General features: G+C 40.6%; 5 protein-coding genes across 6 annotated transcripts; 3 read left to right on the forward strand and 2 right to left on the reverse strand.

Moving 5' to 3' along the window:
* The first annotated feature begins 1822 nt into the window (after nt 1-1822).
* Nucleotides 1823-6881, forward strand: LOC122033836 (BTB/POZ domain-containing protein At1g63850-like). The gene is made up of 2 exons (XM_042593001.1): nt 1823-2975; nt 6404-6881. The coding sequence occupies exons 1-2, from the start codon at nt 1869-1871 to the stop codon at nt 6719-6721; spliced, it is 1425 nt and encodes a 474-aa protein (XP_042448935.1). The 5' UTR covers nt 1823-1868; the 3' UTR covers nt 6722-6881.
* A 10525-nt stretch (nt 6882-17406) lies between these two features.
* On the reverse strand, nt 17407-18461 carry LOC122010013. The gene is made up of 3 exons (XM_042566360.1): nt 18295-18461; nt 17730-17938; nt 17407-17652 (listed from the first exon to the last, which is right to left on the reverse strand). The coding sequence occupies exons 2-3, from the start codon at nt 17907-17909 to the stop codon at nt 17554-17556; spliced, it is 279 nt and encodes a 92-aa protein (XP_042422294.1). The 5' UTR covers nt 17910-17938; nt 18295-18461; the 3' UTR covers nt 17407-17553.
* A 4311-nt stretch (nt 18462-22772) lies between these two features.
* On the forward strand, nt 22773-25314 carry LOC122033845 (uncharacterized protein DDB_G0286299-like). The gene is made up of 2 exons (XM_042593008.1): nt 22773-22959; nt 23549-25314. Exon 2 carries the CDS (start codon nt 23611-23613, stop codon nt 25168-25170), a length of 1560 nt encoding a protein of 519 aa, XP_042448942.1. The 5' UTR covers nt 22773-22959; nt 23549-23610; the 3' UTR covers nt 25171-25314.
* Nucleotides 25315-25728: 414 nt separating this feature from the next.
* Nucleotides 25729-29292, reverse strand: LOC122033856 (cytochrome c oxidase subunit 6a, mitochondrial-like). The gene is made up of 4 exons (XM_042593017.1): nt 29084-29292; nt 28827-28933; nt 28702-28744; nt 25729-26055 (listed from the first exon to the last, which is right to left on the reverse strand). The coding sequence occupies exons 1-4, from the start codon at nt 29205-29207 to the stop codon at nt 26015-26017; spliced, it is 315 nt and encodes a 104-aa protein (XP_042448951.1). The 5' UTR covers nt 29208-29292; the 3' UTR covers nt 25729-26014.
* Nucleotides 29293-29599: 307 nt separating this feature from the next.
* LOC122010019 lies at nt 29600-31116 on the forward strand. 2 transcript variants are annotated; one of them, XM_042566373.1, is made up of 2 exons: nt 29600-30212; nt 30876-31116. In XM_042566373.1, the coding sequence occupies exon 1, from the start codon at nt 29681-29683 to the stop codon at nt 30209-30211; it is 531 nt and encodes a 176-aa protein (XP_042422307.1). In that variant the 5' UTR covers nt 29600-29680; the 3' UTR covers nt 30212; nt 30876-31116. The 2 variants fall into 2 exon arrangements, with proteins under 2 accessions (XP_042422307.1, XP_042422315.1); XM_042566381.1 differs by lacking the exon at nt 30876-31116 and adding an exon at nt 30303-30319.
* Nucleotides 31117-71673: the final 40557 nt, after the last annotated feature.

Here is a 71673-nt window from a genome sequence, read left to right on the forward strand (position 1 = left end):
TTGTTTTAAGATTGTTGGATAATTTGTTGCTAGAGATATTGGGAAAAATTACTGAATTAAAATGGGTTAATTCTCAATTTAGTCCCTCGTTATTTAACGTGGTGCTGATTTCGTCCCTAATTTTTCAATTGACCAAATTTAATCCTCCAATTTTCGAACGTTTTCCCAAATTGATCCTTCCGTCTAAATCTCCGTTAAAATAAACGAGAAGACTTATTTAACCGGTGGAAGTGACCTGGATAATTCCTAATTTAGTCCCTCATTATTTGACGTAGTCCCGATTTCGTCCCTAATTTTTCAATTAATCAAATTTAATCCTCTAATTTTTGAACGTTTTCCCAAATCAATCATTCCGTCCAAATCCCTGTTAAAATAGACGGGAAGACTTATTTAACCGGTGGAAATGATCAGTTGCTTTTATTCTTGCGCTATTTCCCTAATCCTGACATTGATTGAGTTCGAGATTTAGAAACTTGTTTCCTTTGTTGGTTTATAAGTTGCGAAGAAGAAGCACTGACCGTATCGAAGCCTTTGTTGATTGTTCTGAGAAAATGATCAGAAGGATTACGCGGAGAAGGGCAGGCGAAACCGTTGGAAGCAAAGAACTGGAGAAAAGTTTGAGCAAGACTGAATTTCCATAGGTCGAAAGAGAGAATTCAAGTCTTAATTGAGCTTTGAGATTGAGTTGGTACCGCCGGTTAAACAAGTCTTCCCGTTTATTTTAACGGGGATTTAGACGAAAGGATCAATTTAGCGAAACCGCCGAGTAGCAGACGACCTCCATTTTAAAATTATCCTTGGACGAAATCGGGACTACGTCAAATAATGAGGGACTAAATTAGGAATTATCCAGGTCACTTCCACCGGTTAAACAAGTCTTCCCGTTTATTTTAACGGGGATTTAGACGGAAGGATCAATTTGAGAAAACGTTCGAAAATTGGAGGATTAAATTTGGTCAATTGAAAAATTAGGGACGAAATCAGCACCACGTTAAATAACGAAGGACTAAATTGAGAATTAACCCGAATTAAAATTATACACAATCAATTTTAACTTATTTGTTGAGATGATCTGAGTGGATAATTTCAAGCTGCTAACGAGAGTGGTTTTGCTAAGCTTCCGATGATTTAAGTTGCGAAGTTGATGCGGTGTGAAAAAATTTCTACAAATTCATTATAGTTAAGATTCGAATCGTGAATATCTGAATGATAACCTAAATATCTTATCGTTACATCGTATCTCCGGAGACTAAAGACAAAATATATATATATATATATATATATATATATATATATATATATATATATATATATATATATATATAGATGATTTTCATTAAAAGAAGAAGCAAGAGGTGGTTATCATAAAATTAAATTCTAAATTAATGATGTCATTATTATTAATTACTGTCACCTTGCACTTGGTTGAGCACACTGTCTATTCTTCTCCCTCGGCTAAAATGAGATCCGGATAAAAATGTCCGATTAAATAATGTCCGGATCCGCCGATCACAATAGAATTTGGTGGACGGTGGACCCAACCTTATCCGCCAAGTCACCGTCAGTCCACACTTGTCCCTTTCCGGCGGCTGCAAATCTTCCATCCCGGCGAAGCAACGAGTGGTCGATAGAAACACCTTTACGATTCGTGCTTTGAAACTTGGCATAAATCTGATAGATGTGAAACGGCTACAAGTCCTTGCACGAATCTTCGAGCTTGAGACGGATTAATCGCGATGTTTTTTTTGAGGGAATACTATAAGCTACATCGTGTCCAGAGTACAACATAATTGATCGTCTCTACTTTTTCTGTGTTTTTTCCGTTCTCGCTTCCGTCGCCTTTGCCGTTATGCGTGTCAAACATAGCGATGTCACTGCGGAAACGCCAACGCCTCGGGCTTCCCGGCCGCTTTCTCCCCGCCGACGGAACCCTAACGGAGATCGGTTTTGACGACCCCGCGACTGCCGATGTCATTCTTCGCCTCGAGCTCGATGACTCCCACCTTAACGACCTCGATCTCAACCCCGTCCCGCTAGACCTTCACCTCCGCTCCGCCGCTCTACGCCGCTCCCGTTACTTCGACGCGCTCCTCTCCGAGCGATGGAATCACTCCTCCGTCAGTGGGAAGGGGATTCGCCATCGCCTCAACCTTAAGGTCCTCCCCTCCGCGGGAGGCCACCGCTCCCGCAATCCCTTCGACGCTCACGTCGCAGTCATTCGGCTTCTCCACAGCCTCGACTTCTCCGGTGAGATCGGATCCGTCTCCGATGCTCTGGATATGCTTCCTGTGGCAATGGAGCTTCTCTTCGATGATTGCGTTCGAGCTTGCGTACGATTCCTTGAGGCAGTGCCGTGGACCGAGGAGGAAGAGGAGGGAGTACTCAATTTGATGCCTTTGCTTCGACGGGAGGAGTGTGAAAACCTCCTAGCAAGAATTTTGCCCATTGTCTCAGAGGAGGCGGATGGGAATTGCACATCGGAAGAAATGCTCCGTAGATTGATAGATTCTGCTATTCGCAGCCATCCAAATGTGGCTACTGTCAATGTGAAAGCCTTTGTCGCAAAGCTACTTCGTGATTACTCCTCCCGGGATTGTGTAAGGAGAGCTCTTGATCAAGCCTTCTTGACGAGCATGGAGATGACGAAGGACCACTTGGGGAAGTATGCAAGCCCGGATTTTAGACTTTCATGGGGGAATGACGAAAGAGAGGCAATGCAGAGGTTGGATCTTCACTCATCCATGATGAACGCAAAGCACCTGCACTGGCTGGTTGAGAGGATGGTTGAGTTGAGGGTGGCCGACACAGCAGTGTCCAGATGGAGTGAGCAGGCTTCCTTGACGGCAGACTTGCAGAAGACTTTTAGGGACGATGCATGGAAGAATATAGCTCCTGGGCTGCCATCGCTGATCATAAGGTCCACATTCAGGCTGGCTAATGCGGTTGCTTCTGGCAATACATTGGCTCCTCGACAGGTTTGAAGTTGGATCTTAATGCATTTAACTTCTTTGTTGTTTGAGGGATATTTCAACGAACTGGGTATGACTATAGCTTCTTACCTAATGTGGTCCAGATAGGGATGGCCAAGTTATAATAGCGTTGATAATAGTTCAATTGCAAATAATTGAAATAGGAAAACCTCAATAATATGATGCAAAGTTTAACCTTAATATATAGATAAACATATGATAGGAAATGAATCAGATGGGATAAAGTTAATATACATTAGTTCTGTGTGTATCATGTAATCTTTGAGAATATTCAATTTAGATCTTATAGAATGAGCTTTGAATTTAGTAGACATATTAAAAAAAAAGATATTTAATTCCTGCAAACAAGCTACAATATTATATCATAATACGACTCATATGGAATGTAAGTATCTAACATGTGTTGCATAAAATATGAGTTTCTTGTACAAGTGTTACTAATAGTAGATGAATATTGATGAGTATTAACTTTAGTTTTTAAGCATTTTTCTATTTTATTTCTTTCCTGAGAGAGATTGTGCTAAAAGGGAATATAACTAATAACATAATGTGTTCAGGACAAGGATAACAATTTTTGAGTTGTATTGGCTGTTTTAGTTGCAAATAATTGAAATAGAAAAGGTTAACTAGTTGTGGAATAGCCATCACCAGTAGTGAACCACATTGGAATATAGGCAACTGGTTGTTCATATAGATATTTATATTATTAATGAAATATGGGATACATATTGAATCTAGTAGAGGGCTCCAGTCAACATTGCTTCATAAGTGTCCACTTTATGTGGAGGTAGTTCTCTTGGAAATTGATGCCTCACATATCATGTAACTGTAATAGATTTCCTCATGCTCATGTATGGTGAATGGCTCTCCTAGAAGCAGAATATTTTAGTCAAATTACTAGTTTTATGCGACACGTTTAGGGAGGTGAGGAAACTTGGAATTGGATAGTTTTGAGTTCTTAATGTTTTCCTGTTTTTGGCATTTAATAAATAGAAGGGCCTCAAGGCATGCAAAAAGTTGGCACTAAATGACAATATGTGAAATTCACAGAACTAATGAAACTGTTAAAGATTTTGCTTTCACACTTTGGATACATATCATTCTTTTCTCTGAGATATCCAAGCTATTCATCTTTGGATCATCCTTTTCACTTGCTAATCATTTTTGGACATATTCAACCTATTTTAACATGCTTTCTTCAGTTTTAGCATTTCTTTGAGCTAAAAATAATTGTTTCTTTATAGTTTTTTTTTTATCTTGTTTTTTTCTATTTGACCCTATACACTCAGCTTAGCATTCTAATCTCTGATACAGTTTGTTTATTTAAATTTCCTAACAGTCCAACATTTTGATTCATACCACAATTTTATACTTTTATAGTCTAAAAGGGAACACAATGATCAAACTGAACTCCAGGAGCTCTCTTTTTTAACCATCCATGCTTAACTGAAATCTAATTTTACTTGAGGGTTGAGAATCTAACTCCAAAAATTGATTGCTACTTCACAATGAGTTATTTGCTAGAGTTCTATCTGACAATATAGATTTTTTTTTTAATATCTAGACATTGGAGCTTCTCTGTTGGCTCCACTGTACTGTTCTTTGTTTCAACTATAATAGCTCAAAGGAAGGAGAACATAACAAGAATATGAATTGTTAGACTATTATTTACACTTTTTGTTTTGATTAAATATTTTGCACATTTTTCGAGCTGATTGTGTAAAAAAGATGATCATGAACAGGATCTAGAATAGTTGGCTAGTTGTACTTAGATTGGTACCTATGGTTATCGTACCAGATATGGTTGTGGGCAATGATGTTATTCGTTCTGTTCATGTTCTTTTAGGGTGTAATTTCTTTTCATTTAGGCTACGTTTTGGTAGGAGGTAATCCGTCTTGTAATGTAATCAAGATTACATTACAATATTGATTACTTTATTTGGTACAGTTTTAAAGCTGTAATGTAATGTAATATGGATTACCAGGCCAACACCATGTAATCCGATTACATTACAAGGTTGCTATTTAACTAAAATTTAAATGTCAAATATACCCCTAGTCCATTTTCGGCATCAACCGGTCACTGACGTCACTTCTGCCACTGTCGGGCCTTCGTCGGCCACCGCCATAGGCCACCAGCCACCACCGTAGGCCGCTGGCCGCCACAGGCCACCGATGTTGTTGGATATTTTTGTCATTTTATAGTAATACAAATTACTTTCGTTATAAAAAATATTGGACACCAAACAAAAGAATGTAATCATCCTTGTAATAAAAAATTACATACATCACATTACCAAACGTAATGTAATCAAGATTACATTACGTTATATTACAAAGTTTATTACGCTTGATTACATTACTCCTAACCAAACGTAGCCTTAGTGCCTTGGTATTTGCTTGTAACAATATTTGTTATTTTATTCTCTTTTGAAGTGGGCCTTTTATATTAATTATATCTTTTGTTTTTTTGGTATATTTCAATCTCAGAGCAAGAGAGAGAGAGAGAGAGAGAGAGAGAGCAGTGTAACCATCTTATAGTAAAATTAAGGAATTTGTTGATTGTATTTTATCCTAGTAACATGCTAGAATTCACGATTATCCATTTCTTGTGCAAAATAATGACACGTTGCTCCTGACATGGTGTAATATAGCTTGCCAAATAATGGAAAAGATGGACTCGGAGCTTTACATAATTTGATGGTTCTAAGGCCTATCCATACAATCAAATAGATTGGTCCTTTGTTAAGGTCAACTGAGCATATACCTAGGTTCTTCAAACTCTAATTGTGAAGTATGGATTTGTCAGAGATAGCAAGGAGAACTGGTTAGAGAAGCAGAATCTTAGATCAGGGCATCACATCCTGAATCAGTCATTCTGGTCAAAACAGACGCAACAAAAAATGAACCCTAGGACAAGGTGCAGTCCACCATTCAGAGTTTGGTAGGGTTGCCTAGTTCTGATTGTGGATTCTTTATTTTTCTGACATCTGGTTGAAGTGTGCTTGTTTCTCGTACTGAAGCGCAATGCTCAAGTGGTAATTTAGTAAGTCAGAAACCACTTGGTAAAGTTTAAATTTGCTGTTCTGTTGAGGAACCAGCATAAGAAAAGAGTTGTGTGTGAATTGCACATTTGAGGTAACTTACAACAGTTTAGATCTACCCGATTGAATTTCTACAGCAAATATTCCTATTTCATTTTAATTTTTTTGTCACGTTGAATTTGGCATCTTACTTGTATTATGTTGATTATTCCAACAATTTTATTGATTTAGCACATGCATATGAGTGCAATGTTGATGCAAGAAAATATAAATCATTCCAAATAAAATCAGCGAGATGCATATTTTGTCAGTTTGACCCTAAGAATCTGTTGATTCAAAGCTCTTAAGGTTAGTATCTATTTTTCTCAGGTGAGGATGAATCTTGTCAGATGTTGGCTCCCGGTACTGAATGTCTGCCGGAATATTGTTTTCACGATGCCGACATGTCAAAAATCAATCATCCAGGACCTTGAAGAAGCATTTCTAAGTATAATATCTACTCTTCCGTTGTCAGATTCTCAAGATTTGCTGCAGCAGTGCTTAAGTTTTTCCACCCGGAACATCGAAGATTGCCCACACTTGATTTCAGCATTCAAGACTTGGTTTCGAAGAGCTAACAGGCCGGCTACCAAGGATGATGTGTTTGTTCAGAACCAAGATTCCTGGTTGGCAGAAAATGAACTCTAAATGATAATGCGCTACAAGGTTTGGTTATTATGTATCATTCGACTACCTCTTTGTCCCAAGTTTCTGTGCTTGTATATGACCCTTCCTTAGGAGACAAAAGACTTGTAAATACTTCTCTTCTGTATATGACCAAGTTTATGCGTAAATTTTCTGTCTTTAATTTAATTAGTAAAATTTAAAAAGATAGTTTCATACTTTACAAATTTATGCAATTGAAAGCATTGACCATCTAGGTCATAACTTTATATTGTATTAAATCTCACTGAAATTTATACTTTATAGTGTATCAAATCTCATTAAAATTTTAAAAAATAAAAATTATTTTATGTTAAACTTTTGAATATAATTTTATTAAAAAATAATATGATAATCAAATAAATATTTTTAATTAAATAAATAAAGTTAATTTTCATCAATACATTATTAAAAATACTAACTAATTTGACAATAAATAATAAATTATTATAATATTATCAATTTTAACTTTGATATATTATCGATTTAAATTTATTTAGCTAAAAATATTTAGATACTAAATATATAAACTATTAAAAAAAAAGTGCATAATAACATGTGGAGGAGACACAGTAAGAAGAGTATAAAAATGAAAACGAAAATGAAGGAGAAGGAGAAGAAAGTGAGAGAAAAAGAATAAAATTTAGAGAGAAAGCAGTATAATATTAAATATTCTTTTAAATTTTAAAAGTATTTTTATAAAAAAAAATATTAATTAAGTATTATCAATAAATATTTTTAATTTATTAATTAAATTTAATTTCAATTAGTAAATTAAAGTTTTATCAATTAAAAACTATGAATCAAATTTTAATAAAAAAAATAAAAATAAATTATCAACCAAATCTAATATTAATAGTAAAAAAAATTAAAATTATTAATCAAATCTAACTTTGATAAGAAAAAAATAAAAATTATTAAATTTAAGTTTAATTTATAAAATATTAAAAATTATTAGTTAAATTAAAAAATTATCTTTTATAATATTTAATTTGGCTGATGAGTTAATATAATAGGCCTCCTGGATAGGCGTGTGCCTTGAGCTAACCTTAGTTTTATCAATTTTTAATTTCTAATGTTGGTCGAAGAAATTCAATGATTCAGTTGATGTATTGTTGTCGTGCAATTGTACGACTCGGGTGCTCGGACCTCGATTCAATCCGAATGTTTTTTATTATTTTTTATTTAATTTTTTAGATATATTATATTATTTAGAATTTAAAATTTTAATATTTAGCAGTTGAGTTATAATAAATTTGGGTTAATAAGATTTTTTTTTTTTGGAGGTTTAAAATTGTTTCTTGTATTATAGTATTTAAGATAAAAAATTTTAAATTCTTCTAGAATATAGTGTTCCTTTATTTAACAAAATATTGATTTTAAAAAAAATATTGAATCAAGACGGCTGTCATCAATTCAAGTGTATATACTCAATTTTGCATACAAACATGCACAGGGAGATGCACCAGATAAAAGACTTTTATTTATATATAATTTGATCCGGTAGTAAGAGTGAGCCCCCCCCTTTTCTTGCAAAGTCAACGCCAAGGGGAAGTCACCGGAACAGCCGCCCACCCAGAGGAGAGTGTGGTCCGACCGGACGGACGGCCGTAGACGGTCGGTCCGATTGGACTGCCGGCCGGTCGATGGAATCGAGTACCCGGAGGGGTCCGGCCGGCTAGCACTTATAGTTGGGAGGCACCCTGTCAAATCGGGGTTCCGACGCTCAGTTAAAAAGGTCATGGACCGAGCTGACCTTTTGACCGACCGCAATCATAAAGCACCCCTGTTTGTTAGTCTCCACAAAGCACAAGTAAACCACTGCGGATGTCCGGTCGGATGTTTAGGTATCTGTCCGCTCGGACTACAAGTTTGGAGCAAAGGAAAAGGCCAGAGGATTTCTTTCTTTGACAACCTGTAGGTTTCACGTGTGTGCCATGCTCCAAATCTTGTGACAGGGGATTCTGCTGTCCCATCGATATGGGTCAGGTAAACTTTCTGACAGCCGCGTACCTAGGAAAGGACAGGTAAGCTTTCTGACAGCCGCATACCTAGGATAGGACAGAGGACACTTATGCACCTTGGTACGCGTGCCCAAACCTTTCACAGCTCTATATAAAGAACCTCAGGTTTCATCGACGGGGATTCTGGTACGTACTCTGAGACTTCGGGAGCCACCTTGTTCATCGTGATTTACCTGACTTGAGCGTCGGAGGGTCGTCGCTGGGAATCCCCTTCCCGGCTCGACTTCTGTGCAGGATAGCCGGAGCATCTCGACACTAGTTGGAGATCTACATCAGCGAGCCTTGGAGCGCCACGTGCCCAGCGTCTGTTGACTTCTGGTTCGGACAGGATCAAATTGGCGCCGTCTGTGGGAACGCTCCTGCATCCGATTGGAGACAATGGACGAGGCTGGACGACAACACACGGTGACGCTTTCAACAGAGGAACTCGACGCCCTGGTCGAGATAAGAGCCGCCAAACTCATGGAGCAAAAACAAAAAGCATCCGCCGAGCGGGCGGAGCAGCAAGCAACATCTGCGTCTCATGGCCGAGCGGAAGCACCTCAAGCCACCGTCGCATTCCCCCGAGCCTTGTTTCGCACTCCTGAAGCCGCACCAGCTCGAAGAGATAGAGGCTCCTTTTCAGATGAAATGCCAAGGCGGGATGACAGAAAAGGGAAAGCCCCCCGGGTAGACTCATCTCCCGAGCGGACCAATCGCCAATTCTCGGAAAATATTTTACGAGACCCTCTGTCCAAGCACTACGTGCCTCCGACGATCGGCGAATACAATGGAACAACGGACCCGGATGATCATCTGGGTAAGTTTGATAATACAGCCACGCTCCATCAATACACTGATGGAGTGAAGTGCCGCGTCTTTCTTACCACTCTCTCGGGATCGGCTCAACGGTGGTTCCGTAGGCTGCCGGACGGATCCATCACAAGCTTCAAAGACTTCCGAACGGCCTTCCTCCACCACTTCGCTAGCAGTCGGCGTTATCAGAAAACAAGTGTTAGCTTGTTCGCCATCAAGCAAGAACCAAAAGAATCGCTTCGAGCTTACATCCAGCGATTCAACCAAGTGGCGATGGACATCCCAACGGCCACATCGGAGACGATGATGAATGCCTTCACGCAAGGCCTTGTGGATGGGGATTTCTTCCGGTCGCTCATCCGAAAGCCGCCCCGAGATTATGATCACATGCTACATCGGGCCAACGAATATATAAATGTGGAAGAAGCGCAAGCCGCTCGGAAAAAGGAAACTCCAGCCGAGCGCGCACCTGTTCATGCCGAGCGGAAACAGCACACCGCTCAGCAGCCACCCAGAGGACCGAGGGCCGAAGCAATTCGATCCCCTCACGTCAGATCGCACGTACAAGAAGTGGCTGCCGCTCGGCCCAAGCCAAAGAAGAGGTGGACCCCTATGTTCTGCAAATTCCACCAAACGGATACGCACAACACGAGGGATTGCCGAAGCCTTCCCTTTGTGTCCAATCCTGTTCCCCGGAGAGCCGAACGACGGTCTCCTCCCCTCGACAGGAGGCAAAGGACCCAGGAAGCCGACCGGACCCGCATAGAGAGGCGACATCACCAGACGTCCGATCGGCATAGATCCCCAAGACAGGAGAGTCGCCGGACGTCCAGAGAACGGTCCCGACCGTCCGCTCGGGAGGAGGAAAATAGGAGCAATACTTCCCGGGGCGAGATCAACGTTATTGCTGGCGGACCGACCGGAGGAGATTCCAACCGAGCCCGAAAGGCGGCCGTCCGGCAGCTGCAGATCCACACGGTCGGCTGTAGCCAAGAGCGGGCAAGTGGACCGGAAATCACTTTCGGGCCTGGAGACTTGGAAGGAGTAGAAGTGCCCCATGACGACGCGTTGCTCATTAAAGCGGTAATAGCAAATTACACTATTCATCGCATATTCGTTGACACAGGGAGCTCGGTCAACATCATATTCAAGAAGGCGTTCGATCAGCTGCAAATTGATCGAGCCGAGCTGCTGCCCATGACTACCCCGCTCTACGGGTTTACGGGCAACGAAGTTCAGCCGGTCGGACAGATCCGGCTGGCCACCTCACTGGGGGAAGAGCCGCTCAGGAGGACCAGGACAATAAACTTCGTGGTGGTCGACTCTCCATCATCCTACAATGTCATTCTGGGACGACCGGCGCTCGGCGAATTCCGAGCGGTTGTTTCAACCTTCCACCAGAAGATAAAGTTCCCCGTGGAAGACAAAGTAGGAGAAGTGCGTGGAGATCAACTAGCAGCTCGGCGATGCTATATAGAGATGATCCGAGCAGAAGCTTCTTCCGCTCGGAAGGCCCCCCGAATCGAGGTACACGCCATAACCGAGAAACCTCCTGCTTTAATTTATGATGAAAAGGAGGAAGTTCAGATCCATCCGACCCGATCGGAGGCCACCACTTTCATGGCCTCGGATCTAGAGGAAAAACAGAAGAAGAAGCTGATCCAATGCCTCCAGCAAAATCATGATGTCTTTGTTTGGTCGACACACGAGTTGCCCGAGATTTCGCCGAGCCTAGCGCAGCATGAGTTGCATGTCCGACCTGACGCTCGGCCAGTGAAGCAGAAAAAAAGAGATTTTAGCGCCGAGCAGAATGCCATAATCCGGGCGGAAGTAGAGAAACTTCTGGAGGCCGGCCACATACGCGAGGTGCAGTTCCCGAGCTGGCTAGCCAACGTGGTATTGGTCTCCAAACCGGGCGGGGTGAAAGGTGTATCACTGTAAATCACCCTGTGTATTTCATTTTTCGACTAAATACTTGAAATGCAGAGATGAAAAGTCAAAGGAGCGAATATAAGGCATTATCATCGTAGCGCGAAGGCCCCCGAGCCGATCGGCCGGGAGGTTTATGTGGTTAAGACTTGTAAGCAAATAACCCGTGCCGTTCGGCCGGAAGTAAATTGGTCGAGCCAAGCGCTCGAGGAACGAAGGCCCCGCGCCGTTCGGCCGGAGGTAAATGGGTCGAGCCAAACGCTCGAAGATCGAAGGCCCCGTGCCATTCGGACGGAGGTATATTATCCGAGCCAAAATACTCGATGAAGTAGATCCTGAGCCGTGCGGCCAGGAAGGCATTATCCAAGCTGGGGGAAAGGCAAAGAGCTACGCCGAACGGAAGTGTCAAAATTAGCCTTGACGGCCGTCTAGCCCAGACGTTAAACCGTAGAGCCGCGCCGACCGGCTATAAATATCCGCGCCGACGAGCACCGTCGTTAAAGATCAAGAGACGAGCCGGCGTCTATAAACCCTCCGAGCGGAAGACCGACGAGCACCGTCGTTAAAGATCAAGAGACGAGCCGGCGTCTATAAACCCTCCGAGCGGAAGACCGACGAGCACCGTCGTTAAAGATCAAGAGACGAGCCGGCGTCTATAAACCCTCCGAGCGGAAGACCGACGAGCACCGTCGTTAAAGATCAAGAGACGAGCCGGCGTCTATAAACCCTCCGAGCGGAAGACCGACGCCGTCTTTAAAGAGCAAGAGACGAGCCGGCGGCTAACAGCCCTCCGAGCGGAAGACCGACGAGCACCGTCGTTAAAGATCAAGAGACGAGCCGGCGTCTATAAACCCTCCGAGCGGAAGACCGACGAGCACCGTCGTTAAAGATCAAGAGACGAGCCGGCGTCTATAAACCCTCCGAGCGGAAGACCGACGAGCACCGTCGTTAAAGATCAAGAGACAAGCCGGCGTCTATAAACCCTCCGAGCGGAAGACCGACGAGCATCGTCGTTAAAGATCGAGAGCCGCGCCGTCCGGCTATAAATAACCGCGCCGACGAGCTCCGTCGTTAAAAATCGAGAGACGAGTCGGCGTCTATAAATAATCCAAGCAGGCCAACCGTCGAGCTCCGAGGTTGAACATCGAGAGGTTCGGATCGTCTCATAACCAGCGATTCTTGGTAGCAACACAGAATTTTGTGCGGCCGAACGGAAGAGCTGGAGAAAATACTCCAGCGATTCTCCAAAGGTGTGATGTGACAGGAGATGAGCGGATAGCACAAGTGTTAGCAAGGGGACAGTGCAAGAAGATAAAATACCCGAAAGGAAAGCATTTCATTGAAATTAAAATCTTAGGCCGAGTGGCCTAAATACAAAAAGGTTCATGATCAGCCGAGCGGCTAAATTACAAGAATTACTCGATGTAGTCGTAGAGGTCCCTCGGAATATTGCTCAGAAGCTCCACCTGATCGCCGGCCGGAATATTGGTGGACTCCGGAAGAAGGCCCTTCGACTTCAGATAGGTCATAGTAGCCGTAATGGCCAAGTCGAAAGCCGAGTACATCCGCTCGCAAATTTTCTCCGAGAACTCGGGCGATCGGATGTGGCTTTGTCGGAGAGCGGCGACTCGGCTCGGCTCGGCATCCTGGTATTCTTTGAAGGTTGCCTGGGAGCTTGTGAGGGCCTCATTCAGACGTTCGATCTTCTCCGCATCAGCCGAGCGGCCTGCCTTCTCCCGATCGAGCTGCTCCATCAGCTCTTTTATCTTCGACTCCAGGCCCCGGGCCTCCACGTTTTTCTTCTCCAGATCGGAGATGGCTGTGTTCTTCCGAGTGGTGGCAAGAGTTATCTTTGTGTCAAGCGACTTGACCTGTCGCTCGGACTCGGCTAGGGCGTGGGCCTGGTCAGCTGTTTTCTTCTGCTCAGCAGCCAACAGAGTTTGAGCTTTCTTCAGCTCATTTTGCAGCTCAGAGTAGGAAGGTCCTTGGGAGCCGCTCGGACCACCTGTCGCCCGCAGTTGCCTTATCTCCTCGTCCGCCATAGCCAGACGGCTGGAAACGGCTATCTCTTCCACCCACCTCTGAAACGAGAAGGCGCAGTTGTTAGAAGCCGAGCGGAAATATTTTAGGCAAAACAAAAAACAACGAAGAACTTACCCCCGTAGCCGCTTGCATGTGGCTGTTGGCTAAGTTCTGGAGAGGGATCAGTGCTACGCGCGCCCGAGCGTCGGCCCACATCTCGGCGAGGGGCCCTTTCAAAGTGATAGTGTGCTCGGGCACGGTTGTCCGGTCAGCTTCTGGCAGCAACTCTTCAGTAGGGAGATGAAGAGTAGCCCGTACTGTGCGGCCATGACCAGGGATCGCCCGACCGGGATCAGAAGCTGGCGCAGAAGATCGCGAATGGATGGTCGAACGTTGGACTGAACGGCGAGCAGGGGGGAGAGTGTCGACCGGAGTGGCCTCGACCGGAGCAGTCAGCTCGTCCCAGTCAGAAGGCGTCCGGTCGGACGAAATGGTCTCGGGCACAGGCGCCTTCCCTTTCGCAGTCGAGGCGGCCCGGTCAGAGGGTTGGACCGCGGAGGTAGCCGAGCGTAGCGGTGTCTCCACTCGGCGTCTCTTTTGCAGTGGCTGATCCTCCTCCCGAACGGACCCTTCCTCGGGGGCCGTTGGTTCCCTGGAGGGGGTAGCTCCGCTGTCCACCTGCTGTTGAGAGGCCTGAGCGGCCGATTCAGCCTGGGTGCCGCTTTCTCCTTCGTGAGAACCGACCGGCTGAATACCCAGCACCTTCATTTCCTTGGCTGCCACGGCCTCCAGCGCCGCTGCCTTTCTCTTTAGAACGCCGGCCATCACCGAGTCCATGACGATGTCAGCTGCAGGAAGAGAAAAAGAAATCAGTTAGCAATTAAAGCAAGTGCCAAAGCAAAGTTCTTACCGAAGCCGGTCGGAAGTGGGGTCCGTATAGGACTCAACCCAAAAATGTACATCACTCCCTCGTGAAGAAGCTTGTTGATGTCAAGCCGTAGACCGGCTAGTACATTTGCGGCGTGAAGATAATCCGGTCGGGTCTTGAATTTCTTCAGTTCGGGAGGGGGAGGTAGACTGACTTGCCACTGGGTCAGAAAGTTTGGCTGACTGGGCATGCGGATATAGAAATAATAGTCCTTCCAATGTTTATTGGAAGTGGGTAGTTTATTGAAGAAGACCAAATCGGGCCGAGCTTGGAACATAAAAGTGCCCGACTCGGCTTGCTTAGGATAATAGAAATAAAAGAAGACCTCCGGTCGGAGGGGGATGTTGTGAATCTTAAACAAAACGACAACGCCGCAGAGCAGACGAAAGGTATTTGGTACTAAACTGCCGAGCGGCACGCTAAAATAGTTACAGACGTCTACTATAAAAGGATGTACGGGGAACCGCAGACCGGCGATGAATTGGTCGCGAAAGACACAGAAACCGCCGCGCGGTGGTCTGTGAGGCCGAGCGGCAGGACCAGCTAGGCGAACTTCGATATCCTCGGGGATTTCGAAATTGTCAGCCAAAATATCAAAATCCCGTTGTTCGAAACGAGATCGCATGGTAGTATACCATGGGCCTAGGGATTGTTCTTCGGGATGAGAAGAACTGGCCATGATCGGGACAGAAGAAATCAAAAAGGAAGTTTCAAAGACGAGGAAATGGAGTTTCAAAAACTAGAGCAGAAGTGCGAATTAGATATCGGAAAGGAAAAAGGAAAGATCTAAAACCTTACTGGGGGAAGAGGGATCGAAGAAAGGCGCCGGATAGCGTCAAAGGGCAAAAGCGAGATCGCCGGAGCTCCAGAGCGCAGAAAGCAACAGTAGAGGTGACGGAGGCGTGTAAAGGTGAGGAGGAAATGAAGAATTTATAGGGTGAGGGCCGGGCGGCCTCCACCGTCGGATCCAGGTCACGGGAATCAAAGCATACATCTAGCCGTATATTTCGAATTGCTTCGGTCACATCAAAATATCACGCTGCCGCCTCCGTATTCCGAGAGCATCGCTCCACGTGGCAGTCAATCGTTCGGAGCATTTAATGAAGGTATGATCAACCTTGATGGCGAAGATTGGCGCAGAACGCGAGGAGATCCGGTGAAGGCCATCACTGACTCATTCAAGGGCATCTCTACGGCTGTCCGGGCGGAGAATACCATCATAAATGAGCCGTTCGGCTAGACTCACAGTCCAGTCAGTCGGACTATGCGCCTCCTTCGACTAGACTTGAAGGGAAGGCAAGTGATCCGGTAGTAAGAGTGGGCCCCCCCCTTTTCTTGCAAAGTCAACGCCAAGGGGAAGTCACCGGAACAGCCGCCCACCCAGAGGAGAGTGTGGTCCGACCGGACGGACGGCCGTAGACGGCCGGTCCGATTGGACTGCCGGCCGGTCGATGGAATCGAGTACCCGGAGGGGTCCGGCCGGCTCGCACTTATAGTTGGGAGGCACCCTGTCAAATCGGGGTTCCGACGCTCAGTTAAAAAGGTCATGGACCGAGCTGACCTTTTGACCGACCGCAGTCATAAAGCACCCCTGTTTGTTAGTCTCCACAAAGCACAAGTAAACCACTGCGGATGTCCGGTCGGATGTTTAGGTATCTGTCCGCTCGGACTACAAGTTTGGAGCAAAGGAAAAGGCCAGAGGATTTCTTTCTTTGACAACCTGTAGGTTTCACGTGTGTGCCATGCTCCAAATCTTGTGACAGGGGATTCTGCTGTCCCATCGAGGGCATGCTTTGACTGTAGCGATATGGGTCAGGTAAACTTTCTGACAGCCGCGTACCTAGGAAAGGACAGGTAAGCTTTCTGACAGCCGCATACCTAGGATAGGACAGAGGACACTTATGCACCTTGGTACGCGTGCCCAAACCTTTCACAGCTCTATATAAAGAACCTCAGGTTTCATCGACGGGGGATTCTGGTACGTACTCTGAGACTTCGGGAGCCACCTTGTTCATCGTGATTTACCTGACTTGAGCGTCGGAGGGTCGTCGCTGGGAATCCCCTTCCCGACTCGACTTCTGTGCAGGATAGCCGGAGCATCTCGACACTAGTTGGAGATCTACATCAGCGAGCCTTGGAGCGCCACGTGCCCAGCATCTGTTGACTTCTGGTTCGGACAGGATCATAATTCTACTGTCTCACTTTATGGACATCAGTTGTTAAAATAAATTCTGATAAAATCTCATCTCTAAAGGCTAAAACTTTAAACCCACATCAACATGTGCTCATGAATTATTTATGTGTGCTCATGAATCACCCATAAATAGATGAGTAGGGAAGGATTTTTTAATATTATCTAAATAACTGATTAGATAAACCTACAGTGCCAAATGGATTTCGAAATTAGTCAGTAACTATTTTCACTCGTGTGTAAAATTGTTTCTATTTGAAGAATGTATTTTTGTTCAGATTCACACTCCAATGGCACCTAAACAATTTTTTTATTTTTTTTTTGCAAAATTGCATGCACTTACACACCTCAATATTTTGACACAAACATTTTGCAAGATTACATAAAATAATTAACAAATTGATTTTGAAAATTTGTATGCAAGTTCTTCTCCACTTAGAATGTGTTATAAAATTACTCTCACTAGGTGTGCCCATACAAATAGTTTTTGGCATACAAATGAGTTTCCAAATTAATTTGTGACGGTGAATTTATTTATGCGAATTGAAGATGAAAAAGAACCGGGACCCATTTTATTAAAAAAAAAAAAACAACACCACAAAAAACAAAGAGGGGTTTTTGATAATTTTCTCTTTTTCTGGCAAAATGTTATCAGAAATTGCTCTAATTTTAGTATAGTTGTTGAATTCCTTTAGAGAATAATTATAATTCCAAAGTTCAACACTTTCGTATCTAGAATTGTTCGACTCCACAAACAAAACCATATCAACAACAGTGCACACAAAAGAAATAAGAAAACATTAAACGATAAGTGTTTGGACTCAGCATTCTAATATCATGGCCTGTAGCACGAAAGAAACAACAGTGTTTAAATTAAAGTCTTGCTATTTATTTGTTCAACATCAGTTGCAGTAGTAGTTAGCTGCAACTAGGACTCCTGGCTGACGGTTGTCTGAAGAGGCAAAAGGCTGTCGACTTCTTTAATTTCTTCGTTTCTCCGTGCGACTGCCCTCGACATTCCGAACATCTGAAACATGCAACAGAAGAAGCTCAGAGTACTACCAATCCAAAATACAAGTTGTGTGATGTGTTTTCTCCACTGACCTTTTTAATCGTCTTCTGAAAGCAATTCTTGTGCTCATCCATCGATGCGTGAATGAATTCATCAATATGATCTCTCAGATCCTCTAAAAAGCCAGCATCATCTGATTTCTTCTTTCTGCATGAAGTCATGGCTGGATCAACTGAACGTGGCTTTTCGGATGGTGGTTTTTGTGTTTCCATTGCGAGATTTTAGCACGAATATAAAGTCACTACAAAATGATAATTTAGCCATTAGTGCAGATCATATAAATTAGACATAAAATTGGTAAATTACCATTTTGCAAAACTTCACAATTTTGAAAATTATGTTGCCAGCATTTAGAAAATAGGCACGATCAAAATCCAAATGGCAAGTTTTACTAACACTTATTTTTTACATGCCATTTTATGAATGGAACTTTAATTTTTACTTGTTAATCAGATTATGGTGTATGATATGCGTAAATTTTCTGTCTTTTCTTTTGCAAGTAGACTGTAATTTATTGGTTCCAGAAATGCGATAAGGATAGACATTCAGGAAAATTTGTTTAAAGGAGAGAAGCATGCAGACAACGAAAACAATTACCAGAACAAAATGGAACAATACGTTTCAGTTGCTGAGTGTTGACTAATGCAGGAGATGTATGAAGCTCCTTGAATGTGTCATTGAATAATCTGACAAAGCTTGTTCAAGCTCATTTAGTACTGCAGTGGCTAAATTAGAGCTTCTTATCTTACTATTCTAAACGAGCAGAACTTGAAAATTAATCATTTAAGTTGGTGGGCAAATCTCTTATATTACTATCCACAAAGAAAATGGTAAGTCAGCTTCTTTATAAGACAGTGAATACATTCATTCGAACAAACTCATATGTAAGCTCGTATATAACTCAAATAATCTCAGATGTATGGTTATAAATAGCCCTTTGCACTCACTATCAATATTATAAGCCTACAAGCTCGATGGACATATGCAAGCCTCTGTACTAACATGTACGATTTCAATAGAGTATCAAAGTTGGGATTGTAAGGTCGGGTGCAAGCTTGATCGAGTTAAATTTCAAAATAAATCAAGAATAACCTCAGCCTAAAGTGAAGCTCATTTCCTGAGTAAAAGACCCTCAACAAAGCTCAAGCCCAATGAATATAAATGACCCAAATTTGGGCTTGAATTGTATTAAATTTTAGCTCATGCTCAATTATCATTAGTCAAGCTAAACCTTAGAAGTTTGAGTAAGGTCAATCGGTGTGCAAATAGCATCCCCAATGTCGAAGTCAATGAAATTTATGAAAAAACTTATTGTAACTTGCAAACAATTGATGCAAAAATATTTAGTGGTTGCTAACTAACCTATCCACTCCACTTGATTATGCGGATAAAGGAGTAGTGTCTATTTTTTAGCAGTAAATGTAGTGTTACTTGGTCAAGATGTACTCACCACAATTAAAGTGAGTAGCCTCTTTTGGAGAAAGTGGGTCCATGTAGTCCCCGCTTTCATCCTTTTACCTATATATATATACTTGAGCAGACAACTGAACTGGTTTTACCTCTTCTTTGCTACTTCATCTTATTTCAAATTGTATTATTCTTTCCCATATATTTTTCATACCAACATTGTGGTATGAGAGCTAAGATGAGGTTGCTACTGACAAAAGTGGATCTTGTGAAGCTGAAGTTGTACACATAGCCAAAAATGGGAATAAGAGTATGCTGAATTTGTCTCAATATTTATATATATATATATATATATATATATATATCAATCAAGATGAAGACCTTTATCTCTCAAGAGCTCTGGATCTGGTAGCGATGGGATATGTTGAAAGATGGAAGAAAAACAGAAATGAAGACCTATTGTGGTATGCGGTAGAAGGTTCAATTTTCCTTAGGAATGCAGATGCCACAAAAAAATAAAATTATAGAATAAGGTAACAACATGAAACTTCAAACTCTACATAAGAAATCATAGAATTTATGCATGGAGGTAAGGTAGGGTCTTGATTATTTTAACAGTCTGTCATTATGAATAAAAGATGAAAACCTAGAGTGAAACTCTTCACTGGTCAAAAAACTATTGAGAAAGTTTTGATAAATTTCCTTCCAAGTTGGATAATTTGGTAAATGCTGTTGAGTTAAAGACACAGTCTATTCTCTAAATAGTTGGGTTCACTGATTGCATATGATGAGAAAATAAACAGGTCTACATAGAAGATTATGGAGAAAGCCTCTTAGACAAACATTGGCAATCCTTGCTAAAGAAAAGAGAGAGAATGAGGATCTATTTCTTAAGTCAAAGTAACATGCACACCTTGCAGAAGGAAAAAAAAATGAGGATCTATTTCTCACTTGTATGGTCTCAGATATGACTAAAATTGACTTGTGGTTTCTTGAAAGTGAAAGCAACAACCATATGATAGGTAGTAGAAGTATTTCTCACTACATTGATGAGAATGAAGATGTAAGTTGGTTGGGTGATGATGCAAGTACAAATTGAAGGCAAGGGAATAAGTGTCACAACCCAGATACTCCCATCCCTATGTGAGAGATAATCTCCCTGTTTAGACAATATTCATTCCTGCATCAAAAATCATAAATAATACTCAAGAATGGTACACTATACGAATATGAGCATGCAACACTTTATTAAATGATGAAAAGAATGTTAACATAACATTTGCCTCAAAATAATGACTATTGTAATCATGACATGACTAACAAACTGACCCCTTATGTAGACAAATGAAATGTAAACCACTAAAATATCAAAATGCATACATAGCCAACTATGCAATAAAGAAGTGAACTTAATGAACTCCATAGAAACCGTCTCCATAACTATTGCTGAGCATCTCTGAACAACCATCCGTAATATTACTCATCTAGCATAAATAATCTCATATCTCTAGAACCGAAATTCCACAAAATAAAGATTATACTTGTTCTTTATTAATTTACTTAAGAAGTTGCATGCTTTTTGCGAGCATTGGGCCAAGCCCTCTCGAATGTTTCAGTTATAGGAATTATATTGATGAAATTATTTATGATATTGGCCCACGTAATTTTTTTCTCATAATAATTCAAGTTATCCCTTGTAAGTTTCATTAATAAATTTTGATAGGGTATAATATTACTGTTTTACAACAATCAAAAGGAAACCATTGATCAAATAGTTTTATCAACTTGATAAGATTTCATCTTCTCTACTGCTTAGAACAAAAGAGAAAAAGAATGGAAATGTATAAATCTAAAAAAAGATGGATGCAATCAACATAACTCAGCCCTGGTTGTAGTTCTACGAAGCATACGTAATGAAATAAAAAATCATATGAATAATAAAATTGAATACCGGAACATTATGTTATACTGATAAGGGAAGCAAATAAGAAAACTTAAATAGGTATTTAAGTAGAAATTAATCTCGAATAAAAGGGATCAAGCAAACTAATTGAGTAATCTAAATCATTTTCTGTTTAATCATGCACGAAGGTAAATCAACAGGATAAAGCAAGAAAACTCCACCTAAATCGAAGGTTCTAAGCGCGTGCACTACCGTGTAGCCTCGGTGGCACGACGGCGACGGCGCTGGAAATCACGATATGAAGAGGTGGAAGCGGCGGCTACAGCGTGGGCGACGGCAGTGGTAACTACAACAGTGGGCGGCGACAAGGAAGGATTTGAAGGTGAGAAAAGGCAAGATTTTGGAAGATTATAGGGTTTGGGTTGGTTTAAAAAGAGAAAGACGAAGAAAACAGCCGAATAGGTCGCGGAAGAGGGTTGTTGCCTTTTAGATGCACTTTTGCGAAAAAGTCCAGCAACTTTCAAATATTACAACTAAACACTTTTTAAAAATAAAATTCCTCCGCAGATATAACAACAAGCCTATGGGAAAACCAAGTCAGGTGTCGAAAAATCAATAGTTGGCTTAGTACTAAAAAAACAGGATTTATGTGGCACTTGATAAAATATCAAGGTGATTCGTTTGCTTTTAATATTTTTGTTAATATATTTTTAGATTAATATAAAAAAAATAAATTATGAATAATTATTAGTCATTAATATAAGTGAAAGATATGGAGAGAGGTATGTTTGAACCAGTCGAATTTTGATCTCAGATATGTTTGAATACGTTGAATTTTGATTTCAAAAATTCATATAATAACATTTTATATCTTAATTATCGTACCGTTTCCGAGAGGACAAGTTAAAAAGAATTTATGGTTGCATTTGATGATGGTGTGTGTGAAATGAAGTGCAGAAAATCTTATAAAGTGTGGTGTCAATCCATGGAGCTCAAAGAAATTAAAAACACAGACAGCACACACAACATGGTTTTGTCATCTTATAAAGTAGAGTATTATTGCTTAAAATTAAGGAACGACGACTTTCAAATCTCGAAAGTAGATAGGAGAGCAGAAATGCACCTAAAAGATGGTCCAACGCAGATGATGATGATTAGCCTGCGAAGAGAACAAGGAACAAACAAAAAGCAAGATTTCCCGGATCGGCCTAAATTTATAGCAGCGGCAACGACGAACGCTTTTCTTGAGGAACAAGGCAAAGGGCAAAAGTCAGGGTTTTGGATGGAAAACAGTATCGTGTTATCCGCAGGGACCACTTTGAGATTTTTTTTTATATTTTTGTTACCGTGTTAAGTTTTTTATTTAATAGATTCATTGCTAAATCTAATATTGGATAAATCGACACTAAATTTTTAACGTTAATAATATAATGACAATACAAAATTCTTTACTTTATATATATATATATATATATATAAGGTTCGTTTTTAATCTTATATATATATATATTTATATATATATAAGGTTCGAATTTAATCCAAAGTTGTTATGTGTGTGTGTTTTTTAATTACTAATTAAAGGATTGAGGATTTATTGGGCATTGTATTCCTACCCACGTACCACTGCTCGAATGGGATTTTTCCTGGGTTTTTTTTGCCCTATAAAAAGAAAAAAGAAAGAAGAAAGAAGAAAGAAGAAAGAAGAAAGAGATTAAAACTGGGTTCGAAATTTCAAACCCAGCTCTTTAATTTCCATTGACACGTCAGTAAAGAGAAACTGAAGGAGCTAAACTCTCAAAAGCTCTATTGGAGATGCCGTTTGACCGCAGTGGCCATCACATCGCGATCTGAGTCCTCCTCCTTTGTATTGTTGCTCCCCTCGTCTCTTCCTTCGTCTACGGTAACGGCAGCAGGGAACGGTGGAACAAGGAGGCTTCAGATCTTCGCTCCAGGTACGTTTTTCCTCTCCTCGTGCTGTTATGTGAGGTTCGCTTTTCTGATATGGTTGGATTTTGTGGCGCAAAGCTCTGGGTTGTCTGATTTAAGGGGCTTTGGACCTTCATTAGGGTTTCTTGCTCCTCCTTTTTTTTCAACTTCCTTGATTGTTAATTTGTTTTCCTTCTCGTGTTATTTTTCCTGTTTCGCTTATAGAGATGTAATAATAATATACCATGTCTCAAGGTGCTTCATGCTATTCTCTGCCTGCAATTTTGAGAAGATTTGGTGTTTTCGTTCATTCGAAGGGAATTTCAACTTGTTCTTTGCAGGATTATGATAAGATTTCTTGATTGTTTTAGCAGTTTTTTTCTCATTTGAAAAAAAAAAAGATTTTTAGTATATGTTATTCCCCTTTATTTGAAAAAAAAAATAATCGGATGGACCTTGTTGTCTACTAGATATAATTTGTTTGGATTGTGGCGTTTTTATCTGCACTGAAGTCTTAATTGTTTTTCAAGAAGGAAAAAAGGATCTGGAAGTTGATCGACAACACTACCATCTTGTTCTAATTGATGCGATCGAATGTTTTGATTTGGTCTTAAGGTTCCTATTTGTACCCGTGGATAGGCATTGCAAGGTCGAGGGATCCCCCGACGACGGTCGCCATGTTGAGGCAGGTATCCAGTAGGAACCAGAGGGGAAAAGGGAGTCATAAGATGAAGACTGTTCTTCACATGTGTCTTTTGATTGCCATCTGCATCTGGTTGCTCTGTCGAATGAATCACTCCCATGACAAGAAGGAAACATTTGAAGAGAGGAGGGAGAAGGGTGACGAGAGGTGGTTCAACATTAGAAGATTTGGGAGGGAGGATCTGCCTCACATAGCTGAAGTAGCGGACAGGGGTGAGGACAAGGGTGTCGATGAGGTGAAAAAAGATTCTATTGCAGTAGGACATGGAATTAGGCAGGAAGAAGTCATGGATGAAGGTGGATCTGATGTGGAACTTGAGGATGAAGAAGAAGCTGGCCTTGAAGAAGAAAAGGAGGATCAATCAAAGGAATGGGATGGGATTGATGACCATGAACACAATGAGGCAGTTCATAAGGCTCGTGAAATAAGTTTCAAAGGAGACGATGTGTCCAGTGAAGTAGTCCATACCATTCAAGAAGTGGACCATAAAGAAGCATCTCAGGCAGCACAAGAAAGAAGTTTTAAGGCCGATGATGCTTCTAGTGCTGTAGCTCATGTGGTCCAAGCGAATGAATTTGAAAATGAAGCAATGAAGAACCTTGACAGAAATAAGTCAGATGATAAGAAGAGGAAAGGAGAGACTGGAGACGTGCCTGAAGGAAACCAAAGATATGAATCTAAAAATGGAGCAGTGGAGAAACTTTGTGAGAATGATCCCCATGGTAAGGAGAACAAAGAGGAGGCTCAGCATGTGCTAAAAGAAAAGCTAGATTTTGAATCTGAACGCCGAGCAAAAAAGAACATTGACAAAAATGAATCAGATGTTAGAAAGGAAGAAAATTCATTTGCCTCCATGCTACTAGATAATACCAGAGGGAACAATTCAAGTATTAATCATCAAGGAAGTTTGACTGCAAATAATGCTACATTTGCCAGTAGATCTGAAACTCCAATCCTAGACAAGATGTCTCTCCAAGATATGACTGTAGTTGAATCCAAAAATGAAGGTCAACAACCTGATATGAGAATTTCAAGCGTCGTCAACAATCAAACCAGCAAAGAGACACAATTGTCAACAGATGCAGGCGAATTGCTAGCAAATTCCTCATATTTTTTGAATCATAAGCTCTATTTTCAGAAGAACTCTACTACTGTATCTATAGAGTTGGTTGAATCTCCAGTTAACCTGATAATGAAGCCGGATCCAGCTAATTCCACAGTTTCTCAAAATCAAACAACTATTGTTCATGAAGAAATGAATAAAACAAAGATGCTATCTCAAGGCAAGGAAAAGCCTAAGTTGAAGAATGAACTGACGGAGCAGAAGATTGAGGCAGTATCCATACCATTGGAATCAAAGGAGCCCCACAACAATTCATCATCTGAAAATGGTAACGGAGAAGTTGTTCAATTGGAAACTAGTAGTTCACTAACATCCCAAGAGAAAAATAGAGATGTGAATGGCGAACGATCAAAATTTTCAGACATTCGAAACAGAGTAGATAGCAGTAAGCAGGAAGCTGTAGAAAAATAGTTGTAGGCGGTGATTGCAGTTCATCGCATCAATCATTTTGTTTTCTCAAGCTATTGCAAAAGGAAAGCTTTGCTGCTTTCAAATGTTCTGATGGTATTCGTTAATGTTTTTTTTATATTAACTAATTTAAGTTTTCCTCATTTACAACTTATAGTTTTCCCTTTTTACAAATCAAAGGATGCCATTTTGAGGACTCAATTCTAATCCAATGAATGCCGTAAGAGAGCTTATCCACTGTAAAAGTACTAATCCTTTATAAAATAAGGTTCATTTTATAAATTTCAAATCAAGAGTATAGATTTCTTGATTGTTTTCTTTATCTATTATTTTCTTCCACTTTAGTACGTCTCATCCTATAACATACAAAATACTCTTCAGAAACTTGCTGCTAATTTGGATGCCTAAAATGCTGAACCAAAGAAAATAATTGACACAACAAACACACAGGGAAGCCTCAGCGTCAACACTACAAAACAAAGATTGAATCTCAGGGCTTCGGTAGAACCTGAATTGTACTAGTTTTCCAAGAAGTTTCAGAGTAAACAGAGAAGTCTACTGTTGACTTAATCGATGGTAATTGCATAAATCCGCCAATCTGCGCGGTGTCATCAAATATGTTGTACAATCCATAAATAACCAGAACCAATTGGTCCTGAAATTTGTCATAACCTTATAACTCAATGATAGCAAAAGAAAGCATCAAAGCAACATCAAAGTGTTATTCAATTCACGAGTTTCTGTGTTATTAATGAACATGAAGTAAAAGCAGGATAGCTTTCCAAAGTGAATCCTGTTTCCAAGCTACAGGCTACCCGAGCAGGAACATTGATATTAAAATTGTTGTTTAGTGATCATGATGCTTCGCCTCAAAGAGACCATCTGGACCTGGAAACCAAATCCAATAAAGATTGTCAAAAAAGTGAAAGTGCAAAATCAATATCAAATATGTAACACAGTAAGTGTTCAATATTTATATGCAATCCTAGTTGGTGAGACAATCATTCAAACAACACATATACATGCTTTGTCGGCTGCATAGGCAAAAATACTGCAAAAAATACACAGATATTCAAAATGAGTAAGAATTCTTGACAGATAACAACAATATTACAATTTTTTAAAACTAGTTCTTGTAGATTAGACCAGAATAAAAGTCAATAGCACACAATTTTATGCAATTTATTTTATATCTTGAAAACTTAAGATTTCACTTTTCATGGCTCATACAATTAGTTCCCCATATGGCAATTAGAGTTTTGAATGAAATCAAACTAGATGCAACTTTTGAGTCAAGATTTTTTTGACAAGTCACTCAATCTGACTTCTGAAAAAAGAACCCGTCAAAATCAGAACAGATTCTGGTAAAATTCATGCCCGCAATCCATAAAATTCAATCCATCTATGCTTGTCACGGTATCTTATCAACGTAGTATGGGGAAAATGTGCATCCAATTACAGCCATCTCATTTAACATGAGTTGAGCAAATAAAACATCCAATGACAGCCATCTCATTCAACATGGGTTGAGCAAATAAAGTATCCAATTACAGCCATCTCATTTAACATGAGTTGAGCAAATAAAACATATACATAAAATAAGGTGAAGGACAAAAAAGACTCGCATTCATGTCTGTGTCCACTGGATGATGGCTGTCTAGTTTAAGTTAAAAACTTAAAACAGCATGGTTAGTCTACAAAAATGTCTGTTGAGAAAGCCCACAAGAAATTCAGTAAGTCAGTCTAGTCCACTGAACTTCAGTTCATCTTAATGTTCCTTAGTTGCTAGATTTTTCATATAATTATGCATTGATAAAAAGTCATCATTGTTATCATCATCAATAAACCATGTTTGTCAATGATGAATCTTATAACTCCATAGAGCTCTATGAATGGTTATATGTATTACTAGTAATATTCAAGTCAATTAAATCATTTTTCATTTTAGTATTTATTAATTTAATTGATCCTCCTATGCCCTCCACGCCATCTGCCCTAATAGATTCAATTCTTCTATGTATAAAATCTATTGATCATCTTTAAACATGCCAATACCATCACAACCTATTTTCTCTTATTTTATCATGAGCTAAGTATAATTATTCCGAATTAATATTTTTTATTATATCATTTTTAGTACCTCTACACATCAATCTTAGTGTTCTCATTTGTGTTGCATCAATTTCTCATACATTTAGCTTCCTAATTGCCCAACACTTTGATCCATAAAATACAATAAGTCATACAACACTAATGTAAGTCTTTCCTTTTAGCTTAAAGAGCAAACACACAAGATTCATTTTAACAATATGAATATAAAACCTTTTTCCATATTAACAATATCTTCATTGATAACAAATCCAAGGTGTCTAAATCTTTTATAGAGATTTATGTTCTACTTATCTTAAAACCACTAGTTTCTAAAGATTTTCTATAATTCATGCTTAGAATTTAATCTACTTACACTCATCAATTAACACTATATCAGCTGCTGTATATAGCATGCACCAAAAACCTTTATCTCGAATATGATTGATTAGTTCATATAGAAGTAACCTAAAATACATAGGGACTAAAGGCAATCTTAACCGCTTGTCACCACCAAATAAAATGAATGAATATCCAAAAGAAGAGACAAGAAAAGAGAAAATCAAACGTGAAGAAATAACTCTCAATTGCCAATTAGTTGCTCCCAGTGTCTTTTTCCATGAATCCACTTTCGTCTATAATAAAATGATATGTGCCTTGATTTGTAATTGTACAGACAAAAAAAAAATTCTAAAAGAAACTTTTAGCCTTATTTTACTAAGTTTGCTGGTTTGCCATCTCTATGTCTTTCTTCTTGCTCTCTAAGATGTGATTGTGTTCATGTATTGTATTCAAATGAATAAGAACACTCTACCAGGAGACAAGTACACTCCACTGGAATTTTGTTCCTTCGCATTCAGCAATGTTTACAATAATACCCTTCAAGTCTTTTTTGCATTGTCACCCTCCACTACCATGTTTTGGATTATAAACAAAACATAAAAAGAATTGGCTTCTCAAGAAAGAGGAAATGGAATGAATAGGAATACAAACGAAATATTTTCTAAAATCACGTCCAATAGCCCTGCTAATTAACAGATGACACCAAACAGCGTAGGGCAGTTTGAGGTTAGAAGTTAGATGATCAAAGATTGAGTATAATTATACACAACATACAAAGGTAAATTGAACATTACAGAAGCGCCTGATACCAATTTCATGAGGGTTTCATAATTATTTTAATTTCAGATTTCTTTATCATGCATGTGCATCCTTCGAATATGTCAAGAACAACTGCTAAAAGGCAATCATGCAAAATAATTTAACTAGGTAAGAAGATTTTCAAAAAAGATATCACTAACGAAACAAGTAAAATTTTTCATGAGATAAAGGAAGTATTCGTTACCAAAATGATCAATTGATATTGCAAAAAAAAAATTTAAAAATGGACACAAATCAAATTCAACCGAGGATAGGGGGACAAAATATCAGGGTAAAAAGACAAACCCCATGGGAATTCCTTGTTACGGATGTGCAAATAAGTGTAAGCCTGCAAAGGATGACAGAAAAATCTCGTAAATTGAGCACTATGAAATCATCAACGACAAAGACGTAAAAAAATGAGGAGATACCGGAGTTTCTTCGTAATGGGGATGCCCTTTGGAGAGGTTGTAGATGGAAAGGATCGTGCAGGTAAAAATACCACCATATGCTATCTTCTCCCACTTCGCAGCTTCACCTGCAAAGATCGCAACAAAACGCACCTTATTTCACAGGCATCAAGAATTCGAGAACCAGAGGTGACAAGAACCACCGATCTAAATCACCCCCTCCCCCAAATCCAAAAAAAAAAACCCTAATCGAAAGACGAAGAACGGAGGGGCAATACTGGCGTCATCGTGGGCGGAAGCGGAGAAGCTCCGCTTGGGTGCCTCCGCAGCTTTGCTCTTCGCTCCCTGCCGGAGAAGCAAAGACGCAGATCGAAGGCCGGATCTCGCCATTAACGCCGACATGATCCTCCTCTTTCTCTCAATCTGACCCAATATTTTACGGGTTAGCTTTTCACTAGGTTTCTTGGGCTACTTATTCTCGAATGCCAATACGATGTCTGCCCATCAAACGGCTTAAAATAGATTTCCAAAACATTAATAACTTTACTAAAACAAAAAAGAAGCAAAAAACGGGGGTAAATATACATATGACCCCACCTAAATTTTAATGTAGAGAAATTTTCAAAAACGTACATCTAATATTTGATTCCTTTCCATGTGCGTAAAGACCTAAAATATTTTTTATCGTTATTTCTTTCTGATATTTTAGGCCTTAAAGTTAATTTTTAGGAATTTTAAATATTCAAAAATATATATGAATAAAATGTTGTGAAATTTTAGGCCTTAAAGAAACCTCATCCACAAAGCAACAAACCCCATCGAGCGTTATCCCGTCCCTGTTCTTCCTCCTTCACGCTGCCGCACTGCAACAAGCCATGAATTGTGTTCTCCATCTCAAACCTCACCGCCCTCTCCCAAGAGATGCCTTCCGACCGCCGCTACCGCCTCCTCCAAAGCCCCCATCCACGCTCTCATCGCTACTGAGCTCCACGCGCCCATCAGCCGCCATCCCTGGACCCAAATCCAAGTCCCCAGCTCCCATCTCGATCAAGACCGCAAAGGCAGAAGCAGCAGAGCCAGGAGGCCTCTCGAGTTGGTCTGTCCTCGCTGGAGCGTCTCTCAGCCTCGCCATTCTTGTCATGGGGGTCGAGCAGGCCATGGCCCTGGGGCCCGAGGGACCTCTGATGGAGGAGTTCTGGGACAACGTGAGGAGGTATGCTCTGTACGTGCTGACAGTGAGCACGGGGGCCATCTACACCATCTCTCAGCCCATCGTCGATCTGTTGAAGAACCCCATCACTGCGGTTCTCGTGGTCATTGTTTTTGTGGGTACTTTCTACCTCTTGTCTCAGATTCTGAGTGCCATGATTGGCATCTCAGAGTTTTCTTATGACTACGCTTATTGAGGTAGCGACTTGTTTTCTTTCCCGTTCTCTGTGAGTCATTACATATTATTTCCTAAGCTCTGAGTCTATGCTTATGATTGCTCAATTACAGGCAGAGACGGAAGAAATCTATAGAATGCAGATTTTCTTAATAATTCTAATAGAAAGGGTTAACTACCATTATATATAATATCTACAATATAATCATGGGCTCTATAATCTGTTTCTGAGCGGTTAACCGATTACGTAAAGCAAGATACTATCATTCCTTCAGTCTCTGGAATTAATCCCTTAAGTTTTCTAAACAAGTCACGATATAAATTTGATGAAACAACGTTGAAGGAAAAAATTACCCCCATAGTTTAGTTTTTTTTTTTTCAAAACATCCTTTCCTCCTTCACTCACACAGCTTAATATATTTTGAGTATATATTATTGTTTTTATTTATTTAAATATTAGTTTATTCTGCAACTATGTAAAAGGAGAAATTTATCACATTGACCGTCTACATTAGTAGGAGTGAGTAAATCAGGAAATTAAAATTAGTCATCATATGAGAGGATAATTTTTAGATTTTTGTCGAGATTCGATTCTTACTCAATTCTATAAATCTATCATATGATAACTGATCATGTTTGAGAACAGAGATGTTTGACTCATCGGTAATATGTTATGATTATTACAGATTGGGAGGATGACCTAGCTCTTATACTGTGGAGAAGACTCATAGAAAATGAGTTAGAATGACGGTCAAAGAGTCTCGATGAAACCATTCCGACACTCAAGTTAGCTTTTGGTCAAAGAGAAAGTAGTTGCTAGAGTACCTCTCTCCTTGGAGTTGATCTACCTTTTTATAGGGTTGGAGTGATGTATCATGTTCTCCTTGTTTCTCGTCGACGTTATCATATTCTTGGGAATAAACGGGCATTTATTGCCCATTTATTCTGAAGTAAATATCCACGTTTTCCACCGCTTTCGCATTCATGGCAACATGGTTCACGCCTCCCCTTGAATAACTGTTCATTTGGGAAGTGGAAGTCATGAGTCAGTGGCTGGGTGGCTTGGAGTTGAGCGTCAGAGTAGGGAACCTGATAGCTTGGAGTCGAGAGTCGGAGTCAGGAGCCCTGATTGCTTGGAGTCAAGAGTCGGAATCAAGAGCAATCGGGAATCGAGCGCTAAGCATAGTCGAAAGTTGTCCTTTGTTGACCTTGCATGTTATCCTGGCTTGATTATTGACCCTCTTGGCTACTTGACATCTAGGAAATATCCCTATATCACTAACCCCCTAAATCTAATCAAAAGATGCAAGTTCGACTGATTGCAACATTGTGACCAATTCTCGACTTGGTCTGTAATACACATGAACTAGGAAATCTTTGGCTCGTTTTTAATGAGATCCTCGCTTTAATTATCAACATGCCTCTTTAAATGCTAGGGCATGACTTGTCAACCTTGACTTTCAATCCTAGAGAATACATTTATCTTTGAGGTTATATCAAATTAATGTGATGAGACCTTTGATGAATAAGAATGACCGCCTATCTCCAGCATAATGATTATTTCACTTTCATAATTCAAGCTCGAACAAACGACTAATAGTGTTTCCTTACGCCCTTCTTGATCCTGATCCAAAGGTTCCAACTAAACGCTAACCAATATAAATGTGATAAAAAAACCCTTATCATTTTATGCAACCCGTCTTTTGCGTCCGCCAACCTCCTCCTTTGCTTCCACTTCAAGTTCCTTGTGTTTTCACACCAGATTAAGTTTCTAACTTTTCACGATGTTTGAATGTTCGCTAGTCTGCTTTTAGTTCATCCTTTTAGCGTCAATCTTTGTGATGGCGGCAAGGCCTCCTTCCTCCTCCATTCCCTGATACTGATCCATAGAGTCTAGTTTTAGCAGCACAGCCTTAGATCGCCTAAGAATCACCTACAAGATCTCGGATAATCGCACCTTGATACTTCCTAATGATAATGATCGTCCTGACCATCCACCCTCAGGATGTGTCACCTTCTTTTGTAGTCATCTGATAAGTGGATTAGGCTTCCCCGTTCATCCATTTTTCTTTGAAATATCGTAATATTTTAGCATTCTCTTGTCCCAGTTAGGGCCTAACTCCTTTCGTATCTTGACGAGAATAATCATTTTATTCCCTTTGTACCGCATGCCTTTGAGTGTTATTCTTTTCCAATATTTCTTCTATCCCAAGAAGATAGAAGATGTGGTATTTTTCTTATCCTCCCAAGTGGGTCACGGTCTACTCAAGAACCTTCCCACTTCTCATAAAGGATGGAAACCCCGATTTTTCTTTATTTGGTCTCCTATCCCCATGCCTTGGCCAAGGCGTTGGTAACGTGATTTACCTATCCCCTCTTGTAAGAGACAATCACCTGGTACGAAGCTACTTCCATGTTTTTGAGCAGCTTCAAGATATGAAGTTCAACGTCACTTCTCTGCTCGAGGAGGGGTTGCTTCACATGTTTGGGTTGAGCTCTATTCCAACTCCTCTTCGACTATCTTTTGGTATCATCCTGTCGCTTTCCTTGACTCTTATTTTTTAACAAAAATACTTCTTTTATTGTAGCTACCACTATGCTAAAAACTACCTTCGAGAATAATCTCAGAATGACTAATGCTGAATTGGAGGCTTGGGGTGCAAAAATTATTAATCTAACTAGGCCGGCGACCACTACAGATGTTGCGCCTACCCCAGCACCCATCGCACATCCCCCCCTCTCCGTTAGCTCTAAGGGATGTTGTTCCAGTGTCCCTTAACGAGGATACTTCTATTGATGCAGTTAGCACCAATAGTCAAATTTAGGTTTTGATCAATAACAAATAGATTTAAGTTAGATGTTATGTTTGTCTAACCCCTTTACTGAGTGTGCAGGAATTAACAAGTTTAGAGAACCTGATACCAAATTGAAGTCCAAATGTGTGATTTTGGTAGGAAGTCTAGCTGCGTCTGTGGAACCTAACAGTTGGCTGAAGTCCAGTTGGGATGTTCGATTCCAGATGATTGGCTGAAGTTCGGATGTGTAATTCTAGTAGGAAGATCTAGTGGGTCAAGGGGCAATTCAAGAGACTGCAAATGGTAAGTGAGGTAAGTCACTGGAAAAGAGTGTTCCAGTGAGAATGAGTCCCAGTGGGATTATAGGCACTAATCCAGCTTATATCCATTTTGGAAGTCTAAGCTAAGACCATGATTAGATTCTAGTCTTGGGAACAGACTCTAATTAATAATCATTATATTCTATACTGTACTAACTCTAGTTTGTAGGTTACATTTTATTATGATAACTTTGTGATGTAGGAAATCATAAGGCTAAAAAAGGGGCTTCAGGCACCCAGACACAGTCCAAGGGCTCAAAGGTCTGGGCACCTAGAGTTAGTCCAGGTGTCTGGAAAGGGATAGAATGGGCGACTAGCCGAGCTGAGGTGGCGCACACTAATTGACCAAAATATGTCACAGTCTAAGCGCCCGGACCGGTTTAAGCACCCGAAGTTGTATAGATTTTTCATGGATAGAGTTTCATCGAGGTAGGGCCATGTCAACAGTCTAGGCACCGGGGGTGGTCCAAGCGTTGGGAGTTGGCTATAAAAGCAGCTTCGAATAGTAGCCTTAGAATATCTTTTGCTCTAACTTTCGCACTCGCACGTTACTCCAAGAAAACTCCTACAACACCAAAAGATTGCTTCCAACACCAACACACATGCACTTTAAATTTTACATCTTTGTATTGGTAAAAATTTAAGTTACAATTCTTTGTTATATTATTAAGGAAAGTGTAGAGTGTTACACTTTCCTCATATTATTTTGTGTGCTCGATTACTCTATTGGGAGTTTACTGGTAGAAGATTTTAGTGAATTGTCCATCGATAGGTCCAAATGACCTGGGTCTTAAAGTAGGAGTCGTCGAAAACTTCAAACCAAGTAAAAATACTTATGCTCGCTTTCTCGTAGCTGTAGGACCATTGCGGCCGGCTAGAAGGGGGCGTTGAATATCCCGGATTTGACTTGGTTACAACCAAGAAGGTTATTAATCCAAGGAATGTCGCACTAGTATCTCCTTCGGGTGGAGAAGCCTCTTACAGCAGTGAAAGCGTAAAACAGAGAAACTAATCTAAAACTGAAACGTACAAGCGTTGGAAATGAATTGCTCTGAGTTGTTGAAAGCTTCTGGACTAAGGCTATGTTTATAGCCTTGGTCGGGGCGCTTGGAGGGTTCCGGGCGCCCTGGGGGGGGGATAAATTTTATCCCCCAACGTTCAGATCGAGTTTTGACTCGATCTGGTCAAATATCACCTCTCGGGCGCCCCGGTACGTTCCGGGCGCCTCGATCAGTTCCAGGCGCCCCGGACCCAAAAGTCAACTCCCGTTGACTTATTCGGTCCAGGTCCTCTGCTCCGGCTCTGGTCACCTCGGTCCGGGTCTTTAACTCCGGATCTGTAACGCCTCATCCCTCGGACGCACTACGTGTCGTCCTTCTCGTTAGCTACGTCTTCCACTCGACTACCTGCGCTCTTAAGCTCCTGCACACTTAGACACAAGGTTAGAAACACACAGGACCTAACTTAACTTGTTGATCACACCAAAACAACCTTGGGGTTCTAACAATCTCTCCCTTTTTGGTGTGAACAACCCAAGTTAAGTTAGGGTAAAAATAGACATAAAATAAACTTAATTAAATTTGTAATTAAGTGCAAAAATAAAACAAGTTAAATTTTGGTCTACCTCCTCCTAGACTTATACTTTTCCTTCTCCTCCTTTGATCACATAAAAAATGGGGTTCTAAGAAAAAATCTAAGGGTAAAAACTTAGTCTGAATTATTTTATTTTATTTTTTTTAAGTATAAAGGAGAAGAGAAAAATTTTCTATGTAAAAAAAATATTTTTGAAAAGAATTTTAAGTTAAAAAAATATTTTTGAAAAAAAAAATTAAGTCTTTGCAAAAATTATTTTTGAAAAAAAATCCTAACTTAAGATTTTTCTAAGTAAAATTTTCAAAGTAAAAATTTCACGTAAAAGATTTTTCTAAGTATAAACATATTTTGAAAAAAATGTTTGAAAAACTTTAAAAGCATTAATTCTAATTTTAATATTTTGATCGAAAGTTAATTAAACATTTATTTTAATATTTTGGCTTCCAGGTCATGACGAGGCACTAGGCCTTCTTGGTTATTGGAGCAACAACCACTTCTTTAGATAAAGCATCATAGAGAAATTCACTGTTTAATTTTCTCACTGAAAGCATTAATTTTGTTTAAAATTTAGACTAAGCAAGATTTAGGAACCCAATATAGGTTCCAGCCTACTGGATTAACTAAATATTTCTTAGGTACATATTTTCTTGAAATATTCCTAATTTGTCCCTGGTGATATCTATAATACCAATTTAAATTTTTAAATTTTCTAAAATTAGATGAGCATGCATGGTTTTTCAAATTATCTACTTGAATTTTCAGATCTTTATTTTCTGATTTCAATTTCTCATTTTTCTAATTTTGATTTGTCTAATTCTTCTAAGGGACAAGATTTAGCCAAAATTATTTTTAAGATTTTAATCTCCTTTTCCAATTTGCAACAGTCTTTTGTTAATAGTTTAACAAACTTAAAGAGTTTATCAGGAGAAAGTGATTGTACCTCACTTACTTTGTCAATCTCGTTGTCTGTTTCTCCCCCTGAATTGCTGCTTTCTTCCGACGTGGCTCCTCCTTCATCGATGCTCTCGATGCTCATTTCTGAAGAGCTTGACTCGTAGTCGTCATCTTGATGACTTGCCATTAGAGCAAGTCCGGAGAATGCCTCGACTTCCGACTCCGACGACGTATCGTCCCACGTTGCCTTTAGGGCCTTTCGCTTTTGGATAGGCTTCTTACCCTTCTCCTTGTCCTTGTTCTTCAGCTTGGGGCAGTTGTCCTTGACGTGCCCTTCTTCGTCATAGTGGTAGCAGCGGATCGTCCTTTTCTTTCTACCCTATGGATGGTTAGTTTTCTAGAATTGCATAACTTCTTAAATCGCCTTACCATCATTATCATTTCCTCGTCGTCGAGAGAAGGCTCCGACTCAGGTTCGTCTCTCGATGCTTTGAGGGTGACGTTGTTCTTGGGCTCCTTCATTCCTGCACATCTTGACTCATGCACTTCAAATGTTGAAAAGAATTCTTCTAACGAAATCTTTTCTAAATCTTTAGAAATGTAAAATGCATCTACTAATGATGCCCATTTGGTATTTCTAGGAAAGGAATTTAAAGCGTACCTTAGCGAATCTCGGTTACTTACCTTTTCTCCGAAATTCGAGAGTCCAGTGATGATCTCCTTGATTCTCGAGTGCAGGTGCGCAACCGTCTCATCTTCCCCAAGTCGCAGGCTGGTGAGCTGATTGCGAAGTAGATCTCTTCTGGCAAGCTTGGCTTCGGACGTCCCTTCGTGCAGCTCGAGGAACTTCTCCCAAAGTTCCTTTTCCGAGGCGTAGTTCCTGATCCTGTTGACTTCTTGAGGCGGAAGAACACTTAGCAGATGGTATTCTGCTTTGTCGTTCGCCACGAAGTCTCCCTACTCCTTTTTCGTCCAATTGTTTTTCTCCTTACCTTCCAGTGTTGTAAAACCAAATTCCATTGTAAGCATTAATTCAAAATTGGTGGTAAAGAATACCTGCATCAGCTTTTTCCAAGAGCCGAAATCCCCTTCGAATTTCGGTGAGTGGATGCTTGGTCCGGCCATTTCATTGCTTCGTTCGGCGGTTAGTTCTCCTGAAGCGCCTCGACTCTGATACCACTTGTAGGACCGTTGCGACCGGCTAGAAGGGGGGGTTGAATAGCTCGGATTTGACTTGGTTACAACCAAGAAGGTTGTTAATCCAAGGAATGTCGCACTAGTATCTCCTTCGGGTGGAGAAGCCTCTTACAGCAGTGAAAGCGTAAAACAGAGAAGCTAATCTAAAACTAAAGCGTACAAGTGCTGGAAATGAATTGCTCTGAGTTGTAGAAAGCTTTTGGACCAAGGCTATATTTATAGCCTTGGTCGGGGTGCTTGGAGGGTTCCGAGCGCCCTGGGGGGATAAATTTTATCTCCCAACGTTCAGATCGAATTTTGACTCGATCTTGTCAAATATCACCTTCCGGGCGCCCTGGTACGTTTTGGGCGCCCCGGTTAGTTCCGAGCGCCCTGGACCCGAAAGTCAACTTCGGTTGACTTATTCGGTCAGGGTCCTCTGCTCCGGCTCTGGTCGTCTCGGTCCAGGTCTTTAACTCCGGATCCGCTTGCTTGGGTGATCTCGGACATCCGGAAAAGGGCTCACCCGAATCCAACTTCCGGTCTTCTCGAGTGGGCTTCCGCTCCGGCTTCTCATCCCTCGGAATTGCCGCATGTTTCCTTCTCGTCCGCCGGCGTACTCATCCGTAGTCTTCGTCCGTTGGACGCACCGCGTGTCATCCTTCTCGCTAACTGCGTCTCTTGCTCCTCGAGCAGTCTTCCGCTCCAGCTTTCGTCACTCGAAACCACCGCACGCTTCCTTCTAGGTCGTCGGTGTACTCTTCAGCAGCGCTTTGTCCCTCGGACGCACCGCGTGCCGTCCTTCTCGCTAGCTGTGTCTTCCACTCGACTACCTGTGCTCCTAAACTCTTGCACACTTAGACACAAGGTTAGAAACACACAGGACCTAACTTAACATGTTGATCACACCAAAACAACCTTGGGGTTCCAACATTAGCTTCCTCTTTCTTAGTTTAATTTCTTGCTACATATTTTCTTTTAAGTTATGAAAAGATTTAGCATCTTTAAAATCATGTGATTCACACCCCCCCTCTCACGTGCATCGGTCTTATAACTTCTTTGTGTTGGTGCGGGAAGCATCCGACGATCGAACCTATATTTTGATTATGTCAAAGGGTTCAAAGTTAAGGTGTTTTGTTTACTAATATGTTTAATGAGCATTGCAGGAAAAGTCCTAAGTGTACTTAGGTAAAAGTCCTAGCTGCGGTTAGGCAAGTAGAAAACCTTAGGGGGCGGTAACCCTAGGTCATAGGGGGTGGTAACCCTATACGGAAAGCCTTGGCAGGTCGAGGTCTTCGGGCAAAAATCCTACGGGGCAGTAACCCTAGGTTGAAATCCTGATGTCGCGAACCGGGTAGAAGACTGGACGGGTCGTGGACCGGACGTCCAGTATGAAGACCGGAAGACTCGAGCGCCGAGCAAAAGTCCAGTCGGTCTGGGGGACCAAATTGGCGAAAGGTAAAACTCTCTTGAGTGGAGTAGGTGAGGACGCGTTCCCCGGAAGAGTGAACAGTAGGCGTCGGTTCGACCTACAGTTTCCGGTCGGAAATCCGAAGTCAGAATCGGACAGTCCGGAGACTGTCAAAGTATTTCGATTATCATATTTATGTTTTGCAGGATATGTTTGTGTTTTAGGACTAACATGTCTTGTAGGTACAAGAAAACAAGGTTTTCCCTCGGATAAACAGTGTCCGAGGCACCTCCATGGAGCTTAGAGGCGTCTCGGGTGCAAAGGAGCTGAGTTTGCGCACAACAGAGCTGGAGGCGCCTCAGACTGAGCTGGAGGCGCCTTGGACAGCTTGGAGGCGCCTTCAAGGTTGATGGAGGCGCCTTCAACCGGATCAGCGAAGAAGATTTCAGTGCTCATCCGTGCGGTTGACTTGGCGGGTTTGAGGTGCCTTAGTGAAGTTTTGAGGCGCCTCCAACAGTGCATAAAAGGGGGTTCGAGCAGCACCTTTGATATAATACAATCAAAGCAATCCTTACGCTACCAGCTGCTAGCGAGAAGTTCCGACGAAGCCGTAACTTGACGCCGACAACCCCAGAGCTCAGAATCTACTATTAATCTTGTCATTGGTATATTTCATTATTAATTGTACTTGAAATTTGTAACTATCTTTACCAGATTATAGTTGTTGCCCAACGTAAACGCTCAATGAGCGTGGACCTTGGAGTAGGAGTCGACACAGGCTCCGAACCAAGTAAACTCTTGATGTCTTTTGTGTGATTGCTTATTTCTTTTATTATTTCCGCTGCATTACTTGTCGTGTTTTTAATTTTGAAACGCGTGAAAGCCACGAGCGCTATTCACCCTCCCTCTAGCGCGGTCTCGATCCAACAATTGGTATCAGAGAAGGGTTGCTCTGAATTGGTACAACTACTATTCGAGTATTTTTTTCGTCGCTATCAGAGCAGGGTTGCTCTGAATTGGTACGCCTTTCGTTTTTTCCCTCCAAAACTATTTTCGAAAAATTCATTTTCATCTCTTCACTGCTTATTAGTACTGATAAAATATCACATTTAGTAAAATTTGAAATAATATTTTTTTAAATATTTTTTAAAAATATTTAATTATTTTATTATTTTTTCTCAAAATTCGTGAATTCTCATTTCTATTTTTTTCCCGTACTACTAATCCAGGATCAAGTCTTGGGACATTCTTTTCCATTGTTTTTCTTTGTGTGTGAGATTCTGCTTTCATGACTCTCCAAGAAGGTTACAATACAGCCCGACCCTCGCTCTTCACCGGAGACGATTTTGGCTATTGGAAGAACCGGATGGAATACCACCTCAAGACACAAGTCTAGATGTGGATCATTATCCAGACCGGTCTCGAGCTTCCACGTGACGACACTGGAGAATTAGTTTCATGCATCGACTGGGACACCAGCATAAGGAAGAAGGTTGAAGCCAATGCCAAAGCAACCTGCATGCTACAATGTAGGCTGACAAAGGAGGAACTCAACAAAGTAGGACCCTTCTCAAGCGCCAAAGAGTTATGGGAAAAGTTGATCGAGCTGCACGAGGGCACTCCCGATGCTAAGGTAAGCAAACGCGACTTAATTTTAAATAAATTATATAACATCAAAATGCAGGAAAGTGAGACGGCGAGTCAGCTCCATGCGCGCATCCATGATCTTCTTAACGGCCTCCACGCAATTGGCCAGAGAATAGAAAATCACGACGTCATAAGGTATGCACTTAACGCTTTTCCGAGGAACACTTTGTGGACATCCATGGTTGATTCTTACAAAGTATCCAAGGACTTATCTTCAATTAAATTAGATGAACTGTTCTCTGAATTTGAATTACATGAGCAGACTAATGCACGCCCAGCCGAGAAGGGTATTGCCTTAATTGCAGGTACAAGCAGAACCTGGGAAACTAAACCAAAGCGTAAAACCAAACTCGAGTCTAAAGATGAATCAGATGTAGAAGATGACGACGAGGCTATTTCCGAACTGGTAAAGATCATACGGAAGATATGCAAATTGAAAAAGGTGATTCAAACAAACACGAAGGACAAGACTGGAGTCACCTGCTACGGTTGTAACCAGAAGGGGCACTACAAGCCTGACTATCCAAATAAGAAGCAACAAAGAAAGAAGGCATTAAAGGCAACTTGGTCTGAGTCGTCGGATGAATCTAAGACTGACGAAGAAGAACTGACAAGCTTCCTCGCGTTACCAGTGCAAGCCAACATTATCAAAATCGAGTCCGAGCTCGAATCTGAAACCGAGAGCGAGTCAGAAACCGAGTCCGAGCGAAGCCACATATCCGCATCCATTTCCAAAGGACCGAACCCCACTGTAAGTTCTCTACTCGTCGAAACTCAGTTAGATGATTTAAAGAATTTAGTTCCTTACTTGTTAAAAAAGTTGGCTAAATTCAACGTCCGGGTCAGGTCACTCCAAAAGGAGGTAACAACCCTTAAGGAAGCGACTGACTTGAGTTCTTTAACTGAGCCAGTTCAAATTGGAAGTTCGACTCAAATCCAACAACTTGAGGAAGAAAATTCTAATTTGAAAACTCAAATTAAAGAACTCAAGGACATGCTGGAACGGTTCACCCTGGGTTCCAAGAATCTTGATCTGATTCTTGGAAAACAGCGAGCTATTTTTAACAAATCCGGACTTGGATTTAAAACCAAAAGAAAATACAGAGCGTATCTATCCCTAGTTAATAGAAATGATAGAAACATAGTCCAAGCATGGGTCCCCAAGTCGAACTTGGTTAATCAAGTTGGACTTGGACTATATTGGGTCCCCAAGGATCAGATCTACTACCTTGATAGACCATGTCGGGGCTATGATCCAGGGGGAGCCAATAGAAAGACCTTCTTTGTCAATAGATAGAATTGTTTGATGCTTGAATTTCCCACTTTTTAATATGCATGTTTAGATTAGAATAGTTTAAGGACCTAGGCGTAATTTACACTTGCCCAGTTAAACCTAGGGGTTTCAAAAAGTAAATTAAATACATAATCTCTTTGAGCGGCTCTGTCTAGGAAGTGGTGGATGATCTCATACCCAAGAAGGCCGAGTGCCTCGCCACGACCTGGGAACTAATCTTAGAAATGCGTATTTAATTGACTAGCTGAACAACCTAAGTTTAACTCAAATGTAAATTAATCCTTAGAAATAATCTAAATTCAAGATAATCATCTCACAAAATTACTTAAGATTACTTGATTGATAACTTAGAATTGGGTGAGATGGATCTAGGCTAAATCAACAGTATTAATCTTCAAATAAATTCAAGTTAATCAAATAAATTCAATTTAATCAAATGAATCAACTAAATTATTTAAAAATATTTTAAAAATTATTTTAAAAATCTTTTAAAAATTATTTTAAAAATTATTTCAAAAATCTTTTAAACTTATTTTAAAAATCTTTTAAAAACTTATTTCAAAAATCTTTTTAAAATTATTTTTAAAATCTTTTAAAAACTTATTTTAAAAATCTTTTTAAAAATTATTTTAAAAATCTTTAAAAAACTTATTTTAAAAATATTTTTAAAAACTATTTTAAAAGTCTTTTAAAACTTATTTTAAAAATATTTTAAAAATTATTTCAAAAATCTTTTTAAAACTTACTTTAAAAATCTTTTAAAAATTATTTCAAAAATATTTTAAACTTATTTTAAAAATCTTTTAAAAACTTATTTTAAAAATTATTTCAAAAATCTATTAAAAACTTATTTTAAAAAGCTTTTAAAAACTTATTTTAAAATTTTTTTAAAACTTATTTTAAAAAATTATTTTAAAAATCTTTTAAAAACTCTTTTAAAAATCTTTTAAAAAATCTTTTAAAAACTCTTTTAAAAATCTTTTAAATCTTTTGAAAAATCATTTTAAAAATATTTTAAAAACTCTTTTAAAATTCTTTTAAAAAATCTTTTAAAAAATCTTTTAAAATATTTTAAAAACTCTTTTAAAAATACTTTTAAAACTCTTTTAAATATTTTAAAAACTCTTTTAAAAATATTTAAAAAACACTTTTAAAAATCTTTTAAAAAAATCTTTTAAAAAGACTTTTAAAAATCTTTAAAAAAATTCTTTTAAAAACTCTTTTAAAAAAAACTCTTTTAAAAACTCTTTTAAATCTTTTGAAAAATCATTTTAAAAACTCTTTTAAAAATATTTTAAATCTTTTGAAAAATCATTTTAAAAATCTTTTAAAAACTCTTTTTAAAATCTTTTAAATCTTTTAAATCTTTTAAAAATCTTTTAAATCTGTTAAATCTTTTTAAATTTTTTTAAATCTTTTAAAAGTCCTTTTGAAAATCAATTTCAAAATCTTTTGAAAATCTTCCTTTTGAAAATCAATTTTCAAAAGGATCCTTTTGAAAATCTTAGTTTTGAAAATCAATTTCAAAATCCTTTTGAAAATAAATTTAAATATTATTTTAAATCCTTTAAAAATCTATTTAAAAATTATTTCAAAAACTCTTTAAAAAATTATTTGAAAAATTATTTAAAATTTCTTTAAGTATTATTTGAAAAATTATTTAAAGAAGCTAAGTTTTTTGAAAAAAAAAAAAACTAAGTCTTTTCAAAACACTTTCAAAATTAGCTAAGGGTTTTTTCAAAACATTTGTTATTAAAATTTTAAACATTTTTTGGTCAAATCTTAGCTACCCTTCAAGGGGAGCTTAAAACTAAACATAGTTATTATTTTTTTAACAAACCTCTCTCTACTTGAGTTCTTTTTTATTTTTGTCAAAGGGGGAGAGAAAAGTCAAAGTTAATTTAAACATATTTAAAATAGTCAAAGTTAATTTAAACATATTTAAAATAGTCAAAGTTAATTTAAATATATTTAAAATATATAAACCTTTGATCTAGGGGGAGTTTTGGAGTAAGTGTTTGATATTTTTAGCTTACTTTTGCTCCTATTTCTTGTTAGAAATTTTCTTAATGACTGTTATGTTTTACTTAACTTTGAACTGTGCTACCATAATAAAAAACGGAGAGATTGTTGGTGCGGTAAGCATCCGACGATCGAACGTATGTTTTGATTATGTCAAAGGGTTCAAAGTTAAGGTGTTTTGTTTACTAATACGTTGAATAAGCATTGCAGGAAAAGTCCTAAGTGTACTTAGGCAAAAGTCCTGGCTGCGATTAGGCAAGTGGAAAACCCTAGGGCGCGGTAACCTTAGCTCATAGGGGGTGGTAACCCCATGCGGAAAGCCTTGGCGGGTCGAGGTCTTCGAGAAAAAAATCCTAGGGGGAGGTAACCCTAGGTTGAAATCCTGGTGTCGCGAACCGGGTAGAAGACTAGACAGGTCATGGATCGGACGTCCATCATGAAGACCGGAAGACTCGAGGACCGAGCAAAAGTCCAGTCGATCTGGAGGACCGAACTGGCGAAAGGTAAAACTCTTCTGAGTGGAGTAGGGGAGGACGCGTTCCCCGGAAGAGGGAACAGTAGGCGTCGGTTCAACCTAGGGTTTCTGGTCGGAAATCCGAACTCAGAACCGGACAGTCCAGAGACTATCAAAGTATTTTGATTATCATATTTATGTTTTGCAGGATATGTTTGTGTTTTGGGACTAACATGTCTTGTAGATACAAGAAAACAAGGTTTTTCCTCGGATGAACAGTGTCCGAGGCACCTCCATAGAGCTTGGAGGCATCTCGAGTGCAAAGGATCTGAGTTTGCGCACAGTAGAGCTGGAGGCGCCTCAGACTGAGCTGGAGGCACCTTCAAGGTTGATGGAGGTGCCTTCAACCGGATCAGCGAAGAAGATTTTAGCGCTCATCCATGCGGTTGACTCGGTGGATTTGAGGCGCCTCAATGAAGCTTTGAGGCACCTCCAACAGTGAATAAAAGGGGGTTCGAGCAACACCTTTGATACAACACAATCAAAGCAATCCTTACGCAACCAGCTGCTAGCGAGAAGTTCCGACGAAGCTGTAACTTGACGCCGACGACCTCAGAGCTCAGAATCTACTATTGATCTTGTCGTTGGTATATTTCATTATTAATTGTACTTGAAATTTGTAACTATCTTTACGAGATTATAATTGTTACCCAATGTAAACGCTCAACGAGCTTGGGCCTTGGAATAGGAGTCGACACAGGCTCCGAACCAAGTAAACCCTTAATGTCTTCTGTGTGATTGCTTATTTCTTTTATTATTTCCGTTGCATTATTCGTCGTGTTTTTAATTTCGAAATGCATGAAAGCCACGAGCGCTATTCACCCCCCCTCTAGCGCAGTCTCGATCCAACACTTTGCCTCTGACCCTTCTGCCAGAGGTGATCCCTCCTACAAATCCTGATCCAATGTTATCTTGCGAGTCGAGGACTCCTCTTCGCATAAGTCGGAAGAGACATCATTCCCCTCGGATTACTCACCAACCTCCTTTCTCGACTCATTCTGTGTCGTCCTCCCACTCCTAGATTTCTCGGGTCGAGGCTCGGCTGGCTAGTCTTATGACCCTATCAATGTAGCCCATGTCCATCCCTGTCGAAGCTGCCACTCCTATGTCATCTAGGTGGGACGATCCATGAGCTAGTACCTTTCACCCTCCTATCAGGCCTATCATGTCTCCTATACACGAGGGTGCTAGCCCTACTAGAGTAAGGGTCTCCCTAGGACATTGAGGCCTCGTGGACTTTCAATATGCTGTAACTTTTGTCGGTCCCATGGCCAAGTGATAGACAAATGGTGAGGCTGCAACGAGAGCCTCTCTTACAAAAACTTAGTAGATGACCTACTCAACACTGAAGTGGATCATATGTCTCACTTGGCTATCTTTAGCCAATGACTGTTTAAGTGGTGGCAAGGTCGTTGTGAGCTTCAAGCCCAAGTGGAGGATTTGAAGACTCAACTTGTCTCCTCCCGAGCAGATGTCACCACATCTCAGAAAAGGTTATCCCATCTGATAGAGATGGAGGGAACCCCAATACTACTCTATCCAAAATTTAGCAGCTTCGATCAAATCTTGTTGAGGCTACGACAAACAAGGTACGGGTCGAACATGATGCTAGCTAACGACAAGTACAAATTGACACCCTGAAAACTCAGGCTAAGGCTCAAGAGTCAGAGAACAAGATGCAACGGAGGGAGATAAAGTAATTGAAACACCTAGTGTCCAACAGATAGGCCAAACTGATGGCAGCGATAACAAATGTCAACAATACAAAGGAGGGGCTGAAGAGACTGAATCTACATGATGTGGAACAGGCTGATATAAGGGAAGAAGCCAAATTAAATAAGGCCTTGGCTGAGGATCGTCTGAGCGAGTTGTAGTTAGCCCGCAATGAAGTAGAGGCAAACCTGGCAAGTGTTCAGGGCGAGCTATAAGAAGCCCTGGAGTTTGGACACCGATCCACACAGGATGCTTAAACAATGATCGAAAAACAACTTCTTGACTTGAATAATGCTCAGTCCGAGGCCAAGGCCTATCAAATGGAAATTTTCACTTTAATAGTTTCCCAAGCGGAGCTATAGGCTAATCTCAAGGCTCAACAGGATCAATCAGCCAGCTTAACCACAGAGCTACAAGAATACCGAATCGTTGAGGAGGAGCGTTGGTCTGTGAATCTAGCCCACATGGTACAACATGGCGTGGATGGAACCTTAAAATAGTTGCAAGAATCTAGCCACCTTGCTGTCGACAAACCTTTGCCCCTAATTGAATTTTCTAAAATATCTGATAACATTCTAGAAGGAGACATGGCAGACTTCTCATGATTTTTCTTGTTCTTCCCTCCCCTTGTAATTAACTTTTGTTTATGAACCTGATCTAGGAGATCTATGCATCCATGCCTAGATGTACTGTCTTCATTAATCTTGTGTCAACTACCCACATCAAGAGTTATACCTCGGATAGGACTTGACATTTTAATGTGAATGACTCCCTAGCAACCCAACATATATATTAACACTGCCATATAATCAAAAGAATGATAGTCGGGGTCTTGCGAAGGACGTGGGCTATACAGTGTATGTCAAACACCTTCAGCAAAGGTGAGGTTGATATTAGTCGGGGCATCTTGATCCTGATTGTGTCCAAGTTGAGGGAGTTTGGCCTTAAAAAAGATAAGGGTGATACGGTATATGCTCAACCCCTTAGCAGGGATGAGGTTGATACCATGACTTGAAGGATCTTGACTCCGACTATATCTAAATCAAGAGAGTTTGAGCCCTAAAAAGGACGCGGACGATATGTATATGCTCAACTCCTTGGCAGGGGTGAGATTGATACCAAACCTAAAGGATCTTGACCTTGATTATGTCCAAGTCAGGAGAGTTTGAGCCCTGAAAAGGATACAGACAATACAATATATGCTCGACCCCTTAACAAGGGTGAGGTTGATATCACAACCTGAAGGATCTCGACCGAACTATGGGCCAGTTAAGGGATTTGGGGCCCTGAAAATGACGTGGGTGATATGATATATACTCGACTTCTTAGCAAGGGTGAGGTTGATACAGTAGCCAGAAGGATCTTGACCCCGACTATGCGCTAGTCGAGGGAGTTTGGGTCTTAAGAAGGACACAAGCGATACGACATATGCTTAACTCCTTAGTAGGGTTGAGATTGATACTGCAGCCTCAAGGATCTCGACTCCAACTATGTCCAAGTTGAGGAATTTTGGGCCCTAAAAAGGATGCAGGTGATACGACATATGCTTAACCCCTTAGCAGGGGTGAGGTTGATACCACAGCCTGAAGGATCTCGACCTCAACTATGTCTAAATCGGAGAATTTGGGTCATGAAAAGGACGCGGGTGATACGACATATGCTCGACCCCATAGTAAGGGTGAGGTTGATACTGCAGCCTAAAGAATCTCAACCTTAACTATGTCCAAGTCGAGAGAGTTTGGACCCTGAAAAGGATACAGGCAATATGGCATATACTATACTCCTTAGCAAGGGTAAGGTTAATACCACAACCTGAAAGATCTTGACCCTAACTATGCGCTAGTCGAGAGAGTTTGGATCCTAAAAAGGACGCAAGCGATATGACATATACTCGACCTCTTAGCAGGAGTGAGGTTGATACAACAACCTGAAAGATCTCGACCTCAACTATATGTATGTGAGGGGAGTCTGGGCAACCACTTTGAAAAAAAATGCTTTCATTCTGTCTTAGTTGGTAAGTACATATTGCAATAAAAGAAAATATCTCAAGGGATAAATATAATGCTTAAATGCATAAGGGTACTGAGATGCTTTAAGAGTAGTATGTCTTCAAGTGGTTAGCATTCCAGGGTTGGTCCAGCCTTTTGTCATAAGAGTTTGTCAGATAATATGCCCCCGAGTTCGTCTTCTCAATCACTCTGAATGATCCTTCCTACCAAGGCTCTAGCTTGCCAACATCTTCGACTGGTTTTACTTTCCTCCAGACTAAATTTTCAACCTGAAATAGCCTAGGTATCACACGTTTGTTATAGTTGAGACTCATCCTTTGACGATATGTCATGAGTTGAGTAGCCACTTTTGCCCTTGTTTCCAAAATTAGGTCTAAATCGAGAAGGCATAACCCGTCATTGTTCGGCCCATAAGCACCTCTTCTGATAGATTCATCTCCGACTTTTACCTGTACGACCGCTTAGACCCCATAGACAAGATGAAACAGAATTATCTCAGTACTTTCTCGAGGAGTTGTTCAGTAAGTCTAGAGTATACTAGGTAACTCATCCACCAGTTGCCTCCAACATGGCCTAACTTGACCTTCAGCCTTCTAACTATCTCCTGATTAATGACTTTGACTTGTTTATTGCTTTATGGATAAGCCATTTAATTAAAAGCTCGTTGAATGTCGAAGCTCTTACACCAGTCTTTTAGACGTCTTCCTTGAAATTACCAATGAGACTAACTTGTAGGATAAGCTAAATCAACAAACTATATTTTGCCATAAGAATTTTATAACCTCCTATCCTATTATTCGAGCCAACAGTATATCTTCTCTTCATTTAGAAAAGTAGTCGACGGCTACCAATAAAAACTTCTTTGGATGTTTGCCAATGGGAAAAGGATCGATAATATCTATACTCCATTGATCAAAGGGGCAAATCACTGTGGAGGGTCTTAAGAACTCTATAGGGCAATGAGACATATTCTAGTGCTTTTGATAATGAGGACAAGCAATAACAAACCGAGATGCGTCCATCTATAAAGTTGGCTAAAAATATTTTGCTAGCAATACTTTTCGTGTCATGGTTCTTCCTCCTGCATGATTACCACATAAATCTTCTTGAATCTTTCTCATGGCATAATCTACATCTTCTTGGCCCAAGCATTTGAGAAGGGGTTAGAAAAAATATTGTTTATATAATGTGTCCCTTATAAGAGTAAATTAGGGTGTCCTCTTCTTGAGCAGTCGGGCATGTGACAAGTCAATAGGAAGAACTCCCTTCTCCATGTAAGCATTGATAGGCGTCCTCCAATATAATCAGGTGCTATATCAGAGTCTATGATTTGGTTAGCCTGAGAGATGAGTACTACTTGGGATATGCAGTCTTCGGTTCTCTAGCTGGACAATGCTCTAGCTAACTTAGCCAGCTTGTTTACCTTCTAATTCTCCAATCGAGATACCTTTTGAAGACTAATCTCCTGGAAGTGCGCTCGAAGCTTTTCAAAAGCTTTAGCATAACCTTGTTACTTTTCATTTCTAATCTCGAAATCCCCCACTATCTATTGAGCCACCAACTAGGAATCCGAATGGATTATGACCCAAGAAGCTCCTACTTGCTTGGCAGCTTGCAATCTCGACAATAAAACATCATACTCAGCCTCATTATTAGATGCCTGGAAGTCTAGTCAAACAGAAAGAGACAATGTTTCTTCTCGAGGAGATATCAGTAGAACTCCCACTCTGCTACCCTGTCGATTGGAGAAGTCATCCACAAAAATTTTCTAGACACCTTCAGCCATTTGCCCAAGTACTTTCGTAAGAAAATTAGCTAAGGCTTAAGCCTTAATAGCGATTTTCGGCTGATATTGGATGTCATATTCGCTTAACTTCATGGTCCACTTAATAATCATCCTGAGGCTTCCGGATTGGTGAGTACTTGCCCTAAATTACTATTGGTGAGGATAAGAATACTATCGACTAAGAAGTAGGATCTTAGCCTTCGAGCAACTAAGGTGATCCCCCATGCTAACTTCTTCAAATTGGTATACCTGCTTTCAGCCTCCTTTAATAGATGACCAAAAAAGTAGATAGAATATTGTACCCTATCCCCCCTATCTTAATAAAACTATGGTGACTACTTCTTCGAAGGTCGACAAATATATCCACAATATTTCTCCTGATACTAGCTTGAAGAACAGAGGCAATTGAGACAAATATTCTTTTAACTCTATGAATGCTTGATCACATTTATTATCCCATTAGAATTTAGCTGCCTTTCTCAATACTTTAAAGAAAGGTAGACTTCTTGTAGAATCAATACACATGAGAGGGGTGGTGAATCACATAATTTTAAAAATTTTATTTTATTTTTTATTTTTAAAAGAAAATAAAAGTGTGCAGCAGAAAATGATAAAACAAGACAAAAACATAATCGATTTATTTGGCTCAGAGCCTTCGATGACTCCTACTCTAAGATCCAGGTCCCTTAGACCTATCGATAGATAATCTACTAATTAATCGGTTCTTTACAAAGAGTAAGTTGGTAATCAGACTACCAACTTTTAGAATATGATGTGCGAAAGGAAAGCAACAATAAATAAAAATAACAAATACATGTTATCCAAGTCTAGGCTAGTTTGAACATGTAATGGTGTCGTGTGGTTCTTGAGTCATTGAAGCTTGAATGCGGCAAAGTAGTAGTGCATGATCTAAGTAGTGGGATGGTCGAGGAAGTCCATAAACGAGCTGGATTAAAATTGATACTTTGTGTTGGTCGAACATGGTTTATAAGGAGCATTGAGGGTGCCTCTAACCTCATCCGAGACACCTCAAACTTAATCTCTTAAATCTTGGCCTTTAGCAGCTCTAAAGATTGCAGTCTCTATCAGCACGAGGTCACCTCAAAGCACTCTAGGTGCCTCCAAGGCTCCTTGCTGCATCAAAAATTCTATCTTCGAACTCTTCTGTGTGAGGGCGTCTTTACCCTATCCAGGGTGCCTCTATAGAGCTATGAGGTGCCTCTCTGCATCTCCAAGACTCCTCGAACACTGTTCATCCGAGGTGAAATTTTGCCAACTAACTTCTCCATGACCCGTTAGTTCAAATAACAACAAATAACATGTAAAAAAAAGTTAGCACAATAAAATATGATGATTATTAATTGGATTCTATTTTCCTAAGACCAGACCCTAGTCATGGTCTCAACTTAGACTTCCAAAATGAATTTAAGTTACACAAATACCTATAGTCCCATTAGGACTCGCCCTCACTAGATCATTCTCTTCTAGTGACTTACCTCACTTACCATTTATAGTCTCTTAACTTGCCTCTTGACCCACCAAGTCTTCCTATGGAATCGTACATTCGGACTTCAGCCAATCGTCTAAAATCGAACATCTCAACTAGACTTCAACCAACTGTTAGGTCCTGCAGACCTAGCTGGACTTCCTGCCAAAATCACATATCTAGACTTCAGTTTGAAGTCAGGTCCTCTAGACTCATCAATTCCTGTACACTCGGTAAAGGGGTTAGACAAATATAACATCTAATTTTAATTTATTTTTCATTCATTAAAATCTAAATTTGACTATTGGTGCTTACTGTACCAACATAGCCTACCGGTCGTTGCGCTTCTCTAAGATTATGAGGAGGAGACATGTTTTATAAGGACTGGATTTTTTCAGATTAGCTTTAATTCTTCGTTCAGTGACAATATATCTCAAAAAATTTTCACTTTTAATTCCAAATAGACACTTTTGAGGATTTAGTTTAAGATCATATTGCCTGAGGGTGGCACAAGTCTCTTCAATATCTAGGATGAGGGTATCAACGCATTCAGATTTGATTAGAATATCATCAACATATACCTCCATATTCTTCCCAATATAGTGCTTGAAAACTCTATCCATGAGTCATTGATAGGTTGCCCCCACATTCTTCAAATCAAAAGACATAATAGTATAGAAACATGTTTCATTAAAACTAATTAAACTAACTTTTTCTTGATCTTCCTGAGCTAAAGGAATTTGATGATACTCCTTGGTAAGCGTCCAACATGAAAATAATTTCACAGCTAGCCATTGCATCCACCAATTGATCAATATAAGGAAGTGGATAGCAATTCTTTGGGTAAACCTTGTTGAGGTCTCGAAAGGCAATGCAAACCATCACTTGCCGTCTGATTTGGAGACCAACACCACATTGGATAGCCAAATTGGGAATTGAACCTCCTGTATGTACCAAACTTCTAGCAAGTTATCCACTTTTGCTTGGATCACCTGACCTTGCTCAAGTGAAAATTTCTACTTCCTTTGCCACACTGGCTGAACTCTAGGCAAAGTGTTCAACCAATGGACTATCACCGAAGGAGAGACTCCTACAACTTCTTTAGGCGACCAGGAAAAGACGACATGATTGAGAGAGAGGCAAGAAATCAACTCATCTCTGAGCTATAGTACGAAATCATTAGCCACTTGTACAACCCCCCAAGTTGAGTCGGATAAATCTGTACTTCTTGATGACCTTCCTCGGGTAGGATTACTGGTGACTTCTTGGTAACTTGAAAAAGGGTGTTGTGGGTATGATGAGCTTTTAGGGAATCCATGTGGATTACATTCACATTTCATTTCCTAGCCGCACAATAGCTCCCTTTTACTTACCCGACTTGGCCTTCCGCTGGGAATTTAATTTTTTAATAGAAAGTGAAAACGACTGCTTGAAAGGCATTTAACGTCAGTCTCCCCAATATAGCTATGTAAGCTGACTTGGTATTTACCACCAAGAAGGGTGTGCGTCTGATCGCCCTCTTGGGTTCTTACCCTAAAGAAAGAGAAAGTTCAATCTGCCCCATAGATTGTACTTGATGCCTCGTAAAACTGAATAAAGAGGTGTTCACAGAATGCACCTCTTCTTCAAAAGTGTCTTTAAAAAGAATATTAACAGAACTCCTAGTGTCAATGAATATCTATTCGATTATGTAATTGACAATAAGAGCCAGAATCACAAGAGCATCTTCATGAGAGACCTCTACTTCCTCCAGATCATTAGGGTCAAAGTTGATCATGGGACCTATATCGATACACCGACTCGAAATGACTACATACTTTTTCAATTGGCGTTCGTGAGCCTTCCTGGCCCGTGTAGAATCACCATTTGTCAACCTTCAGAAATGATGTTAATCATTCTTAGAGGGTCAACCTTAGCCTTGCCTTTATCACTATTTTTCTCCCAATTCGTCAAGGGTCGTTGAGTATTATTGGAGTGATGATCAGGCGAATAAGACTATTGTTGTGGGTCCTGCCCAGCGTCTATCTTCTGCCCTAATTATAAGGTCCAGTAGGTCTCTTGAACGGTAGATTATGCTTTGCTCTTCTTTGATTAATAACCAACCGTAACTCTCAAGCATACTATTGCCATTTTCTAGTGGAATGAGTACTTGATAGATGAAAATCATAATAAGGTCCCACTATAAGCTCCTGAAATAATTCTCTAATCGGGTTATCTTCTATTGTTTGCACAACTTTTTCTCCTTGTGGTTCATGAAATCCTGACTCCGCAATGGAGAAAGAGGTGCCTTTCAATCTACCTGAGCGGATGCTGACGTTTGAGCTGGTGCTTCTCTTCTTTTGACGGATTATGCTTCTTCTACTTGAACGTACTTGATAGCCCAAGCTTGCAACCCATCGAAGTTGATCGAAGATTTTTTCACTAGGAATCTAAAGAAATCTTCATCGATTAATCCTTGGGAAAAAGCACTAGCTTGCACTTTTGGAGTAACCAGAGGTGCATCCATGACCACTCGATTGAACCTCTGTAGATAGTCTTTTATAGACCCCTTAGGTTTTTACCTGAGGGCAAATAGATCATGAGGAGTCTTCTGATACCTCCGACTGGTAGCAAATTACCTCATGAACATGGTCTTAAAGTTCTCGAAGGACCATATGGAAGATGCTGAAAGGCAATTAAACCATCTCTGCTCTGAGCTTGATAGCGTCATTAGAAAAACTCGACATTTGACCCCAACTGTACATTGATGTAATAAGGTCACATTTTTTAATTTGCTTAAGTGGTCTTCAGGATCTATTGCGCCATTATATTTCCCAATTTGCGGAACTCAAAAATGCCTTGATAACTTATCTTTAGGAACTCTCGATGAAAAAGGAGGGTCTTTAGAGTCAAGTGCCTTAGTAGTTGAACACACCTTTTCTTTCGGGGGACTCTGACTGAGAATTCCCCCCATAGATTCTTCTCTCATAGTGAAGAGACTAACAAGGACCGGGCATGCCTCTTTGGAGGTTTCTTCTAGTCGGTTCAACGTTAGTTGTAGTGGTAGTGTCGCCTTTGAAGGTTGAGATGACTATTCATTCAGGAGGATAACCCCGTGGATGTTGAAGGCCGAGGATGCCTTTGTAGCACTACTTGCATAGATTCATTTGACCTTTTAGTAGCTTCTACATTAGATCATCCGATGTCATTCATCTTATGTCTCAATTCAGTTCTTAACTCAGATTTCCATAAACAACGTCAATTTGATTCTATCTAAGAACAGAGACATCTGACTCACCGGTAATATGGTATGATTATTGCAGATTAGGAGGGTGACTTGGCTTCTATTCTATGGAGAAGACTCATAGAAAATGAGTTACAATGACGCTTAAGTTAGCTTTTGGTTAAGGAGAAAGTAGTTGCCAAAGATTAGGATTTTGAAAATATGTGTGCATGTAACTCTCCCTGGAGTTGATCTATATTTTATAGGGTTGGAGTGATATGTCATGTTTTCCTTGTTTCTCACTGATGTTATAATGTTCTTGGGAATAAATGGACATTTATTGCTCATTTATTCAGGAGTAAATACCCACGTTTTCCACCACTTTCACATTCATAGCAACGTGGCTCATGCCTCCCCTTGAATAATAGTTCATTTGGGAAGTGGAAGTTTGGAGTCAGTGGTTTGGTGGCTTTGAGTTGAGAGTCAGAGTCGAGAACATGATGGCTTGGAGTCGAGAGTTGGAGTCAGGAGCAATCAGGAGTCAAGCGCTAGGCATAGTCGAAAGTTGTCCCTTATTAACCCCGCATGCCACCTGATGTGGAGATATCTTGGGGGCCCAAAGGGAATTAGGGAGACGAGGGAGGGCGTTTAAGTCTTTTCATATTTTGAGGGTTTTTTGGGGTATTAAGTTGGCACTATTCATGGAGAAGGGGGGGGGGGTTCATGGTATTCTTCCTCCGCCACCATGGCCAGGGGAGTAGATCTTTCTCTCACACACGCCGCTGCCGCCGTCCCCTTCTCCTTCATTGCCGGTGAGCCACTACTCCCTTTCTCTCCTCTCTCCTCTCTCCTTCTCCTCTCACTGGCAGACGCCTCCACCCGTTGCCTCTGCCAAGAGTGTCGACGCCACCTTCGCGAGGATGTCGGTCGTCACTCCCCTTCTTCTCCTCACACTACTATTGCCATTGGACAGACTTGACACAGCTTTCAGCAGGCAACCGCCTCACCTCTCGTTGATCCCTAATGCCAGCTTCCTCCCACACCAGTTGCCTCTTCTTCCACGGCCAAGTGTCGCCCCTGTCATGCCTTCGGTGGTCCATGCGCTTCCTCCGACATACCCCACCGTCAACATCCCCCAGTATTGTAGCTACCTCTCACCACACCACGCCGCAACTTTTGTGTAGCTTCCGTCATTGTTGTCGTCTCCTCACGGGCACACCAACAGTCCATGCGTCACCTCTCTTCTCTAGGCCTGCCGGCAGCCCGTGCATCGCTGTCAACACCCCACCATCAAATCCACTACTCGACACTCTCCCCTTCCAATCCATTGATTCGACTCTCAATTTGTATTATTGTATTCTTTCGCCGTCAATCGGGCCTTCGAGTCCTAGTTAATGTGCACCTCGTTGTGTTCTCTCTGTCCTGTCGATCAGACGCCCTATTCAGCCCTGTCTATTCCAAGCCGGCCCTTCTGATCTAGCCTATCCCCAGCCTTTTAGCTGTTGTCGTGTTCCAACCTTCGCACCTTTATTACTATCCGACCTGTGTGTCGTTATTGTATCCCGGCCTGCGTGCCGATCTCATATCCCGACCTATGCGTTGATGTCCTATCCCGACCTACGTGCTAAAGTCATATCCCAACTTGCATGCTGATGTTATATCTCGATCTACGTGTTATTGCTGTTAGAATGTATACTAAAAGCCTAGCTTTTTGTATAAACATTTATTTTGAAATGAGAGTCACATTGGTCAGATGTCTGCATTTAGTTAAATGCAGTTGTTTATTTAATTTATATTGTAGATAACATGATGTGTGATATCACATAGAAGATCATGTTATTAGTTCCTTATAAATTCTAAATAGTAGCTCACAACCAAGATGGATTGGGACAAACCATTGGAATGATTGTAGTGTAATTTGGTATTAGTTTATCTTGACTATAAAATTACACTAGTACCCTATGTGTGTATTGAGCAGGACCATTTGAGGTTGTTCCTTTTATACTGATTGCATAAAAGAACAGAACCTCTGTTATTATGGATGTGCGTACTCTTACTTCCGATATAATAACAAGCACATGTACTTAGTATTTATTTATTTAATTTATCAAATGGTGAGATTTATTCATTAAATCAATAAACCTGATAAGTTGGGAAATAATATTATTTATATGGTGTGTTGTTGATTATAGAAGGAAACTGTGTCCTATTTATTAGGATGATGATGCCCCCTTGAGGAGCTCATAAGGATTGTCATGTAAACCTGTAGGTGGACTTAGTTCCGACATGACAATGAACTTGAGTGGTACTACTCTTGGAGGTAGATGTTAATTAAGTGAGTTATCAGTAACTCATTTAATTAATGGACATTCGATATCTTAAACACAGAGAGATTAACACACTCATGATAAGAAGGATCCCATAATGTAATATAAGATTGGTGTGGTAGTTCAATAATAACTCTTTAGTGGTATGAGTTATTATTGATGAACTTGAGTTGGGTGTTCGAGTTGAATATAGGAAGCTTAAGCTTATCAGGAGGCCAAAGTTAATTCCTCCTCTAGGTCCCTATTGTAGCTTCTATGTATAAAGCCTCGTATCCAACCAAATCCATTTCTTACCCAAGTAATGGACCAGCCACATCCTTGCTTGGTGCCCAAGCAAGGGTCGGCCAAGCTTTGCTTGGAGCCCAAGAGGTGGTCGACCAAGCCTTGCTTGGTGCCCAAGCAAAGGGCCGACCACAAGGAATTAAAAGAGAGTTTTAATTTTTTAAAATCTTTTCTTTTATAGTCATCCTCCAAGGGATTTAAAAAAGAGATTTTAATTTTAAAATCTTTCCTTTTAGATTTTAATTTTTAAAACTTTTCTTTTATAGCCATCCACAAAGGGATTTAAAAGAGATATTTTAATTTTAAAATATTTCCTTTTTTTAGCCATCCACAATGGTTTAAAAGAGAAATTTTAATTTAAAATTTTTCCTTAATTGTTGCCCAAATAATGGCCGACCACACATAATAGGAATTAAAAGGAAGATTTTAATTTTAAATCTTTCCTTTTTTTCATTCACCGAGGATTATAAAAGAGAGGTAGATGGTGCCTTATGGTAAGTCTCTTCTTTTAATCGTTGTTTTGGCCGACCCTCTTCCCTTTCTATTCTCCCCTTGTTTCCTTTACCAAGGGTCGGCGGCATCAAGAGGCTCCATCTTCTTGTAGTCGATTACTTGGAGGAGAAGAAGAAGAGAAGGAGCCTCCCTATTCTAGCATCCTTTGGTGGCCGAAAATCATGGAGGCAATAAAGTGGTTCGGGTGGTGTTGTCTTGGTAGATCGTCACCCACACGACATCCAAGAGGAGGAGAGGAATACAGCAGAAGAGCAAGAGGTCTTTAAGCTACAAAGAAAGGTATAACTAGTTAATTGTTTCCGTTGTGTACTAGTTTATTTTTCTTTGTATGGATCCTGAAGTACCAACACAAGAGGCTAGCGATCTTATGCTTTGATTGATGTCTCTATAGTTTAACCTAGGGTTTACTGTAAGGAGTTTAAATATTTAATTTCTTTGAAAGGCTTTGACTAGGAAGTTGTGGATGATCCCATACCTAAGAAGGTCGAGTGCCTCGCCAACGACCAGGAAGTCAATCCTTGAAATAGATATTTAATCAACTTCTGTAATATGATTTAACTTATGATGAACACATGGGTTGAACTTAGATTAATAATGTTAACTTTCATTTGCAATCTAAGTTTAACTTCTGAAAAACACATGGGTTGCTAGAAAAAGTTCTGTGCTTGTACAAATTTTTGTACAGGGGAAACAGAACGAAATTCCAAGTAGCGCCAACAGTTGCTAGGTCCCGATCTGCATGTCGTCTTCTAGATCCACGTCGCACTCGACTAGGTGCCGTCAGATCCAACTTTTCATCCTTCTCAGAGTCATCTGCTCTTCTGGGTCACGACAACTCAAGCAGCGTCCCGACCAGCTCACCGATCCACTCGAGGGTGCCCCTTGGGCCAAGGTACATTCTCCTTACTCACTCTACATTCATTTCATTATTATACATCTTAGTCTGTTACTTATATACTCGTTGGATCTACCTTGAGCATCAGAGTACCAGAGACCGGGGCGACCTGGTCACTAGCTGCAGGTATCATTGACCAGAGGACTTCTGACGACTTGGTCAACATAGAAGTCATCTCAATATACCCCCCTTCGGGATATCGCGATGCGATCAACATTCCATCCACGTCACCCGACGGTCCATCTAACTCAGATTCTGGACAAGATCAATTTGACATCGTCTGTGGGAATCTTCTCCACCTGTTATAGAACGTGAAGATGGACGATGTCAGAAGTTTCTCTGTCATTATCACAGTCCCGGAGGATCCTGATGAACATAGTATCTTCTCCCCTCACTCCACGGGTATTCGGGAATCGAGGGATTGACTTGGAGCTTTAGCTAGCTGACAGGTTAGTTTTTCCATTATATTTTTTCCCCGACTCCATGGATATTCGGGAGTCGAGGGACCGAGATAGATCCCCAGTCGATTGGCACGCCACCTCGATTAGGTACCTTACGGGCTCTGCTCCCTTTTTACGGTTACAAGATTTGCTATATCTCCCTGATAAGAGAGTAAGATTCTAGTCCCTTAATAAAAAATTATGGCCCTAGATTTTCAATCGGATACTAGATGCACAACTCTCCGATCAGACACTAGGGGCACAACTCCCCGATCTGACACTAGGGACATAGCTCTCCGATCAAAGACTCGCAGTACAGCTTCCCGATCAGGATCTAGGGGCCTCGCTCCTTGATTACAGGTTAGGGGCCTTACTCCCCGATCAGGGACTGGGGGCTAGCTCCCCGATCAAGTGTGTTATATGCTCTGCACCCTTCACCATGGGGCTTTGTATCCTTTTACTGCTATAGGCTCTGCACCCTCCATCCATGGGGCTCTGCATCCTATTAGTACTATATGCTCTGCACCCTCCACCTATGGGGTTTTGTATCATCTTACATCTACAGGCTCTGTACCCTCTACCCATGGCACTCTGCTTCCTTCTATTGCTACCGGCTCGGCTCCCTTATATTGCTGTGGGCTTCACTCCTTTTGACGGTTAGGGCTCAAATTATTCTCTCCCTAACTCCGTAGACATTTTGGAGTCGAGGGATCAAGACAGATCCTCAATCGGTCTACATCACTACGCAATCAGGTATGATAAAAGCTCTGCCCCTTTATATTGCTATAGGCTCCGCTTCTATGGATTTCAAGGTTTATCTTCCTTCGTTTGGGGTTGAGCTATCTTCACTGGTCTAGGACTAGAGTATCACCACCGGTCTCGGACTGGACTATCGCCACTGGTCTCAGACCAGAGTATCACCACCAGTCTCGGACCGGACTATTGCCACTGGTCTCAGACCAGAGTATTGCCACCAGTCTCAGATCGAAGTATCACTGGCAACCTCTCGGTCGGCATTCCAGACTCTCACCCTAGTTTGAGTTATAAGTGAGCATGCTCTCACGACCAACGACCTCTAAGTCGTCATTCCAGACTCTCACTCCAGTGCGAGTTATAAGTGAGCATGCTCTCACGACCAACGACCTCTCGGTCGACATTCCAGACTTTCAACCCAGTACGAGTTATAAGTGAGCATGCTCTCACGACCAACGACCTCTCAGTCAGCATTTCAGACTCTCACCCCACCATGAGTTATAAGTGAGCATGCTCTCACGACCAACGACCTCTCGGTCAGCATTCCAGACTCTCACCCCAACATGAGTTATAAGTGAGTATGCTCTCACGACCAATGACCTCCTGGGCGACTTTCCAGATTCTCGCCCCAGTGTGAGTTATAAATGAACATACTTTCATGACCAATGACTTCCAAACTCTCACCCCAACGCGAGTTATAAGCGAGCATGCTCTCACGACCAACGACCTCTTGGTCGGCTTTCCAAACTCTCGCCCCAGTGCTAATTATAAGCGAGCATACTCTCGTGACCAACGACCTCTCGGTTGGTTTTCCAGACTCTCGCCCCAGCGCGAGTTATAAGCATGCACTGCCCACGCACACATTAACTAGCCAGTCAGGTTTCCTCCCTGACCGGGTACTCATCTCATTTGTCGCTCGATCGACGCTCATCTCACTCGCTGCATTGCTTGACACTCGCGTCTCACTCGCTGCTCAGTTCATGGGCTTTACACCCACTCGGCTCCCCGGCTTCGCCCCCTCTCACGTTCGTCTTCGATCTCATGGGCTTCGTGCCCGCTCCGTTTACAGGATTCGCTCCCACTCAACTCATGAGTTTTGCTCTCATTCGCCATCTACCTCTAGGTTCCGCTCGGTATTGTCTCTATTACTTGGTCGACATTTTCTCGATCACATGCTCGACACCGCTCGTCCATCATATTCCACCCACTCAGTGTTCTCCTAATTGTCAAGTCGACATTTTCTTGGTCGTACGCTCAAGACCGCTCGCCCATCGTCTTTCCACCCACTCGGTGTTCTCCCGATTGCCCGGTCAGCATTTTCTTTGTCGCGCGCTCGACACCGCTTGCCCATCGTCTTTCCAACCGCTCGGCATTCTCCCAAGTGCTCGGTCAGTATTTCTTCGATCTCCCGCTTGACATTACTCAATTTTTTGCTTTGTTCTGTTTATACGAACGCTCGGCATTCTTTCATTCGCTTGGCATCCGCTGGGTACCATTCGGTCGTTCGATCAAATTCTTGGGCAGCTTTCCAGACTCTCGCCCGAGAGCGAGTTGTAAACGAGTAGCGCTCTCATGGCCAACGACCCCTCGGTCAGGCACAATGACTAGTTGGTTGGGTTCTCTCCCTGATCAGGTGCTGGTCTCACTTGCCGCTTTATTCGACACTCGTTGCCTAGTTGACATTCATCTCATTCATCGCTTGCGCTTCATTCGCCGCTCTGCCTGGCGCTCATCATTCGCATCTCACTCGTTGTTCTACATGGTACTCACCACTTACTCGTCGCTTTGCCCTGCATTCACTGCTCGGGCGACACCTATTTTTTACTTCTTGAATGACATTTGCATAATCATCTGAACTCTTTGCTTAGCATTGCCCGACCATCTTCTCGATATCACTTTGTCTCCCTCGGTATTCGACCGATCACTTACTTTGGATATGCTTGGCACTATTTCTTATGTCACTCAGCTCAACATTCCTTACGTCGCTCAGCTTGGTACACCTTTATTCAATCGATCGCCCCTTAAGCATTCACTCGGTCGCCTACTCGACTTTCCATTCCATGTCCAGCTTGGCATCCCGCTTGTCACTTGGTCGACAATCGTTTGACTTATTGCTCGCTCGACATTACTTTTGTCGCTCGCTCAGCATTGTCATTGTAGGTCCCTTGATGGTCGGCAAGAGGGGGGGTGAATTGTCCTGCACAAACAAACTCAACCTTTTCTCGACTTATAGCTTAATTATGAACACTTGTATTAAAAAATAAGAGACTAATTAATTAAAAAGACAGAAACACAAAGAGAATTACTTAGTTTACAATCAAAAGATTACTAATCCAAGGAAAATGAAGCGCACTTATGAAGATCTCCTTCGGGTGGAGTAACCTCTTACAATGTTAATAACTCAAAATCAAAAGTAGAACAGAAAAAGAATGATTTATAAGTTGTTATCTGAACTACTGAAATCAGGGTTATATTTATAGCTCTGTTCCGAGCGCCTAGAAGGGTTTCGGGCGCCTGGAGTGGGATAAAATTCTATCCCCAACGCGTCGGTTAACGTCCATGTCGATTGTGATAAAATTTGGATTCCGGGCGCTTGGACCCGTTCCGGGTGCTCAGACTTCGGGCGCCCAAACCCATAAAGTCAACATAGTTGACTTTTTCGATCCAGACCCTCTGCTCTGGTTCTGCTCGCCACCATCCGGGTCTTTTGCTTCGGCTCCACTCGCTTGGGTGATTTCGGCCATCCGAAATAGGGCTCACCCGAGCCTAACTTCCGGCCTTCTCGAGCAGTTTTCCGCTCCTACTTCTCGTCCCTCGGAAACGCCGCACGCTTTCTTCTCGTTTGCCAGAGTACTCTTCTGTAGCACTTCGTCCCTCGGATGCACCGAACCCGTCGGCTCTCTCTTGCATCGTCCTTCTCGCTAGCTGCGTCTTTTGCTCGACTTCTTGTGCTCCTAAGTTCCTGCGCACTTAGACACAAGGCATCAAATAACAACAGGACCTAATTTGACTCGGTTGATCACATCAAAATCACGGAGTACTTACAATCTCTCCCTTTTTGATGTGAATCAACCCTAGTTAAGTTAGAGTAAAATAAGACATGAAATAAATATTCAAGTTTTAAGACTTTAGAAATGTAATAGTTTGAAAAATATACCTTCCCCTTAAACTTAACTTCTAATTTCCCCCCTTTGATCACATTCAAAATAGGGGTAAGCTTAAATATTATTAAGAAAATTTAAAAGAAAGTCTAGTTGGTGAAAAATTCAATTAATTATGAGAATGATTAATTAGAGTCATTCAAACATAGAGATAAAATTTGCACGAGAACATAAAATAAATTTAAGTGATAAAAAAATTAAAGGTTTAAATAAATTTTTAGGTTAAAAAAATTAAATTAAATTAATTTTTTAAGTTAAAATACATTTTAACTAGTCGTGCAGAAAAATTAAACTTTCAGAAACTTAGTGATCGAGAATTTTAAATATTAAAAATTAGCATGGATATAAATAATTCACAAAATTTTGAAATTATTTTTCTTGAGAAAAAAATGAATTTTGCAAAAAAAAAGTACAGAAAACTATTTTTAAATTAAAAAAATATGATTTTTGTTCAGAAATTCATAGAAAAAGTAAACAAAAACAACTTTAACTTTGTCGACGTTGTGTAATGAAATCTTATTTCTCAGAAAATTAAATTATAATTAAATTCTAACAGAACACATACTAAGAAATTTATTTGACACTATTAAACAAAAAAAATAGAGCATGCAAATAAATTAATTTAGGCATGATTCCAGAACTTAATATAGGTTTCTATCTACTGGGTTAATCAAGTATTTTTTTAGGGATATAAGTTTTTGTCACTTTTTTGATTTGGCCTTTATGAAATCTATAGTATCAGTTTAATCCTTTATAGTTTCTAACATTTAAAATAGAAACATTTGAACATGCAGAATTTTTTAAGTTTTCTATTTATTCCTTTAATTTAGCATTTTCAAGTTTTACTTTTTCAAAATCTTCTATTAGACATGATTTTGCCAAAATTCTTTTTATTTCTAAGTTTTTATTTTTTTAATTTACCATTTTTATGTTTTAACTTGCACATTGATTTTGACATAGATTTAATACCAAAATAGAGTTGATCGGAAGGTAAAAGGCATACCTCACTTACCATATCAAACTTGAAGTCTGAGTCTCCCCCTGCTTTGCTGCATTCATCTGAAGTCTCTCCCTCTTCATCGATTATGGCTTCTGAGGTGCTTTGCTCTTCATTGCTCGTCATCAGTGCTAGTCTGACATATGCTTCTGTTTCTGACTTAGATGATGAGCTTTCGTCCCAAGTAGCCTTTAGATTCTTGCTGTTGTTTTGCTTGGGTATCTTGTCTTTTTTCCTTTGTGAGTTCTGGGTAGTCCTCTTTTATGTGTCCTTCCTTTTGACACTGGTAGCATCGAACCATTCTTCTATTTCTTGGATTTTTCCTGTTCTGCATTTCTTTAAATTTGTTAGATCTAAAGAATTTTCTGAATTTTCTTACCATATAAGCTTCTTGATCTCCTTCTGAGTCTGACTCGGGTTCATCCTTCTTGGTTATATTTAGTGACAGAATTTGACTTGACTCTTTTATTGTACCTGCACATCTAGTTTCATGTAATTCTAAAGTAGAAAAGAGATCCTCTAGGGTACTTACCTCCAGGTCCTTTGAGATGTAGTAGGCGTCGATTATCGAGGTCTATTTTGGAGTCCTAGGAAAGGCATTGAGTGCGTAGAGTACCGAGTCCCAATTGGTTACCATTTCATCGAGGTTTTCGAGTCTGGTGATTAGTTCTTTGACCTTCATGTGTAGATCGACTACGTACCTTCTCACTTCTTTTCAAACGGATATTCGTCAGTTTGTTCCAAAGTATGTCTCGTCTTCTGAGTTTGGTTTTGGATGCGCCTTCGTGGAGTTCCAGGAATTTTTCTCAAAATCTTTGCCCAACGAGTAGCTTCCAATACGGTTAACTTCTTGAGGCGGCAACACACTCAGTAAGTGATATTCCGCTCTGTTATTTGCTACAGAATCATTTTATTCTTTCTTCGTCCAAAGACTCTCATCCTTCTCCTCTCTATTTTGATTCATAGGAACTACAAAACTATACTTGATTATTAAAGGAATCTCAAAGTCAATTTTTAGAAATACTTCCATTCAACATTTCCAGTGTGAGAATTCTCCCTCAAATTTTGGTGGAACGATGCTTGGTCCAACCATTGGTTTCATTGCTTCGGTCGACGGTTAGTCCTTCTGAAGCGCCCTTGCTTTGATACCAATTGTAGGTCCCTTGATGGTCTGCAAGAGGGGGGGTGAATTGTCCTGCACAAACAAACTCAACCCTTTCTCAACTTATAGCTTAATTATGAACGCGTGTGTTAAACAATAAGAGACTAATTAAAAAAACAGAGACACAGAGATAATTACTTGGTTTGCAATCAGAAGATTGCTAATCTAAGGAAAATGAAGCGCACTTATGAAGGTCTCCTTTGGGCAGAGTAGTCTCTTACAACGTTAATAGCTCACAATCAAAAGTAGAACAGAAAGAGAATAATTTACAAGTTGTTATTTGAACTACTGAAATCAGGGCTATATTTATAACTTTGTTCCGAGCGCCTGGAAGAGTTTCAAGCGCTTGGAGTGGGATAGAATTCTATTCTCGATGTGTCAGTCAACGCCCACGTCAATTATGATAAAATTCAGGTTTCGAGCGCCCGGACCCGTTCAGGGTGCCCGGACTTCGGGCGCCCTGAATAAGTCCGGGCACTCGAACCCACAAAGTCAACATAGTTGACTTTTTTAGTCTGGACCCTCTGCTCCGGTTCTGCTCGCCGTGGTCTGGGTCTTCTCCTCCGGCTCCGCTCGCGTGTGTGATTTCGGCCATCCGAAATAGGGCTCGCCCGAACCCAACTTCCGGCCTTCTCGAGCAATCTTCCGCTCCAGCTTCTCGTCCCTCGGAAACGCCGCACGCTTCCTTCTCATCCGTCAGCATACTCTTCCACAGCACCTCATCCCTCGGACGCATCGAGCCCATCGGTTCTCTCCCGTGTTGTCCTTCTCGCTAGCTGTGTCTTTCGCTCGACTTCTTGTGCGCCTAAGTTCCTGCACACTTAAACACAAGACATCAAATAACAACAGGATCTAACTTGACTCGGTTTATCATATCAAAACCTCCACGGGGTACTTGCAGTCATTTCTCGTAGGATGATATTCTTGTCACTCGTTCAACATTTTCCCGATTGCTTGCGCGGCATTCGCCCTACCACCCGTTCGACAATCGCTCGGTTGGCACTTATTTTTCTCGTCGCTCTGCCAAGAGCTCACCGTTTGTCGCTATTTGTTTGATGATTATACGACAGGCCCAGCGATCTGACTCTACATTGAGGAGCAATTTTGCTTTATATTAGGCTTGGTCTAGTCAGTTGGACTTGCGCCTCCTTCGACTAGCCAATTGATTGGCTGATCGATTAACGGTGCCTAATCAATCAACTGATCGATTGGGAAGAAATGTCACAAGCATAGAACGTCCCCAATCGATCAACAGATCGATTGAGCACCGCCAATCGATTGGGCATCACCAATAGATTGGCTGATTGATTGGCGGTGCCCAATCAGCCAATCGATTGGGCACCGCCAATCAATCAGCCAATCGATTGAGGGCTGGAAATCGCGTGTGACGTGAGAGAGCTAAATTGATCGGGCAATTGATTCATGCCATTTTCCAGAGAGCACAAAAGAAGGCTGAATCGATCAGCCGATCGATTCAGCCCCGCCAATCGATCGGACGATCGATTGGGAGACGACCGTTGCTCAAGATAAAGTCGTCGTCGAACGTCTTCCTCCGCATCTCTTCCTCTCCACTTCTTGCGATGATTTCTCATAGGTTCATGCCAAATCTTGAAGCTTCTTGGAGTAAAGTGTTGTTGCACTTCCAAGGTCAAGAGGCGTTCCACACAAGGAGAAGCAAGCTAGGGTTTTGTAAATCTTGTAAGATTTATATTGTATAAGCTTGTTTTTCTTTCTTCTTGTATTGAGGTTGTACAATGCTTCTCTGCCTTCGGTAGTTACTGAGAAGGAGTATTTTATTAGTGGATGAGTGGGTAAGGGTCGGATCCCTGGATTAGTCACCTCTTCTTGAGGTAGATACCAAGTAAATTCTAGCGTTAGCATTGTGAGTGTACTTTGTGTGTATTTCCACTGCATATCATCATCATCAAAGCAAGACAACGAAGCACAATGAGGTATTTACCCCTCCTAGCTACAAATCAACCCTAACATGACTTGTGCCTCCTTCGACCAAACTTGAAAGGGAGATTTGTGATGTGGAGATATCTTGGGGGCCTAAAGGGAATTAGTGAGAAGAGGGAGGGCGTTTAAGTCTTTTCATGTTTTGAGGGTTTTTTGGGGTATTAAGTTGGCACTGTTCATGGAGGAAAAGGGGGGAGGGGGTTCGTGATATTCTTTCGCCGCCGTCATAGGCAGGGGAGCATATCTTTCTCTCACACACATCGTCGCCACTGTCCCCTTCTCCTTCATCGCTGGTGAGCCACCGCTCTCTTTCTCTCCTCTCTCCTTCTCCTCTCGTTGGCAGACGCCTCTAACCGTCGCCTCTGCCAGGAGAGCCGACGCCACCTTTGTGAGGACGCCAGCCATTGCTCCTCTTCTCCTCCTCACGTTGCCATTGCCATCGGACAGACTCAACACAACTTTCAGCACGCAGTCGCCTCACCTCTCATCGATCCCTAACGCCAGCCGCCTCTCTTCTTCCACGGCCAAGCGGCACCCCATCATGCATCCGGCAGTCCATGCGCTTCCTCCGGTAGACACCACCGTCGACAACCCCCCCAGTATTGCAGCTACCTCTCGTCGCACCACGCCGCAACTTCCGTGTGGCCTCCGCCACTGTTGTCGCCTTCTCACGGGCACGCCGGCAATCCACGCGTCACCTCTCTTCTGTAGGTCTTCCAGCAGCTCGTACATCGTTACTGACACCCCCGTCATCAAATCCACTACCCCGCACTCTCGCCTTCTGATCTATTGATTCGACTCTCGATCTGTATTGTTGTATGCTTTCATCGTCAATTAGGCCTCCGAGTCCTAGTTAACACTACAACAAAAACCTTCATAGACATCGATTTTCCACCGGTGTCTATTTCATTTTCGACCGATGTCTATGAAGCCGATGTTAAAAGTCTTCCATTTTAGACATCGGGTTAAAACCGGTATAGTATCACTTAACGACACCGGTCTTCGAATCGGTTATTAATCGGTGTAGTATCACTTAACGACACCGTGTCATCAACGGTGTAAAACCGATGTAATATTGTATGTTAATAACACCAGTTTTGGCAGCGGTAAATGACCGATGTAATATTAGTTAATAACACTGGTTTTACAGCGGTGGAAAATCGATGTAATATGTATATTTTTTAACAGCACAGATTTGATTTTAAAACCAACAATAACAAAAAAATACACAAATATTCACAAATTATACAAATATTCTTCATTCAACAGTATCCATAAAATACATAAATATTCACAAATTACATAAATAATCTTCTTACAATAGTATCCATAAAATACATAAACATTCTTTTTACATCAAAAGCTAATGGATATCAGAATCAAGGTAAAACATTCTTTTAACAACACATCAAGGTAGAACTGCACTTCAAATGTAATCTAGCATGCATTCAGCCCACTCGAACCGCACTTCATCAATTTCAACTCTGGAGTACTTGAGATTTATAAACTGTAAAAACACATAAATAATATATTAGTAAATCAAGACAAAAAATCATAGTTGAAAAAGCAGTAAGAGCACTAGGTAACAAGATAAGTAATTGGAATGCTTAAAAAGAGAAACGTTAATCAATTATCTCAACCACAAATAAATAGAAAGAAGAATCATAGATGTAAGATACTGATATAGTCCAACACCGGCACAAATTCAAAGAAGAAATTACCTATCTTTGTAAGCTGAAGCCAAATTTGCATGGGCTTGAGGCATAGTTGGTCTAATATTCACAGCACATATATAATCTTGAATTGCTTCAGTAACTCTACCAATCTCCTTAAATGTGTTCCCTCTATTGACAAGACCATCAGCAGCAGTCTGCGAAGAACTTCATTGTAACAGGCTATCGCTTCTGCATAATTTCCCTATTGTAATGAGAACTATCAATTTCCAACTAGGGGCAAAGACAACAAAGAAGATGATAGACAAATTATATGACTTTCTTCTATTAAATGAGGCAATATGCAGTAACTCTCAAACTAGCAATGAAAAAGGCCGATATAGTACTCTACCTATTGCTTGTATATAATAGCCAAGTTGTTGAAGGGCACAGATATCCCTGTTATAACTACTAAAGTTGCCTTATAGAATGATGCAGCAACACTCATCATGTTACTGCATGAAGAGAAGTTTCATTAAGGAACAAAAATAAACTATCCGCACAGTTGTCATCAAACATTTCTAAAGCTTACCAATCCATGTATATATATGTTGCCAAGGCTTGACAATGCTTGTGGATGGTTAGGTTGTAAAGCAAAGCATGACTTGGGAAAAATTATTAAAATGAAGTTATTCAACAAGGAAAAAAACAACTTGTTATTATCTCCCTGATTTCAGGATCATATGATTCCAGTTTCAGAACTAAAATTCTTTCAAATCCGTAACATTCTGAACGGTTGGGTTTTTTCTGCAGTTGGGCCCTGTACTTCAAAAGACGGTAGAATCTTTTCGTCTCCTCCCTCCTACGGAAAATTATGTTCCCCCATTTAAGGACCCTTGGAGGTTTTGGTGACGACTACAATGTTTTGGTATGAAACCTTCCAACGTGTCTACAGATGGCCTTCATTGTATTTTTTGTATATACCTTGCTTGGACGTGTTTGGATTTGTTTATGCAAGGAATGAGCACTGCATCATCTACTGGGGATCTTTAACTATGCTTTATTTCTGAAGCAGTTGCATCAGCACACTGGGTTACATCACGTCTACTCCCTGAGAATTTTCACCATTTTAGGTGGAAAGCTTGTGAAGCAAAACTATCATCAACTTATAATAAGCATCAACTTTGAGTCAAAAGTTGTTATCGGTTGAACGACACCCTTATTTAACTCTTCCAATATTATAGAAATAAAGACAAACCAACCAACAACTTGTTTTTATATGCTTATGTAGCCTCAGCAAAACACAACTTGTAAGCATAAACATATTATCTGCTATTTCAATAGGGAAGTAACTTTAGAAATTTATTTCTAGATTGTCATTTTCTTATTTTGAAGGGGAATCATAGAGGGAAAGGTGACTAAAAACTATAAAGCATTTTAAGCTCATAACTTCATGCATCAAATACTAGATTAACATTTAACCATAGGAATGATACCAACATGTGAAATAACCTAACCTTTTTCAGTAACAGACAATACGATTCAAGATTTAGGTGTTTGTTGCAATGCAACCGGCAAGTATGATGCTCCATCATCCAATTTAAGATCCAGATTGAATCAGAAAAAGTTTTCAAAAGTTGAAGACCTGGTTCAGAAGCTGAGGCAGCTAAGTCCAAACCCTGAAGAAGTTGTGGCAACTAACCATGTTGCATTGTTGTGTGAAAACCAGAACCCTGACCATCGATATGTTTCTGAGATACTCATAACTTCTGGCCTTCTCATGTTAGATCTAACATCCAGGCCCAAGAGCATGCCTTTCCACAGCACACCTTGTTCTAATAGTACATGATCTGCTCTCCAATTCTTCTCTTATCTACTTATAATAAGTATCAACTTTGAGTCAAAAGTTTACAAAGAATGAGTTCAAACACTCGGGGAGAGGCAATACCATGTCAACGTAGCACTGTGAACGTGACTTGACAGTGAGCCACTGTGGACGGCCGAATAGCTGAAATGTGAATGGAAGCATTAGAGAGATCAGAATAAGGGAGAAGGGAAATGGAGAAACAAGGATGCTAAGTTGAATAAGCCCTAGCAAACAACAAAACTTTTTACAACACAGAAGATACATCACTAAGCATGTAACATGCAACAACAAAAGAACAAGTACCTGAAACACCACAAGTATCACAAATGAACAATCCACAACAACAAAAGATTTTTTTGTTTGTTTGTTTAGAATTGAGGCATCAATGGTGGTTGCCTCACATGTGGTATCCACGTTCGGAGAATATTAAAATAATATTACAATAGAGGAGAATATTAAATTAGGAATTACTAATATCAATACGTATATATAACAATTGTACCCTTAATCAATTAAAACAAGTTCACAATCATAAACAAACAAATCATAAAGCACCAAACACATAACAACAATATAATACGACGACCAACAAAAATAATCAATCTAGAAAAAATATTCTAACTGTATTAAAATTAAAATAAACTGGAATTGAATAAGAAGAAGAGATCAGGCACACCTTTGCTAGCAATCTCATCGACATGGTTATCTTGACCTTTGCTCTTGATGTTGAACCATTTTTTAACAAAGGCCTTGGACCAAGACAGCTGCTCCCAAGAAACTGAGGGAACAAAGCATGCCCAAATCAACCATCTTAGAGATGAAGAAAACAGAACTAAAGAAGAGAAATATATTATTTTTTTATCTTGCAAAAAAAGGCCTTGCTTTTCTTTGGATCATCATCTCTCATCGTTGCAGCACTCCTTCATGCAGTGACTGTAAGTTAGCTCGCCAAACACTCCCAAGGACCTGCGGCAATTTGAACCTCGTGGGAAGAAAGAGGTCTATTGAAGAGGTCTAGGGAAGAAAGAGGGTCAAGAAATACTAACTCGCAAAGAGAAAGAAGAAAGAAGACAAAGCTATGCATGGGCTAGAACAAGCAGATGTGACGTAATATTCCTAATGTGCTACATTACTCACAAGCTTCGCACATACACCAGATCGAAGACACAGTCGGATACCCAAATCAGAAGCAAAGAGATTACAATGGATAACTTCTGAACTAGATAAGAAAATCTATCAAATATACAGTGACAAGTTTAAAGGTGTCAACTAGCCTAGTCCATCTGAGCCATAGAAGTCGCCAAAGCCTTGAGTTTAAATCTATTCCTCTCTTAAACAAAAAAAACTAAAATAAAACATTAGTATTTTGATCGCTATAGCAAGCTTTGAGAATGCTAACAAAATTGTGCATCTTGTGGCTTTCAGTACATATTGTTTAGGTTATTATAGCTTCAAATGAATTTATTTATGCTTGCCTAAATGATGCAAATTGAGTATCAACCTCAAGTAGCTATAATATTACAACAGAAGCACAGTGATTTTGATATGCTCATCTAAGGCCAATTTTGTTGCAGCTGAAGAGAAGAAGATGATCTCTTTACAGAAAACACTTAC

Source organism: Zingiber officinale, chromosome 1A (assembly GCF_018446385.1).
Source record: "Zingiber officinale cultivar Zhangliang chromosome 1A, Zo_v1.1, whole genome shotgun sequence".
NCBI classification, from domain to species: Eukaryota; Viridiplantae; Streptophyta; class Magnoliopsida; order Zingiberales; family Zingiberaceae; genus Zingiber; species Zingiber officinale.

Coding starts and splice junctions, on each gene's coding strand:
- LOC122033836 (XM_042593001.1), top strand. CDS start 1,869: ATGTCACTGCGGAAACGCCAACGCCTCGGGCTTCCCGGCCGCTTTCTC. Junction 2,976..6,403: donor ATACATTGGCTCCTCGACAG/GTTTGAAGTTGG, acceptor TATTTTTCTCAG/GTGAGGATGAATCTTGTCAG.
- LOC122010013 (XM_042566360.1), bottom strand. CDS start 17,909: ATGGAAACACAAAAACCACCATCCGAAAAGCCACGTTCAGTTGATCCA. Junction 17,653..17,729: donor TTCAGAAGACGATTAAAAAG/GTCAGTGGAGAA, acceptor TGCATGTTTCAG/ATGTTCGGAATGTCGAGGGC.
- LOC122033845 (XM_042593008.1), top strand. CDS start 23,611: ATGTTGAGGCAGGTATCCAGTAGGAACCAGAGGGGAAAAGGGAGTCAT.
- LOC122033856 (XM_042593017.1), bottom strand. CDS start 29,207: ATGTCGGCGTTAATGGCGAGATCCGGCCTTCGATCTGCGTCTTTGCTT. Junction 28,934..29,083: donor TTCCGCCCACGATGACGCCA/GTATTGCCCCTC, acceptor CGATCTTTGCAG/GTGAAGCTGCGAAGTGGGAG. Junction 28,745..28,826: donor CCCATTACGAAGAAACTCCG/GTATCTCCTCAT, acceptor CATCCTTTGCAG/GCTTACACTTATTTGCACAT.
- LOC122010019 (XM_042566373.1), top strand. CDS start 29,681: ATGAATTGTGTTCTCCATCTCAAACCTCACCGCCCTCTCCCAAGAGAT.